The sequence below is a fragment of the Triticum dicoccoides genome, chromosome 2B, assembly GCF_002162155.2.
Source record: "Triticum dicoccoides isolate Atlit2015 ecotype Zavitan chromosome 2B, WEW_v2.0, whole genome shotgun sequence".
Lineage (NCBI taxonomy): Eukaryota > Viridiplantae > Streptophyta > Magnoliopsida > Poales > Poaceae > Triticum > Triticum dicoccoides.
This window is the reverse complement of record NC_041383.1, coordinates 722599357-722656203: the sequence shown is the minus strand read 5'-3', so window position 1 is coordinate 722656203 and position 56847 is coordinate 722599357. Positions and strand designations below refer to the sequence as shown.

The 56847-nt window shown below is 44.8% G+C and overlaps 2 protein-coding genes and 1 long non-coding RNA gene across 3 annotated transcripts in view; all 3 read left to right on the top strand.

The window, feature by feature from the left end:
* The first annotated feature begins 10789 nt into the window (after positions 1-10789).
* On the top strand, positions 10790-14547 carry LOC119365861. The gene is made up of 3 exons (XR_005175792.1): positions 10790-11191; positions 11443-11586; positions 14172-14547. It is a non-coding gene; the product is annotated as an uncharacterized LOC119365861 (long non-coding RNA).
* A 35106-nt stretch (positions 14548-49653) lies between these two features.
* LOC119365860 (receptor-like serine/threonine-protein kinase SD1-8) lies at positions 49654-53126 on the top strand. The gene is made up of 7 exons (XM_037631502.1): positions 49654-51053; positions 51191-51292; positions 51386-51540; positions 51628-51838; positions 51933-52170; positions 52245-52398; positions 52479-53126. The coding sequence occupies exons 1-7, from the start codon at positions 49754-49756 to the stop codon at positions 52779-52781; spliced, it is 2463 nt and encodes an 820-aa protein (XP_037487399.1). The 5' UTR covers positions 49654-49753; the 3' UTR covers positions 52782-53126.
* Positions 53127-55490: 2364 nt separating this feature from the next.
* LOC119365859 (G-type lectin S-receptor-like serine/threonine-protein kinase B120) overlaps positions 55491-56847 on the top strand; it is a 5635-nt gene continuing 4278 nt past the window's right edge. Inside the window, exon 1 of the mRNA XM_037631501.1 lies at positions 55491-56460. Within this exon, the coding sequence (XP_037487398.1) occupies positions 55500-56460 (961 nt within the window). The 5' untranslated portion in view covers positions 55491-55499. The remainder of the gene's footprint in view (positions 56461-56847) is intronic.

Here is a 56847-nt window from a genome sequence, read left to right as displayed (position 1 = left end):
TTCAGTTTTGAAAAATACAAAAGAAAATGATAAAAAATTCAAAAAATAAAATTCTTCGAGATGTAGTTATATTACTACATCTACTAGTTAGGAAAATTAAAAAACTTAAATTTGGACATGTTTTGCAAAAAGTGTAGGGAAAATGTAAAACGGCTATAACTTTTGCATACGATGTCGGAAAAAACGTATAATATATCAAAAAATTCAGCACGAAAATCTGCATCCGGTCATGACAGCCTACAGCCTCTTTGCAATTTTTTAGAATCCTCAAATTCCAAAAGGAGAAAAAGATATGCTCAAATTTAAGGTTTTTTTAATTTTGGTTAAATCTGGTCAAACTATGGTCAAACTACTTATTCAAGAAGTATTAATGTTACTACATACTTATTCAAGAATATTAGTGTTACTAAATAATTATTTCAATTTTTTGAATTTTGGTCAAATCTGGTCAAACTATGGTCAAACTATGGTCAAACTTATTCAAGAAATATTAGTGTTACTAAATATTTACTGTTTTTTAGAATAATAGTTTCAAACTCAAATGGTGAAATGTGTGACCTAATGCTCAAGCTAAACTGCTGAGGGTTAATAGGATTTACAGCTTACATTTGTCAGGAAAACAACAAGTGCAGACTTGGAAAGTAGGGGGAATAGAACTTCGAAGTTAAGCATGCTCATGCTGGGGGAGTGAGAGGATGGGTGACCGGTCGGGAAGTTAGACGATTTGGAATGTGTGATCCACACTTGAGTAGTTAAGAGGGGCGATTAGAGACTAAATCATCAAATAATTCAAAAAATTGAAAATCGAAAAAAAATCATTTTTTTCCAAAATTTTCAAAAAATAATTTCAAAAATAAAAAACCTTTAGTACCGGTTGGTAACACCAACTGGTACTAAAGGTCCCCCATACCACGGCGCAAGCTCACGCCACGTGGTGGGCCTTTAGTGGCGGTTCATGCCGAACCGGTACTAAAGGGGGGGGGGCTTTAGTCTCCACTCTTTAGTGCCGGTTGCAGAACCGGCACTAAAGGCCCTTATGAACCGGTATTAAAGCTCCATTTTCTACTAGTGATGAGATGTCACTCAAGGATAAGTAGGATCTCCACAACAAGTCAAGTGGTGCTTACAAAGCCTCATGTGAAGCTCCCACATCATCAAGTGAGAAACAAACCTTCAATGAAGAATTGAGCCTAATGGTGAAGAACTTCAACAAGTTCTACAAGAGTAGAAGCAAGGAAAGAAGCTCCAAGTCAAGGTCCTACAATGACAAAAGATCTTCTAGTCGAGAGCGTAATTGCTACAATTGTGGAAGACCCGGACACTATTCCAATGAGTGTACGGCTCCCTACAAAAGAAGAGAAGAATCACCTAAGAGAAGAAGTAGAAGAGCAGAATCACCACCAAGAGAGAGAAGGAGTAGACATGATCGTTATGAACGAAGAACATCCCGGAGAAGCAAGGATTCGGAAAGGAAGGATAAGTCATCAAGGAGCTACACAAAACAAAGATATCAAGCTCATGTTGGTGAATGGGTATCCGGCTCTGACTCCGACCATCACCCCGAGAGAAGTTATCACTCTGACTCCGAACATACTCAAGATGAAGGTGTTGCCGGTCTAGCACTTGTGTCAACCAACTCCTAAGACATATTTGATTCACCAAATGAAGGACTTGGAAGATGCTTCATGGCTAAAGGCCCAAAGGTATCACACCCCGAGTATGTTGATTTCAATAGTGATGAAGATGACTTGTTAGGTGATGATGATTTACTTATTGGCAACTCTAGTGATGAATACTATGATGAAACGTCAATTAATCATGATAATCAAGATAAAACGAATGAAAATGATAAGGAGAAGATTGAGCTTCTAACTAAAGAACTAAACACTCTTAATTTAGCTCATGAAACTATCTTAGGAGATCATCAAGAACTTTGAAGGACTCATGAGAAATTACGTTTTAAAAGCTCAACCTCAAGCAAGAACATGAGTTTTTAAAGGCTATCAATGATGATCTTCACAAGAAAAGTTCTTCTTACATTGCCAAGCGTTTACTCTTATCTACTTACATGCCTCAAGTCAAGTCTAGTAACAAGAACAAGAAGGATTCTTCCTCTAGTAGTAACAATAATCATGCTAAATCCAATGTTGTTGCTTCTAGTAGTTCTCTTGATTCCACTAATGATTCTCTTAGCCAAGTTACACTTGAGCAAGAAAATAGCTTATTGAAGGGAATTATAGATAAAGGTGTTTACAAGAGCCTTGCCGGGAGTAAGCAATTCGAGGAAATTGTACGCAAGCAAGGAAGGCACCGGAAGAACCAAGGTGTTGGTTTTGAACGAAAGTTCAGTGACAATGGAGTTGAGTGGGAAGAAGATCAATACTCCAAGACGAAGTTTGTTCCTCAACAAGAGAAGTATGATCCAACTTCTTTCAAAGGGACACACGCTCAAGATGATCTTCCACCACAAGACCACAAGCAAAAAGGCAAGGATAAGCTTCAAGAGGAGATTGATGCATTTGAAGAAGCTCCCAAGGCCTTGGTCAAGTGGGTTCCCAAGACTACTGATGACCCACAAGTGTAGGGGATCTATTGTAGTCCTTTCGATAAGTAAGAGTGTCGAACCCAACGAGGAGCAGAAGGAAATGATAAGCGGTTTTCAGTAAGGTTTTCTGTACAAGCACTGAAATTGTAGGTGATAGATAGTTTTGTGATAAGATAAATAGTAATGAGTAACAAGTAAATAAAGTGCAGCAAGGTGGTCCAATCCTTAATGTAGCAAAGAATAAGCCTGGACAATTTCTAATAATGAGGAAGGAACTCCCGAGGACACATGGGAATTATCGTCAAGCTAGTTTTCATCACGATCATATGATTCGCGTTCGGTACTTTGATAATTTGATATGTGGGTGGACCAGTGCTTGGGTACTGCCCTTACTTGGACAAGCATCCACTTATGATTAACCCCTATTGCAAGCGCCCAGAACTACAAAAAGAAGTATTAAGGTAAACCTAACCACATCATTAAACATATGGATCCAAATCAGCCCCTAATGAAGCAACACATAAACTAGGGTTTAAGCTTCTGTCACTCTAGCAACCCATCATCTACTTATTACTTCCCTATGCCTTCCTCTAGGCCCAAATAATGGTGAAGTGTCATGTAGTCGACGTTCACATAACACCACTAGAGGAAAAGACAACATACATCTCATCAAAATATCAAACGAATACCAAATTCACATGACTACTAATAGCAAGACTTCACCCATGTCCTCAGGAACAAACGTAACTACTCACAAAGCATATTCATGTTCATAATCATAGGAGTAATAATATGCATAAAGGATCTGAACATATGATCTTCCACCAAGTAAACCAATTAGCATCAACTACAAGGAGTAATCAACACTACTAGCAACCCACACATACCAATTTGTGGTTTTGATACAAGATTGGATACAAGAGATGAACTAGGGTTTTGAGAGGAGATGGTGCTGGTGAAGATGTTGATGGAGATTGACCCCCTCCAGATGAGAGGATCGTTGGTGATGATTTCCCCCTCCCGGAGGGAAGTGTCCCCGGCAGAACAGCTCTGCCAGAGCCCTATATTGATTCCGCCAAGGTTCTGCCTCGTGGCGGCGGAGTTTCGTCTTGTAAGCTTGCCCACGATTTTTTCCAGGGTAAAATCCCTCATATAGCAGAAGATGGACACCGGAGGGCCACCAGGGGGCCCAGGTGACAGGGGGCACGCCTAGTAGGGGGGGCACCCCCCACCCTCCTGGATAGGGTGTGGGCCCCCTGCTTTCCTTCTTCTGCTCAATAATTCTTAATAAATCCAAAAATATGTTTCCTGGAGTTTCAGGACTTTTGGAGCAGTGCAGAATAGGTTTCCAATGTTTGCTCCTTTTCCAGCCAGAATTCCAGCTGCCGGCATTCCCCCTCTTCATGGTAAACCTTGTAAAATAAGAGAGAATAGCCATAAGTATTGAGATATAATGTGTAATAACAGCCCATAATGCAATAAATATTGATATAAAAGCATAATGAAAAATGGACGTATCAACTCCCCCAAGTTTAGACCTCGCTTGTCCTCAAGCGGAAGCCGATATTGAAAAATATGTCCACATGTTTAGAGATAGAGGTGTCGATAAAAATAAAATACGGACATGGGGGCATCATTATCATTCTTATAACATCAACATATATGGATTCTATCATATGATTTCTTATGCTCTAGTAACAATCAATTCACAATGTCAAGTATGGTTCAAAAACTTCATTGAGAACTAACAAACTACAATCTCAGTCATTGAAGCAATCGCAATTTATCATAACATCAGAAAGAGTCAACAATAAAGCTTTTCAGCAAGTTCACATACTCAACTATCTCATAGTCTTCTACAATTGCTAACACTCACGCAATACTTGTGGTTATGGAGTTTCAGCCGGACACTGAGAAAGATAGGGGCTTATTGTGTTGCCTCCCAACGTATTCACCTTTAGGTGATGTCAACAATAATAGCCCATGCTAACTTACATCCAATTGGATATATATATCATGATCTTTCAAACACGAAGAGCTTGCCAAAGGATAAAATGAAAAAGGGAAATGTGAGGATCACCTTGACTCAAGCATAAAGTAAAACCATAAGATAAAAGATAGGCCCTTCGTAGAGGGAAGCAGAGGTTGTCATGTGCGTTTAGGGTTGGATGTACAAAATCTTAATGCAAAAGAACGTCACTTTATATTGCCCCTTGTATGTGGACCTTTATTATGCAGTATGTCGCTTTTATTGCTTCCACAACAAGATCGTACAAAGCTTATTTTCTCTGCACTAATAAGTCATACATATTTAGAGAGAAATTTTTATTGCTTGCACCGATGACAACTTACTTGAAGGATCTTACTCAATCCATAGGTAGGTATGGTGGACTCTCATGGCAAAAACTGGGTTTAAGGATATTTGGAAGCACAAGTAGTATCTCTACTTGGTGCAAGGAATTTGGCTAGCATGAGGGGGAAATGCAAGCTCAATATGTGTGGACGGTCAATGACAATATACTTTAATTGAGATGTGAGAAAACATAAATCATTACATTGTCTTCCTTGTCCAATGTCAACTTCTTTAGCATGTCATATTTAATGAGTGCTCACAATCATAAAAGGTGTCCAAGATAATATATTTATATGTGAACCTCTCTTTCCTTATCACTTCCTATTAATTGCAACGATGACCAAGGCTACGTTTATCAACTCTCAACAATTTTTATGCCTCATACTTTCTATATGTGAAGTCATCACTAACCATAAGATCAATATGAACTTTTTAATTCTTTCTACTTTCTCAAGATCATAGCAACATAGCAAACCCTTGACTCAACACTAATCTTTATTATAGATAGCTCACGGACTCGATTACAAAAATAGATCACAAACCAAAACTCAAACTACTTGATATCAAAACTTCAATATACTAAATCAAGATACTACTAAAAGGATCGAATCTAAACAAAATGGTAAAGATAGGAGTGTGATGGTGATACGATACCGGGGCACCTCCCCCAAGCTTGGCAGTTGCCATGGGGAGTGCCCATACCCATGTGATTATGTCCTCGGAGGTGGTGAAGTAGGAATTGTTGATGATGTAGGCTTGTCATCCATCTTCCAAGGCATAGGCTCTCCATCATAGAAGGATGATCGAGTCTCTGGGATCCTTAAATCTGCAACCAAACTCATTATCTTGAATCTATATTCATCTCACAGTTCTAGTTTTGCAGGTCATAGATCTGGGCTTGGAGGTGCTCGATTTTCTCTTGAACCTTGAAGATGGTCTCCCCAATGACTTTGGCATCCAGCTTGTGGTTGTTGGTGAACTCTGTGATCATCATCTGGTTGGCGTTAAGTCCACACTCCACCATCCCTTGGCACTTGAAAACTTGCTGCTCCACGGCCTCGAGCTTTGTCTCCATGCTTCCTGTACGCCTTGGTCCCTCCACATCGCAGATGTGCAGCACCCCCTTACGCATCTCAATGGTTTGAGGGTGTTGCAGCACCTCCGCGAGATAGGGGTTGATAACCCTCTCAAAAAACTTGTCCTTGGGAGTGCTTGGAGACGACATGATGTTCTAGATATGAAACAGAAACAGCTCGAAACGAAAACAGAGGATATTTGCGTAATACGATGGTCAAAACCTTCGGGAGTATATATAATGAATTTTTACCGACCAAAATACGTAACGTGCAAGAAAACGGAGTCTGGGAGGCACACGAGGTGCCCACGAAACAGGGGGGCGCTCCTAGTAAGGGTGGGCGCGCCCTCCACTCTCGCGGGGGCCTCGTGTCCCTTTCGGACTACTTCTTTCTTCCTAAAATTCTTAAATATTCCAAGACTGATAAAAATTGCCATTGGAGTTGTTTTGGAGTCGATTTACTTACTGTACCACATACCTATTCCTTTTTGGAGTCTGGATTGTTCTGGAAAATGTCCCTTATGTATTCCTCCGGGGTTACGGTTTCAATAATATTAGTTTCAACATTAATAGGGTTACCTGAAATATAATGTTTAATTCTTTGACCGTTTACCACCCTCGGACTTGTGCCTTCGAAGTTGTTGATTTTTATGGCACCAGAACGATAGACCTCCTCGATAACGTAAGGACCTTCCCATTTAGAGAGAAGTTTTCCTGCAAAAAATCTTAAACGAGAGTTGAATAATAACACATAATCTCCTACGTTAAACTCACGCTTTTGTATCCTTTTATCGTGCCAGTGTTTGACTTTTTCTTTGAATAGCTTGGCATTATCATAGGCCTGGGTTCTCCATTCATCAAGTGAGATAATGTCAAACAACCTCTTCTCACCGGCAAGTTTGAAGTCATAGTTGAGCTCTTTAATAGCCCAATATGCTTTATGTTCAAGTTCAAGAGGTAAATGACATGCTTTTCCATAAACCATCTTATATGGAGACATACCCATAGGATTTTTGTATGCAGTTCTATAGGCCCATAATGCATCATTAAGTTTTTTGGACCAATTCTTTCTAGATCTATTCACAGTCTTTTGCAAAATTAATTTGAGCTCTCTATTTCTCAACTCTACTTGACCACTAGACTGCGGATGATAAGGAGATGTGATTCTATGATTGACATCATACTTAGCAAGCATCTTACGGAAAGCACCATGAATAAAATGTGAACCACCATCAGTCATAAGATATCTAGGGACTCCAAACCTCGGAAAAATAACTTCTTTAAGCATTTTAATAGAAGGGTTATGATCAACACTACTAGTTGGAATAGCTTCTACCCACTTAGTAACGTAATCAACAGCAACTAAAATATGTGTGTAACCATTAGAGGCAGTAAAAGGTCCCATATAATCGAAGCCCCAAACATCAAATAGTTCAATAACAAGAGAATAGTTCATAGGCATTTCTTGACGTCTACTATGTTACCTATTCTTTGACATTCATCACAAGATAAGACAAACTTACGAGCATCTTTGAAGAGATTAGGCCAATAAAAACCAGATTGTAGTACCTTGTGTGCAGTTCTATCTCCAGCATGGTGCCCTCCGTAGGATTCAGAGTGACACTTGTGTAGGATCTGTTCCTGTTCATGCTCAGGCACACAACATCTAATAACACCATCTACTCCTTCTTTATAAAGGTGTGGATCATCCCAGAAGTAATGTCTTAAATCATAAAAGAACTTTTTCTTTTGCTGGTATGTGAAACTAGGAGGTATAAATTTAGCAACAAAGTAATTAGCATAATCAGCATACCAAGGAGCAGTACGAGAAGCATTAATGACCGCTAATAGTTCATCAGAAAAGCTATCATCAATAGGCAGTGGGTCATCAAGAACATTCTCTAACCTAGACAAGTTGTCTGCAACTAGGTTCTCAGCTCCCTTTCTATCAATAATATGCAAATCAAATTCTTGGAGCAGGAGAACCCATCTAATGAGTCTAGGCTTAGCGTCTTTCTTTTCCATGAGATATTTAATAGCAGCATGATCAGTGTGAATAGTAACTTTGGAATCAACAATATAAGGTCTAAACTTATCACATGCAAACACAATTGCTAATAATTCTTTTTCAGTAGTAGCATAATTTCTTTGGGCAGTATCAAGAGTCTTACTAGCATACTGGATAACATTCAATTTCTTATCAACTCTTTTCCCTAGAACATCACCTCTAGCATAATCACTAGCATCACACATAATTTCAAAAGGTAAATTCCAATCAGGTGGCTGAACAACAGAAGCAGTGATGAAAGCCTTCTTAAGTATTTCAAATGCTTCTACACAATCATCATCAAAGACAAAAGGAATATCTTTTTGCAACAAATTAGTCAGAGGCCTAGAGATTTTAGAGAAGTCCTTAATGAACCTCCTATAAAAACCGGCATGGCCAAGGAAACTTCTTATACCTTTTATGTCCTTGGGACATGGCATCTTCTCAATAGCATCAACTTTGGCTTTATCAACTTCAATACCTCTCTCGGAAATCTTGTGCCCCAAGACAATGCCTTCATTAACCATAAAGTGACACTTTTCACAATTCAGAACGAGAATAGTGTCTTCGCATCTCTGCAAAACTCGATCAAGGTTGCACAAACAACTATCAAAAGAGGATCCATAAACGGAGAAGTCATCCATGAATACCTCACAAATCTTTTCACAAAAATCAGATAATATAGCCATCATGCATCATTGAAAGGTAGCAGGTGCATTGCATAAACCAAAAGGCATACGTCTATAAGCAAAAGTACCGAAAGGGCAAGTAAAAGTAGTTTTTGATTGATCTCCCGCTGACACAGGTATTTGAGAGAAACCAGAATAACCATCTAGAGAGCAAAAATGTGTGTGTTTGGATAGTCTTTCTATCATTTGATCAATAAAAGGTAAAGGGTAATGATCTTTCTTAGTAGCCTTATTTAATTTACGAAAATCAATTACCATCCTATAACCTGTAATAATTCTTTGTGGGATTAATTCATCTTTATCATTAGGAACGACAGTAATACCTCCCTTTTTAGGAACACAATGGACATGACTTACCCATTCACTATCAGCAACGGGATAAATTATACCCGCCTTAAGGAGCTTTAGTATCTCCTTTCTTACCACTTCTTTCATCTTGGGATTTAGTCGTCGTTGAGGATCTCTAACTGGTTTGACATTGTCCTCCAATTTAATTTTGTGTTGGCATAACGTGGGACTAACGCCCTTAAGATCATCCAGAGTATATCCAATAGCAGCTCCGTGCTTCTTCAGAGTTTTCAATAATCTTTCTTCTGCTTGCTCTGAAAGGTTAGCACTAATAATAACAGGATATATTTTCTTTTCATCAAGATAAGCATACTTAAGATTATCAGGTAAAGGTTTGAGTTCAAACACGGGATCACCCTTGGGTGGAGGGGGATCCCCAAGAATTTCAACGGAAAGATTATGTTTCAGCATAGGTTCCTGTTTAAGGAATACTTCGTCTATTTCCCTTCTTTCCTTCATACTAGTAAGCGTGCACGTGCAACGCACGTAAAATCATAGAAAAAAAATTCTCAGTTATCCTAGTTAGGAAACAATTATTTCAAATCATAATTTGTATGAAATTATGCTTTTGCAGATATAGTTTTGAAATGGACTACAAGAACACGTTACATACAATAGTATGTTAGTCAATATTGTCACAAAGATTTACACTTAAGTAACACACATAGACAACATCTTGGCCATCAACTCTGGATCCATATACATCAAAATTTGAAAGTAAGTTAGACTTTGAGCATATTTCATTTATTATCATAACTCCGTCTTTTACGGAAACGACAAACCATGTGTATTTAACATTCGTATTTAACCATTATTTCTCCTTATCTCTTAAGTCTAATCATATTGATGCTATGCACCTTCAGTGTAAACCACTAAATCAGAAACCGTAGAAGCATTAATAAACTGGGCACACAATTAACCTCACAAAGATGCATCACTATGTATCACAATCTATAGATACAACTTGTGCTACCATGACTTTGTGTAACCACATCAATCTTTTGATACAAAGTAAGTGTGCACGTGGAACACACGTATCATATCTATGATTAAAACATTTTAGATCTTAATCTTGATCCAAGACAAACAACAAACATAGCCCAAGAATATCTCAAGTTTTCAAGTCTTGATTTCTTATATCATCATCATTGAATTCCAAGTCGATTAAAATGACGACCATTTTTTTCTAAAACATGTCATGTGAACATAAAGTCAAGTAGTGATAAGACTTTTTTGAAATACTTACACACCACAAAATAACGAGTATCATAATATGAAGCAAAATATACCTGTTTTGGATTGTCGGACACAATATCTCTCATGAAGTACTCCATGAAATTTAACATCCACAGACCACAAGATGACTTACATGATTACATTTTTTTGATATGTTCAATAACAAATATCAATAAAGATCTCAATAGCTATCAAAATGATTATGACTGAACATTTTTCTAAACCCTTGTGACATATAAAAACATAGCACCCACACAGTCAAATCGGACACGCCCAATATTTTTTTTTGACAACATCCGATGCTAATATAAGCCAAATGACCAAAAGGGCTATTGATAAAGAAAATGACATGGGCTCTCAGAAAAACTGACCTGGACAACGTTTATATTTTCTTAGAGGAACGCCTATGCTTATTAGTACTTGACCAAAAAGGCTTCGAGCAAAAAAGAAAAAAGAAAGAAAAAGAAGAGACACGCAGACACTTATCCCTTCACTCTCTCCCCACCACTCCCCATTCCATGGTGGCCGCCGCCCATTCTCCCCGCTGCCTGCTCTCCTCCGCACGCCGCGCCGTCGCACGACGCCTCCTCCTCCTCCCCTCTGCCTCGCCCCGCCGCCTCCTCGCCGCACGACGGTCTCGCCTCGCCAGCAACCCCGCCGGTCTTCCCTAGATAAACTCTGCCGCTGCCATCCCCATGTCCTAGCGCAGATCTAGACAGGAGCTAGAGGGGCATGCTGGACACGATGCGGGAGCGGGCATATCATAGAGGACCGAGATCCAGTGCATCTACGTGCCCGCTGTCATTGTTGTCCCCCGTGCTTGGCTCCCACACTCGCTCCGGGTAGGCGCTCGCAGCTCACCTACTGCTCGGCTGCTCTAGGTACTTGACGGACTCAGGTAGTCGCAATTGAATGCCAGCTTCTTAATCAGTACTCATAGTTTTTGTGTACCTATCATTTGTCAATTGAAGTTGGAATGAGATTCTAGTCTTATTTTACTAAATTGTGAGATTCAGGATCTGGTCGATATTTCGAGGGTTTTTACCATTTAGGTTTCTGGTAACGCACATCAGGAATGCACACTTAAATTTATTTTAAGAGTGTACTATCATTTGTTGTGTTTTAACATATTTTGCCATTACTCTGTAGTTAAAGCACAACGTCAGGCTGCAGCAGAAGCTTGAGGAATGCAGGGGCTAATGATAGTACTCATCAACCAAAATTACCGGCGTTGCCAACCATGCTTTGAACTTTCGGAGATCAAGCTGTACGGTTGTACAATGAAGATTTTTGGTAACTACCTCAACTCTCATGAGATGATTAGCTTAGAAAATCGAGATATTTTCTCATGAATTTCAGCTCTTCTGATGAGGCACATAGTTTTGTACTTGGGGTGCTCAGAAATAATAGGATGTTTTCTTTTTTATACATCTCGTGGCTTATCCTTGTGTCAGAACAGAAAGGAAAAAAGAATACTTGGTCTTTACATGGAAAGGACGCTCCTCTGGTTATTGTGATATCAAATTTTGCATAATTTCTTCTAATGTTTTATTTACTCTTTTACTGGCTTCCCTGTCTTTATTTGTGGTGCTTAGTTGCTCAACCTGGCATGCTCTGTTACCCAAGATGCAGTTTAAGGATTCAAGTGGCGATTGCAACCCAAAATGTTGCAAAGAATCTGCTACTAGAGGCTTCATTATGCACATCTTTTCTTTTTACAAAATGAAGTCTGATCTGCTGTCATCGCATCAACACGTATGCCTACATCACCAATGTTTGTACAGCGACATTTATTCACAGACAAATGAAGATATTCTAAGGTTAGAATTCAACACCTGGTTTGTATCGTAGTTGGGTGACAGCAGATTGCACAGTGGCCTCTCGGCAGTGTGAAAATCCGGCAGAAGAAATCACCTGATCATATATTTGATTATACTTCTGATTGCTCAATCATATATAAAGAACAGAATATAATGGACAGACCAGGTGATATTGCCGCGGGTGTCCTAGATGGGGTGTGTTCTGCATTAAGAATAGTAGATGTAGCTTTCTTATGAGACCTGTTTAGTGCATACCTCTCCCTTTCCCTTTGTCTCTTCAACTCTTTAGGACCTGCCATTTGGCCTTCGTGGACGAAATCTTTACCTAGGCTCGAGTTGGTGATATATTTAAGTTACTTACCTGAGTTGGTGATGTTGAATAGGTCCTCAAATGGGGTCCCTAAGTCGTCACGCTGAGTCGTAATTATTGACATTTTCCTTGTTACAAAATGTCTGGTTTGCATTGAAGGAATTTGCATCATGATATGGAGCCTGATCAAACGTCATCACATCAACATTTATGCCTATACCACCACTGTCAGTATAGTAACATTTTTTTACACACAAATGGAGTTCCAAATTCGTTAGGCTGAGAGGATGCTATATGCAACTGTCTCAATCAGGATCTTAGTGTTCCCAATCATGGTTGTTGTACATGAAAGATTTACTTGAGCCATAAACAGGATGGTTGCAGGAGAAAATAAGTACAATGATTTGGTGTTTTCAATGCTTTGAGCTGAAAAACAGTTCAGATACCTGAATTGCTAATGTTGGTTAGGTCTTGAAATGGAGTCCCGAAGTCGTTACGCCGAGAGGATGCCATATGCAACTGTCACAATCAGGATCTTACTGTTCCCAATCATGGTTGTTGTACTTGAAAGATTTAGTTATGAGCCATAAACAGGATAGTTGTAGGAGAAAAAGAAGTACAATATTTGATGCTTCCAATGCTTTGAGCTGGAAAACAGTTCAGATTATATGCTTCCATCCGTGAAACTGCTTATCGCATTAGTCTTTTTCATTGTATTTTAGCGCTTCCGGTGATTCCTTCTCTGTCATCATTGTGCTTTTCAGGTTTGATTCCTTCTGTGACACATTAAGTGGCCTCACAGGTTGGTTGCACGTTTCCCTCTGTTATGTAAGTAGCAACCCATAGTGCCACTTTTTTCCTTGGTGCTAATAGAAAAAATTCTCAAACATAGTACACAAGAAGTATTCAATGGCAGGAACACCGGTACGATATTGTGCATATATAATCATGAACGTACTACAATATTTGTTTCCTCAGGTTCTGGTCCCAGTTCAATCACCGCTCCACACAGTAGGGTTAACCAAAGAGTCTCCCAGGTTCTTGGCCTCCGGACTGTACAAAAACACCATGAGAAAACTATGTTAGAGCCAGCACACCTGTAGACTGTGAACCCAAGTAGCAGAACATGACAATTTTTTGTGAAATTGGTCACTCCATCTAACCAGACTGATTAATGTGTTTATCCAAGAATAGTATTCAGTAGAATAGCAGTAGAGTAGACAGGCATGGTAAATCTCGACAGATATAGGAGGGAAATTCTGCAGTGAGGGAGCAAACCGAAGCCGGGACTGAACCTGGAGACCATATCCGATGACGCCGATCTGCTCAACACCCTTGAACGCCTCCGGGACCAGCGGGAACAGGTTCTGCCCTCGCGCCACCAGGTTTTGCCGTCCTGTTGCTGGTTGGTGAGCCGGTACTTCCCTTCGGCCTTGTTGGTATCGGAAACGCCGGAGAAGAGCTACGCCGCAGGCATGAAGTCCTTCCCGGTGACCAGGTATCCGTAGGGGACTCAGAACGTCCACCATATGACCGTGTCGTCAGCACGGAACAACACAAAGTTGTTGTCATCGTGCAGGGCGCCCGCGACTCAGGCAGATCTGATTAAGCGACCAGGTGGGTTTCCATTGGCCGTGGAAATCATACCTGGCCGATCTGATGGGGTTGTCTGCTGCTTCAAAACTCAGGCAAATTGCTGCATAATAATCTTGTTGTAGCCTGACAAATCTATGAATATTTGATTGTAGGTGAAAGGAGGAGCGGCCACCCACTCGACGGTGCGGTGCAGGGTGGCAAGGGAGCCGGCAGGGAGGTGTCAACGCGGTGCATGGCCGCGAGGGAACCGTCCAGGAAGGCGACGATGCGATGCAGGGATCGAGGCCGCCGTGCAGGGAGCCGACGGGGCTGCTGAGCTTCCTTTGGGGCGGTGGCGAGGAAAGGCAGGAGAGGGGCGAGGGAGACGATTAGGTTTAGATTCCTTTTTTTTTCAAATTTATTAGATGGTTAGATTAGCGTGATTTGAGGGGCTGCGGAGGTGGGATGGAGAGTTTCATATTTTCGTCTGGTGGAATACGGTCAGTCCATGTAAACTGCTAAGCGCACACCAGATCTCAAATAAATTAATGATGGCTGTTAGATTGGGTCGTGTGGGCTTCATCTTGTGGTGGTGATGTGTCTGTGTACATTTTGTGGGGTGTACATAAGAAAGTTCTTGTTTGATTGTTTAATAGTAGTGAAGATAAACATATCATTTTCATGGTCTAGCAAATATTGTTCTAACGGATCAGTAGGAGGCACAACAATGGAAGCAAGACTAATAATCTCATCCTTACTAGGTGGTTCCCTATCACGAGGTTGTCTACAAAACTTAGCAAAATTAAACTCATGAGACATACCATCTAAGCCAACGGTGACAGTATCTTTTTCACAATCAATCTTAGCACTAGCTGTATTCAAGAAGGGTCTACCAAAAATAATTGGACAGAAGGCATCTTGTGGCGAAGCAAGAACAAGAAAATCAGCAAGGTATTTAACTTTCCCACACAAAACTTTAACATCTCTAACAATCCCAACTGGTTTAATGGTATCCCTATTAGCAAGCTTAATAGTAACATCAATGCCTTCTAATTCAACGGGTGCAATTCGTGCATAATTTCTTTATATAAATCATAAGGTATAGCACTAGCACTAGCACCCATATCACATGAACCATGATAACAATGATCTCCTATTTTAATAGAAATAACAGGCATGCCTACGACAGGTCTATGTATCTTAGTATCTGGTCTAGCAATATTAGCAGTTTCATTACAGAAATAAATAACATGCCATCTAAATCATCATCCAAGAGATATTTAACCATAGCAATACTAGGTTCAACATTGATTTGCTCAGGAGGTGTATAAGTCCTAGTATTACTCTTACGAACCACAGTTGAAGTTTTAGCATGATCCTTTATCCTAACAGGAAATGTGGGTTTCTCAACATACGTAGTAGGAACAATAGGATCACTATAGGTGATAGTCTTTTCTACGACTGTAATAGGTGCAACTACTTTCACTTCAACAGTAGGATTATATTTAAACCACTTCTCTTTAGGAAGATCAACGTGAGTAGAAAAAGATTCACAAAAAGAAGCTACTACGTCAGAGTCAAGTCCATACTTAGCGCTAAATCCACGAAAAAGATTTAACACAATCGAACTTAGGTGTCATACCTGACTCCTTACCATCGTCGGGACCCCAATCTTCAGAGTTGCGTTTAATTCTTTCCAATAAGTACCATTTGAAATCAATAGTCTTCAGCATATAAGAACCAGCACAGGAAGTATCGAGCAGGTTGTGATTATTCAGAGAAAGCCGAGCATAGAAATTTTGAATAATCATTTCCCGGGAGAGCTCATGATTGGGGCATGAATATAACATTGACTTAAGCCTCCCCCAAGCTTGAGCGATGCTTTCTCCTTCGCGAGGCCAGAAATTATATATGTAATTACGATCACGATGAACAAGATGCATAGGATAGAATTTCTGGTGAAATTCCAACTTCAATCGTTTATAATTCCAAGATCTCGTATCATCACATAGCCTATACCATGTCAATGCATCTCCCTTCAAAGATAAAGGGAAGACCTTCCTTTTGACAACATCATTGGGAATACCTGCAAGCTTAAATAATCCACAAACTTCATCCACAAAGATAAGGTGTAAATCGTGATGCAATGTTTCATCTTTTGTAAATGGATTAGCTAGCAGTTTCTCTATCATACCTGAAGGAATAACAAAGTAAATATTTTCATAAAGTTTAGTAGGTTGAGGAGCAACTCTTTGCTCTTCTGGTCGGGGTAAATATACCCCAAACAAGCCCCTCAAAGGATTAGTTTTCATAGTGACAAGTAACAGAAAATTTCAGCACACTATATAAATGTTTCCTTACCAAGTTCCACTCACCAAAAGCGCTACACTCTCCGGCAACGGCGCCAGAAAAGAGTCTTGATGACCCACAAGTGGGGAGGATCTATCGTAGTCCTTTCAGTAAGCAAGAGTGTCAAACCCAACGAGGAGCAGAAGGAAATGATAAGCGGTTTTCAGTAAGGTTTTCTCTGCAAGCACTGAAATTGTAGGTGATAGATAGTTTTGTGATAAGATAAATAGTAACGAGTAACAAGTAAACAAAGTAAATAAAGTGCAGCAAGGTGGCCCAATCCTTTATGTAGCAAAGGATAAGCCTGGACAATTTCTAATAATGAGGAAGGAGCTCCCGAGGACACATGGAAATTATCGTCAAGCTAGTTTTCATCACGCTCATATGATTCACGTTCGGTACTTTGATAATTTGATATGTGGGTGGACCGGTGCTTGGGTACTGCCCTTACTTGGACAAGCATCCCACTTATGATTAACCCCTATTGCAAGCATCCACAACTACAAAAGGAAGTATTAAGGTAAACCTAACCATAGCATTAAACATATGGATCCAAATCAGCCCCTAACAAAGCAACGCATAAACTAGGCTTTAAGCTTCTTTCACTCTAGCAACCCATCATCTACTTATTACTTCCCTATGCCTTCCTCTAGGCCCAAATAATGGTGAAGTGTCATGTAGTCAACGTTCACATAACACCACTAGAGGAAAAGACAACATACATCTCATCAAAATATCAAACGAATACCAAATTCACATGACTACTAATAGCAAGACTTCACCCATGTCCTCAGGAACAAACGTAACTACTCACAAAGCATATTCATGTTCATACTCAGAGGAGTAATAATATGCATAAAGGATCTAAACATATGATCTTCCACCAAGTAAACCAATTAGCATCAACTACAAGGAGTAATCAACACTACTAGCAACCCACGCGTACCAATTTGTGGTTTTGATACAAGATTGGATACAAGAGATGAACTAGGGTTTTGAGAGGAGATGGTGCTGGTGAAGATGTTGATGGAGATTGACCCCCTCCAGATGAGAGGATCGTTGATGATGACGTTGGTGATGATTTCCCCCTCTCGGAGGGAAGTGTCCCCGGCAGAACAGCTCCGCCAGAGCCCTAGATTGATTCCGCCAAGGTTTCGCCTCGTGGCGGCGGAGTTTCGTCCCGTAAGCTTGCCCATGATTTTTTCCAGGGTAAAAGCCCTCGTATAGCAGAAGGTGGACACCGGAGGGCCACCAGGGGGCCCAGGAGACAGGGGGTCGCGCCCAGTAGGGGGGACGCCCCCTCCCTCCTGGACAGGGTGTGGGCCCCTTGGTGTACTTCCTCCGCTCAATAATTCTTAATAAATCCAAAAATATGTTTCGTAGAGTTTTAGGACTTTTGGAGCAGTGCAGAATAGGTTTCCAATGTTTGCTCCTTTTCCAGCCAGAATTCCAACTGCCAGCATTCCCCCTCTTCCTGGTAAACCTTGTAAAATAAGAGAGAATAGCCATAAATATTGATATATAATGTGTAATAACAGCCCATAATGCAATAAATATTGATATAAAAGCATGATGCAAAATGGACGTATCAACTACATCAAGTTCTACCTCATCAAGTACGACTACAACTCCAAGGATTCCCATCAAGATGGTGTGGATCCCTAAGAAGAAGAACTAGAGAGTTCTTGAGGGTGACTCCGCCAACATACTTCACTCTTATCATTTTGTCAAGGACAAGTGCAATCAACTTCCACATCCGGCCCATATCACATACATAGTTTCAAATTGCAAAGATAGCATCCGCTATTGCGTCCGCAATAGCGCTAGCGCAATAGCATCCGCTACTGCTCCAATTAAATGCCATTAATTTTTGTTAATGATATAGAGATATACACAATAATCTAGTGTATTTACAAATCTGCTATGTGGACATAGCGCCTACAATATTGCTCGCTCTCCGCATTCCGCTACACGAACCCCAATCCGCTACCAGCCCGCTATCCGCTATTTAAAACCATGATCACATAGCCCGGGCGCCCGAGGACCCCTTAGTTCAGGACTCCCTCAATGGGAGACGACAGCGCCTTGAGACCCGTGAGCCGGCTCATGTCCCTTGCCCTACTCTACCATGTCGATGACCGAACCAACACCTTGAGGAGCGCAGCAGCTGCCGGACATGGCTAGGACAGAGCCAGGTGAGCGGGGAGCGGCACCAGACAAAGCTCTGCTCAAAATCATTGCATTGCATGTAATAATATGGATTTGAGGTAGCCGGATGTGGAATGCATTTTTTGAGGCGTGACCGGTCACTGTTCGCGTCGGGTGCGTCTGCGGGTGTTTGAGAGGTCGAATTTGCCAAGTCCGGCTATAGATGCTCTAAAAATGGCATGTTCTAAATACAAGAGCTATGCAATGGAGAGAGTTCGCCCACGGTTGGCCTTGTCTTGCTCTTGTCGTCTTTGTCACGGAAGTAGTGGTTGAAGACGCAAAATGGATCGAGCCAGAGTTACCCGATCCGTCACTAGCAACCTCCTTCTCCTCTTTAGAGGGCAGTCCGTCCATGGCACGTACTACCTAGCTTTGCTATCTTGCGAGGGCGCGCATCGTCCTCCTATGTCGCTTCTCGAGGACGCGGGCACAAAGGGCTTCCTCATTGTTGTCCAAGGTGATGTGCCCCTCCGCCTCCACGGCCTCAGCCTTGAGGGTTGTAGCTACTTGACATGCCTTGTTCCTCACATGACGGGCAAGCCGCACATCGGCAGTTGTTGGGCCATGACTCATGCAGGTGTTGACTTCCAACTCCAAGACCGATGTCGCAGGGACAAGGCGGTACCAAAGGGGCTCCGCAACCAGCCGATGGTGGTCACCTCCGACGAGATCGCAACCACGCGGCTCAAGCCATTTGCATCGCCGGATCCAAGCGCCATTTTTCACGGATGCAATGGATTCAAGCCAAAGTGACTCTGACTACAGAGCTGGGATTTTCTCCTGAGACCGCGGAGAGCCATTTGGACGCCCAACGACTCCTCGTCCCCGCATGGGATGAGGTCCCAGTCGATGGATTGGGACATTTTAGAGTCAGATTTGCTGCCTCTCATGTCAGAGAAGGCCGGAGATCCCAGGCAGGAGCTTGGGGGCGGAGTCGACTTGTTAGGGTTTGGTTCGGGATGTGGATAGGGACAAATTTATGTGGGGCTAGCGTGGGCCAGATCCGGCATGGACGATGCGCCCGGGCGCATCCATATCTCTCATATCCACCTAATGTATGGGTTGGATATGAGGGTGTCGGTCAGCCCAGGTGTCGGTGTCAAAATCGGCGGATCTCAGGTAGGGGGTCCCGAATTGTGCGTCTAGGCGGATGGTAACAGGAGACGAGGGACACGATGTTTTTACCCAGGTTCGGGCCCTCTTGATGGAGGTAAAACCCTACGTCCTGCTTGATTAATATTGATGATGTGGGTTACAAGAGTAGATCTACCACGAGATCAAGGAGGCTAAACCCTAGAGGCTAGCCTACGGTATGATTGTTGTTCGTCCTATGGACTAAAGCCATCCGGTTTATATAGACACCGGAGAGGGCTAGGGTTACATAGAGTCGGTTACAATGGTAGGAGATCTACATATCCGTATCGCCAAGCTTGCCTTCCACGCCAAGGAAAGTCCCATCCGGACAAGGGACGAAGTCTTCAATCTTGTATCTTCATAGTCTTGGAGTCCGGCCGATGATGGTAGTTCGGCTATCCGGACACCCCCTAGTCTGGGACTCCCTCAGTAGCCCCTGAACCAGGCTTCAATGACGACGAGTCTGGCGCGCATGTTGTCTTCGGCATTGCAAGGCGGGTTCCTCCTCCGAATAATTTATAGAAGATTGTGAACACCAGGATAGTGTCCGGCTCTGCAAAATAAATTCCACATACAACCGTAGAGAGAATAATATTACACAAGTTCAATCTGCTGACGTATTTTGTGGCGTAACGTCACACCACTACCAAACCTTCAAATTGTTTTTATTGTTCCATCTCAGTGCGTTTAGCGAGGCGGTTTCCTTGGCACGTCTTGTCGAAGCAGAGATCGTGTTCCCCTTATTCCGGGATTCCCATCAATACGGACGTGGGTAACCCAACCGCACCATTAATTGCGGCGCTTGGGAGATAAGCGAGTTTTATCAGGCCGGTGGGGACGCATGTTTCCGTCCGCCCATATAAGGGGATAAAGATCCAACCTTTTTACCTGCGCCTTCTTCCTCCTTGGCTTATCCATCTCTGCGAACTCGAGCTCTAGCGCCCAAGCCCGCACATCTCACCTCAACCTTCTCCAAATATGTCCGGAGCGGGAGGCAATTGGATGGCCTCCTCCGTCACGGAGGGGCATATCCAGAAGCTGCACAGCGCCGGATACTTGTCCAGCGACATCGCGCATCGGCTCCCCGACGAGGGAGAGCTCATCCCCACCCCTAGGCCCCATGAGAGGGTAGTATTCCTTCCCCATTTCCTCCGCGGACTGGGCTTCCCACTTCATCCCTTTGTCCCGGGGCTCATGTTCTACTACGGCCTAGATTTCCATGATCTGGCCCCGAATTTTATCCTCAACATCTCGGCGTTTATCGTCGTGTGCGAGGCCTTCCTCTGCATCCAACCCCACTTCGGCTTGTGGCTCAAGACCTTCAGTGTCAAGCCGAAGGTTGTGAAGGGCAGCCAAGCGAAGTGCGGAGGCGCCATGGTGGGCAGGATGTCCCACGTTACGTGGCTGGAGGGTACTTTCGTGGAAACCATTAAGGGGTGGCAATCGGGGTGGTTCTACATCACCGAGCCGCGTGACCCTGATTGGGCAGCGGCCCCCGAATTCAGATCCGGTATCCCTACACGGCTCACCTCCTGGAAAGAGAGTGGCCAGATCTGGGGGGATTCGGAGGAGCTGACCGGACTCCAAGCCTGTATCCAGAAGCTGGTGGACAAGAAGCTCAAGCTTGTCAACGTAGTCCAGGTCATGCTCATCCGCCGGATTCTCCCGTGCCAACGACGGGGTTTCAACATGTGGGAGTTCGATCCGGCGCAGCACCAGACTTTGAATGGGCTCTTCGACACTACGTACGAAGAGGTCTGGAAGGTGCTGTTCAAGGGCGCCGAGGCTCCCGCATCCGCTACCGAAGATCGCGGATTCAGCTCGCAGCGTCCAGCTGACGAGGTAAGTGATATTGTCCTTTATGGGATGCTTGTTATTCATAGTTTGACTCTATGCGGGATCTAAACTCCCTTTCCTTTGACAGGACTGGCTGAAGAAGGCCGCACAGGCTATCTGTCCGGCCCCATTGCCAGAGGACCCAGCTGACGCCCGCCTAACGTGGCTGCTGGCTCCGGCACCCCACGTGGTGCCGGAGAAGAAGGCCACGGGGACTCGGAAGAGTTCTCGTTTTCAGGTGCTATCGGACGATGAATCCGAGGCCGCCTCCTCCCACCAAGGCGAGGAGGAGAAGAAGAAAGCCTCTCCCCCAGCGGGGGGAGGGAAGAAAAGGAAGGCCTCCCCAACAAGGGAGGCCGAAGGGTCCAAGAGGGGAAAAACTCTTCCCCCGGACTGTTCCGCCAACGCCAGTGACGAGGACGAGGACTGGCCTCCAAGGGCCAAGCCTCTGGCGAGATCGTAAATATCCGGACTCCCAAATAACTTCAAGGTTTTCGTTTTCCACCACATTATGTCTTTCTAATGCCGCATACAACCCTGCAGTCCGCCTAAGAATGATCTCCCCACTTCGTCGAGCGGGTCCTTAGGGGCGTCGGATATGGATTCTCTTCCGACTGCCTCCACCCTCCGTGATGCGGACGATGCCGAGGTGGGATCCCAGGAAAGGACCCACCAGGAGGAGAGGGCCCCGGAGGTGTCACAGGACAACCTCCCGGACTTTGCACCGGACTCAGCCCCGGAACCCATAGTGGCTCCGGAGTCCGGCGGGCGACCCCTTCGGAAGAAGGGCAAGACCGCGACGCCGGCTGCCTCCGTCCAACCGGAGGTGCCGGATAATTTGCTGGAGGCGCTCAACGGCGCCTCCATTGAAGAGGAACACCGCACTGTTATGAGTGCGGTGATTCAGAAGGTTCAGCTCGCCAAGAGCGGGCTGACCCAAGCCTGCAGCAGCCTTCTAACAGGCTTTGAGGTAAGAATTTCAATATATGTAAAATGGTACCGCATAGACAGTAGCCCCTGATGCTCGGTTCGGTGTTCGGAAAGAAAAAGCCGGACTGAGGATCTTCAGAAAGATAAACGCAGGAGTCATGAAAATATGTCAATATGGGATTGCAGGCTGTGCTGCTGACCTCTGCCGCACTGACTGCAGAGGTCAAAACTTTGAAGGAAAACCTCGAGCGGTCCGAGAACGAGCTCGGCCATGCCAAGAAGCAGCTCGAGGAAAAAGAAGGTGAGTAATACCTTATGAAAATTGTACCTTACAGAAAAGGATTTTGTTGCAAGAGAAATGACAAGGATAGCTGGGGTATTGTAGGGGCCACTAACGAGGTGGCGACCCTGAAGGAGGCGGTGGCCGCGGCCGAACGCAATGCGGCTGCGGAGCGCACCGAGCGAGAGAAACAGGAGGCGTGGGTGGCGGAGGTACAGCAAGAGCTCCAGGATCTCGTGAGGAAACATGAGAGTCTGGAGCGTGACTCGAAGACTCGAGAGTCTGAGCTTGCAACGGCTCTTGAGAGTGCCAAAGCCGCTAAGGCCGAAGCCTACAAGGCCCTCCAGGAGATCGAGGCGGTAAAGAAAATAGCAGCGGGTAAGGCATTTTTCATGCAAAGTAAGCATGTGAGTGTTAATTACCTGTCGCTTACCCGAATTCGGAGCTCTCCAGGAGCGTTCGCAGATCTTCCTCGCAGCGTGTCGGATGCTGCCGCATTCTACCGGGCCGAGGAGGGGAGCTCGACGGAGAAGGTCTTCTGGTCTCAGTATGCTGAGGCCGAACATCCGGTGCCCCTTAGCGACCAGCTGAAGCAGCTGGTCGAGCTCCACAAGGCGGCCGAACAGGCCATGAAGGGCCTCATAGTTCGACTGTGGCCTAAGGAGGCCATGCCTGGGAGCTACTTCGGCCTAGTGCGGCGGCTGGTGGATGCGTGCCCGTGGGTTGAAGTCATCAAGCACTCCGCCTGTATTGAAGGTGCCCGTCGGGCCCTTACCCGCGCAAAGGTGCACTGGGGCAAGATGGATGCCCAGAAGCTTGTGATGAACCCACCACCAGAGGGCAAGGAGTATCGTACGCCCGAGATGTATTATAAGAGTGTGCTGAAGGGCGCCCGCACTATTGCGGGTGAGTGCTCCAAAGATGTAATATTTGAGTAGACTCGCATTTTGTTATCCTGTGCGCTGAAAACTTGGTTCATATGCGCTAAGCAACGCTTGTTAATTTAAAATATTACCTTCTGTGCGGCTGTTTATCAAATCTGAGAGATGGCAAGTCGTCGGCTTCAGCCCCCATGCCACGAGTGCTGGGGTGTTCGGGATAAACTCGAGCGCTCTTGTTCCCATTTTTGGGTCCATCTAGGGAGGCGCTCAACACAACGAACAAGGCAACCGGACTTATAATGCTTGAGCACTCTCACTTAGCCATAGAATTCTATAATTTTAAATTTCGGTGAAGCCCCTAGTTTTCGGAAGGCCGAATTTGGGGCGCTATCCACGCCTTGGCCGGACAGAATCCGGCTCCTCGCTCGAAGCGGCATAAGTCTTTAGGGACTCGCAAAGAACCTCTCGAACAATGACTAGCTCTCGCCTCATCATGACGGTCAGTTTTAGCTTTCTCCACTGAGGCGTTAACCCAGCTCAACTGGGGCGCAATCGCAGTGGTTCTCCCAGTGCTACCTTAGCCGATAAAACGGAACGTAAGGTACCAAAACATGGGAGCCGGGCAAACCCAACTATTGACCCAAGAACATGATTCGGAGCCGATGCATATAATGCTATAAGTTCGGGGTGCCGCACTTGTGAAAGTGTTCGGACTTATCACACCATAACGCGGGAAACATAAGCCCCTGGTGTATTTAGCCGTACCAAAACGTACGGATGCAACATGTCATAGATGAACATATGTGTAAGAAAGAAATGCAATTAGAAGCAAAAATGTGCTGCATTGCTTTATTCAATAAAAACTGCTGTAAGTGCAGGACGATACAAGTGGTGCGGTAAGCAAGGGATGGGACTGTTTAACATGTCCCCCTCCAGGGGTAGGCTATGGAATAATGCATAAAATAGATTTAATGCTCATGATGGAGACCACCTGGGTTTTCGTTGTAGCCTTTCTCCTTCCTTGGCTGTTGCATCGTGGGTTTGGCATGTCTGCTGCCGGACAGGGCCTCTGACGAGAGTCCCGTAGGTAAAAAGTAAAAGGAAAAGAAAAACAAACGACACACTTAAGAGCCCCTGGTGCGGTTGAGCCGCAGTCTGGGCTTATCGTGGTCGAGCCCCTTGCCCCATGCCCATGGTATCTTCAGAGCGTAATGGAGTACGCGAAGGGTCTGTCTTAATGTTTTACAGGGGCTGGGGTTGGGGCCGCACTGCTACGCGTGCTCGGAATGTGCCAGGTGGTCGTGTTGTAGGTTACTTCGGGCACGCTTAGCTGTGTCCGGCCGCTTGGCAGCCGGACTCGAGAATTGCCTCAAAAGGCTGCTTTGTACTTCTACCGCGAGAGCCGCTGTATGTTCCTCCGTTCGGAGGGAGCGTTCAATGTTTCCGTTGACCGTGATGACTCCTCTAGGGCCTGGCATCTTCAGATGAGGTATGCGTAGTGCGGCACCGCGTTGAACTTTGCGAACGCGGTACGTCCGAGCAAGGCATGATAGCCGCTGCGGAACGGGACTATGTCGAAGATTAACTCCTCGCTTCGGAAGTTATCCGGGGATCCGAAGACCACTTCCAGTGTAACTGAGCCTGTACAATTGGCTTCTACACCTGGTATGACGCCTTTAAAGGTTGTCTTGGTAGGTTTAATCCTTGAGGGGTCTATGCCCATTTTGCGCACCGTGTCCTGATAAAGCAGGTTTAGGCTGCTGCCGCCGTCCATCAGGACTCTGGTGAGATGAAATCCATCGACGATTGGGTCTAGAACCAATCCAGCGAACCCACCATGGCGAATGCTGGTGGGGTGGTCCCTTCGGTCAAAGGTGATCGGGCAAGGGGACCATGGATTGAACTTCGGGGCAACTGGCTCCATCGCGTATACATCCCTGAGTGCACGCTTCCGCTCCCTTTTGGGTATGTGCGTGGCATATATCATGTTCACCGTCCGCACCTGTGGGGGGAAACCCTTCTGTCCTCTATTGTTCGGCGGTCGGGTCTCTTCCTCGTCGTCGCTATGTAGCCCCTTGTCGCTGTTTTCGGCAATTAACTTGCCTGCCTGCTTGAACACCCAACAGTCCCTATTGGTGTGGTTAGCTGGCTTTTCAGGGGTGCCATGTATCTGGCACAAGCGGTCGAGAATTCGGTCCAAATTGGACGGACCCTGAGTTGTTCTTTTGAATTGCTTTTTCCGTTGACCGGGTTTAGAGCCTCTGAATCCGGCATTGACTGCCGTAGTTAATGCGGCATTTGTTTTTGTTGCGACGCGACCTGCCACTACGGTCCTTGATATCCGGACTGCCAGAATTTTTGTTGAGGTTGTTGCTGCGTGCTAGCCAGCTGTCCTCACCCGCACAGAAGCGGGTCATGAGTGATGTAAGGGCTGCCATGGATTTCGGCTTTTCCTGTCCCAGGTGCCGGGCAAGCCACTCATCGTGGATGTTATGCTTGAAGGCCGCGAGGGCCTCGGCATCCGGACAGTCGACGATTTGGTTTTTCTTGGTTAAGAACCGTGTCCAGAATTGTCTGGCCGATTTGTCTGACTGCTGAATTATGTGGCTTAGGTCATCTGCATCTGGTGGTCGCACGTACGTGCCTTGGAAGTTATCGAGGAATGCGGCTTCCAGGTCCTCCCAACTCTCGATTGACTCTGCTGGCAATCTGTTAAGCCAGTGCCGGGCTGGTCCTTTAAGTTTGAGTGGGAGATATTTGGTGGCGTGGAGATTGTCTCCGCGGGCCATGTGGATATGGAGGAGATAGTCCTCGATCCAGACCGCGGGGTCTGTTGTGCCATCATAAGATTCAATATTGACGGGTTTAAACCCTTCTGGGATTTGATGATCTATTACCTCATCTATGAAGCACAGTGGGTGTGCGGCGCCTCTGTACTGGGCGATATCGCGACGGAGCTCAAAAGAGCCTTGTCTGTTGTGTTCGGCCCGGCCGGACTTACTGTGTCCGGGGTGACGGTGATCGTCACGTATCGTGGGGCGCCCACGTGATCCATAGATCGATCTTGATTGTCTTGCCTTATCCTCCAATATGCCTCGCAGGTCCGGAGTGTTCCCCTGTGGCCTTGTGCTTTTCGAGCGATGCCGGGGTACGGGTCTAGTGAAGGGCCTTGAGGCCTCTCTGTTGCGACCACGGGGTGGTTGATCAGCCATATTGTCTCCTGGTGAAGCGGGATCATATGCCTCCACCTCTAATCGGGGGAGCAGCTTACGTTTGGGGTAGATTTTGGAGGGGCGTTCGAGTTCATGCTCTTCGGCCGCGAGGACTTCGGTCCATCTGTCGGCTAGCAGATCTTGATCAGCTCTAAGCTGCTACTGCTTTTTCTTGAGGCTGTTTGCCGTGGCCATAAGCCTGCGTTTGAAACGCTCCTGTTCGACGGGATCCTCAGGCACGACGAATTCGTCGTCGTCGAGGCTTGCCTCGTCTCCGGAGGGAGGCATATAGTCCTCTACCTATTCTTCGGTCGCTCTCTCATGAGGGCTGGCATCCCCCTCCTCCTGTGCTGGATCTTGCTGGAGTGGGTTGTCTTCGGCGCTATCCGGTGTATTATTGTCTCCGGTGCCGGAATCCTCATTCTTGCTATGGCGGGATTTAGAGCGGCGCCGCTGACGCCGGCGCTTGGGCTGTTTCTTGGAGGGGTCATCCTCCGCTATTCCTTCGCCGTTCCCATCCTTTGGGATATCCACCATGTATATGTCGTATGAAGAGGTGGCTTTCCAGTGCCCGGTGGGCGCTGGTTCTTGGTCGTCTCCGGCATCGTCATCCATACCGTCGATGTCCTCAGAGTCGTAATCTAGCATGTCGGTTAGATCGTCGACAGTGGCTACCAAGTGGGTGGTGGGTGGGCTCTGAATTTCTTCGTCGTCCGCATCCCAACCGTCCTGGCCGCAGTCCGGCCAGGCCTCTCCTAATAACGAGAGGTACTTTAGCGAACTCAAGATGTCGCCAAAAGGTGAGTGTTGAAAGATGTCCGCCGCGGTGAACTCCATGATCGGCGCCCCATCGGATTCGACTAGAGGGGGCGCGGGAGGTCCGGAGTCCGGCACCTCGGAGTCACGAGCTTCATGGGGGACAAGATCGGTGTTCGGCTCTATCACCGTAGAGGTTGCAGCCCCCGAGGTGGTGTCTAGCCATCCAAGCTTGGTCTGCGCAGCCGGCTCCGAGTCGAAGATCGGAGCGGGTTCGAGTGCGGCCTCCAGGGTACTGTCCGGCTGCAGAGCTAAATCATGCCCATCGTGACAGTACGGCACGCTCGGTTGTGGCTCGAATCCGTCGAGGATCAAGTCCCCGCGGATGTCAGCCGTGAAGTTCAAACTTCCAAATCTGACCTGACGGCCAGGGGCGTAGCCTTCGATCTGCTCCAGCTGGCCAAGCGAATTGGCCCGCAGTGTGAAGCCGCCGAATACGAAGATCTGTCCGGGGAGGAAGGTCTCACCCTGGACTGCATCGTCGTTGATGATTGAAGAAGCCATTGAGCCTATCGGTGACGACACAGAGGAACTCTCAATGAAAGCACCAATGTCGGTGTCAAAACCGGTGGATCTCGGGTAGGGGGTCCCGAACTGTGCGTCTAGGCGGATGGTAACAGGAGATGAGGGACACGATGTTTTTACCCAGGTTCGGGCCCTCTTGATGGAGGTAAAACCCTACGTCCTGCTTGATTAATATTGATGATGTGGGTTACAAGAGTAGATCTACCACGAGATCAAGGAGGCTAAACCCTAGAAGCTAGCCTATGGTATGATTGTTGTTCGTCCTATGGACTAAAGCCATCCGGTTTATATAGACACCGGAGAGGGCTAGGGTTACACAGAGTCGGTTACAATGGTAGGAGATCTACATATCCGTATCGCCAAGCTTGCCTTCCATGCCAAGGAAAGTCCCATCCGGACACGAGACGAAGTGTTCAATCTTGTATCTTCATAGTCTTGGAGTCCGGCCAATGATGGTAGTTCGGCTATCCGGACACCCCCTAGTCCGGGACTCCCTCACCAGGCGTATAAGGTTGTTATGTGGGGTGTGGCCGGGTCACGAGTTATTGACTAGTTACCGACCGGGCTGTCCGCCCGGACGTATATGGAGCGTTTGAGGAGTCTGGTTGTAGATGCTCTAATAGTGCTTCTAAACTTTGGTGTGATATGAAAACAAGAGGAACATGACCCAAAAAATGTATATTCTCCTTGCCCTTTAGCTTATAAGGGCATCTTCAACGTGTATCATCAACTCACTCAACACATATTTGGATCGAACGATCCAAACACTTTTAACCCTCCAAAGCTGATCATCAAATCAGATTGGTCCAGTCTGAACATCTGGAATCTCTAGAATGGCCCCAAACTGGGTGAGTCTGGACATCCGCCTATTCAGACTCTGACGCCCTTGTGTCACCTAAAACTCCATCTAGAGCCCGTGATTTTTCACAATCTGTCTCTTCTCCTCTGCTCTATATCCAAGCTCCAGGAGACCAACACAGCTGTCATCCGACACCCCTCCCCCGACGGCGCCTAGGCCTTGCCGGACCCTGTGGACGGTGCCCAACCCTCGCTGACGGTCGCCGCCCAGGTAGTCTACGACCTTGACTCCTTTCAATGTCGTCAATGGTGGACACCGAATGTTAGGTCAAATGTCATAGCTATTTTATTTTTATGTTCTTGTTATTTACTTTGAAGCAAGCACAGTGGATTTGGAGGAGGAGTACTTCTACGCCGAGTTCATGGATTCTTCTTTGTCAAATGACGTTGAAGGTGAGGCTGAAACAACAGTGATGATGATGATTCTTGAAGAAACAGATCATGCAAGGAGCATGTAATGAACTTCAATGGTTCGACACCTAGGTACTGAGTGTTGAATTGGTGCCGGGCATAGGGGCATATTGATATCTATGAGGACTAAATTGATCCCAATGTGCTATTCAAACGCTATTTCTGATGTCGATGCTAGATGCATCGTCATTTGTTCTTGCACATCATGAAACGTGTCAGGTCCTATGATAATTACTTCAAGATGAAGAAGGATTTAGAAGTGTACGAATGCTATAAGGATACTTGCATATGGCTTAGCCACAGACCACTGTTATGAGTACCTTCGGAAGTCTAAGAGAACATGCCTGGAGGCCAGGATTAAATTTGACATTGAAGTGTCCAAGGTAATTGGACCGGAGTACTTGAGAGAACCAAATGTTGAAGACACAACATGAAACTTGTAGAATCAAGAGGGTTCCAGGTATCCTCGTATATCTGGATTGCATGCATCAGAAATGGAAGAAACGTCCATATGCTCAACAAGGGCAATACCAGGGCCATCATAAAAAGTCCACCATAATTTTTGAAGCAGTTGGACCACATGACCTCTGAAGTTGACACTCTTTCACATATCAGGATCTGACAATGACCTTAATGTGGTGCAACGGTCTTCATTTTTTGTCAAGGTTTTGTGCAGATGAAGCTCCTACATGCAACTATACTATCAGTGAGCATGAGTACAACACGAGATATCATATTTGTGATGGTATCTATGACCCGTGGGCGACCTTTGTCAAGATCAGCTCTCTTCAAATAGGTAACAAAAATTCACTTTATTCAAGGCAAGAAGGTGCTAGAAAGGATGGGGAGAAGACATTTGGAGTGCTTCAAACTCAGTTTATAGTTGTTCGGAGACTTGTGAGACCCGGAGACATTATGGGAGGTGACGACATATTCGATGATACATAACATGATTGTGGAGGATGAGGGTGAGGAAGTTTATTAGGGTCTGAATTCTCAATGGATGGGTTATCATGCCCATCTTCCACAACATAATCCATGGGCATTTAAGTTTTTCCAAATACACCATGAGATTCGACTGCTCCAAAGACTGCCTAGCAACAGATTCCTTGACTACCGCAAAGATCTTTTTTACTTTCATGTGAGCTAGTAAATACAGAAAACAAAAGGGCCACCTATGCATCAGTTGCCTAAAAAAGAAAAGTCAAAAATCAATCGCCATCTGTCTCTTCCTCCTCACGGGCGTCCTTCCCGAAGCTGACTCAACTGCCTCCTCCCTTCCCCCCTCGCCCGCGGCTCATGGGCGCTGTAATGCACCGCCTCATCACCTTGCCTTGCCCGACCCACCTCCTCCATATATGGTGCTGCCGTCGTGGACCTTCCTCTAAACCTAGCCATGGTTTCATCGCCCGTGACCTCCCCACACTCGAATCCGTTAACCTGCCTCCATCACCGCCGCCGCTACCACATCTTCCATGGCCCCAGGTCACTCATACCTCAGCCTAGTCGGCGTCCTCTTGCCTCGTTGCTGATGCATCATGACGCCCCTATCCCTGCATGAGTGCTTCATGCACAATTGAGTGATACGAATTGGATTTTCAGGCATAATGGATGGATTACAAACACACAAAAATAAAAGTTGGCGTAGGTGCATCCAGATTGGTTTTAGGGTTAGAGCATCTACATGCGCGGACACCAAACACCTGCACTCAAAAGCTCGCGGACGTGCCCAAGTGTGTCTGCGTGCACTGAGGACACACGGGAATATCGCCAAGTTAGCATTCAGCACGATTCATCGACTTACATTCATTGCCTTAATAAGTGCTATGTGGATGGACTGGAGCTAAGGTACTATCCTAACTTGGAAAAAATGCGTATTTATGATTATACTCTTCATGCAAGCATCCTCAGCTACAAGAGAAGTAATTAAGATAAATATAATCATCTCATTAACTAGGGTTTAGGTTTCTATCACTCTCGCAACCCACCATCTACAAACTAATTCGACAATGCCTTTCCCTAGGCCCAAAGATGGTGGAGTGTCATGTAGTCAACGTTCACATAACACCACTAGAGAAAAACAACAGAACATAATATCAAAACGTTGAATTGGCATCAACTTCACATGATTACTAGTAACAAGACTTCTCCCATGCCCTCAAGAAAAAATAGAACTACTCACAACTCATCATATTGATCATGATAAATGGGTATACATATATGTTTAACAATCTGAATATAACAATCTTTCATCAATTAAACAAACAAGCATCAACTACAAGATGTAATCAACACTACTAGCACCCCCGAGGTACTAATTTAAGGTTTGATATAAAGATTGAATACAAGATATGAAGTACAGTTTGGAGATGAGATGGTACTGATGAAGATGTTTATAAAGATGATGACCCCCAAGATGAATGGAGTGTTGCCCCCCCCCCCCTATAGGAAAGTTTCCCCAACAAATCGCTCTGTCGAAAATCGTAAGTACTCCGCCCAAGTTCCACCTTGCAGGCAGAGGCGAAAAGTCACAAAACTTTTCTAAGATCTTTTCTATGGTAAATAGGATTTTATGGCCAAAGGGCATTGGGAGGCGAGCCACCAAGGGCCCACACGGGTAGGGGGCATGGCCAGGGGTAGGTCCCGCCATCTATCCATGTGAATGTCTGGTGGACCCCCTTCTTAATGGAGACGAGATGGCGGCGAGCTCTTGAAGATGGAATAAGGTTCTTCCACCCTAGGCCTAGCCCTCGTTTCGATGGTGCGTCTAGCATTGTCAAAGGGCATGTGGAAGTGCGTCTCCGGCGGATCTCGCAGGATTTGATTAGTGGTTGTCTTTTGTGGACCCCACTCGGATCCGGTCTTTGTTTGTCTTTATTCATGTATTTGCAGGTTGGATCCTTTCGATCTATGCTTCTCTTTATTGGCGGCGCTTGCTGTTTGGGTGCATTGGTGGGCCTTAGCACGACGACTTTTCGACTGTCTACTGCAACAAGTTGTGCCCGACTTCGGCAAGGGAGGGCGATAACGGTGGCATGCCTTCGGCTTGCTTCAATGCATATAGTCGTCGCTATGTGGTCTACGAATCTGAATGTAATTTTTATTATTTCTTGTGTTCACTATCATGATTGAAGATGATAGTTCTGGCCAAGCCCAGCCACGCCGCCACCTTGCCCACGTCGCTCGTCGTGGAGTCATCACACTCCCGAAGGAGTCCGACCCGCCGCCACCTCGCCGACCCCCTCTCCAAGTCGGAGAACCCCGGGGGGCCTTTATAAGCCGCCCCGAGGCTGCCGCCTCCTCCTCATCTCACCACGGCCATCACGCAGCCCCGCCATCAGCACCGCCGCCGCCGCCTTGCGCCGTCGTCGCCCCCGCCGCCTCTTGCTGCCGCAGCTGCTGCACGCCGCCGCCGCTCGCCGCGCCGCCACCCGCAGCCCCGCGTCGCTGCCGTACCGTCGCCCCACACCGCCCGCCCCGCTGGCGTGACCACCGCCGTCGTCGAACCGGTACGACCTAGTCAATCTTGGTTTTATTCTGGTTTTCTTTGGTTCGGTTTAGTTAGATCGGTTTTTCTTTAGGTTTTTCTTATTTGACGAACGTTCGTTCGTTCATTTTAACGAACGGTTTTTGTCGTATAAGTTCTGTTAGCGAACGTTCGCGCCGTAGTTTTCTCCTTTTAGTTTATTTTTGTCCAGGGACCTATTCACGAATAGTTTTATCGCAATTTAGCCCCTGATCTTTAAACTAGTGTAACTTTTTACTCATTTACCCAAATTAGTTGAAACCAGCGCCTAAATCTTCGTATCGTTCTGTTCTTTCCAGTTAACCAACTTGAACATGATTTTGGTACTATAAAAATTGAGTTTAGTTCAGATTAGTAAACAATCTTGTTTCGCTCGTTTTTTGAGTTTCGTTGTTCCGTTTGAGTTGAATCTTTTTGCTTATCATAGCTAATCACTTGTACCTACTGTTAAGATCTAATACACGTGATAATATTGCTATAGGTTTGACTTTTGTTAGTTTAAGACGTTTGCTTGTTTCGTGTTTGATTTGGATCTTTTCTCGGTTTTCTCGTTGCTTCGTTTGGGTGATTGTTTATGTATGCTACTGTTTGTTTACGCTAGATTACCCGAAGTGCGAAGCTTGTTACTACGAATCCCTAGAGTTTGCAGATCGTCATCAAGGCAAGTTACACTTTGATCATACTCTTTTATACCCAATTTTTTACTATGCATTAGTATTGCTCCTCAAACAATTGCATCCGTAGGATTGGGAACATGTGGTTTGGTTGTAGTACTTGAGGTAGGAACCTAATATCTTTTGATCACCCCGGGAATATACATTATGCTTATTATTGCTTAGCCATGCTCGTAGACGGGGATTGGATTGTGATTCACACATGGAAATTTGAGAGTTATTTAATCATGGATAACATTAAGGTGGCAACTTTAATATACATCTGGGTGGATTGCTTGAGGCACCTGGGGAACCCAGTGTTGCCTGTTTTGGGAAATCTCGGAGTACCCGTGTGATTTTTCCTACGGTTTTCCACCTAGGCTCAAAGGGATCATAAGATTATTCATACTAGAAACTTCCGTGTGTAGCCAGAAGCCATTATGGGCTCTGGCATAGTTGAGTAAGTTGCGTGAGCTCTTGAAGAGGTGGACTAGCAGATATAGGGGAAAGTAGGTGTACCGGTCCGGCCGGAGTAGAGGGTTAATGCTTCAGAAAGACTATGTCTCGATCATCCTATCATGTATGCGGTCGAGTCTTGTGGGGAAAAATGCGCAAACCTCTGCAGACTGTATAAACTAATCATGGTTAGTCGTGTCCCCGGTTATGGACATCTTGAGTATCTAGTACTTGAATCTATTGATGTGATCTCATCACGTTACTTTAATTAATTTGAATTGGGTTAAGGATGATACTTTTAATTGGGATTTGAGTTGGGGTTACCTTCTCAAATATTGGGCAACTTGGGAGTAGTTAAATAAATTTATTCCTTTGTTGTAGGGAAAAACTAGCTTTATGCAAAAACCATAAAATTACAGCCTCCACAAGCCAAATATTGCATGTAGATACAGTTCTTGCATTTCATTGCTTTACATTGTAACTCTGCCAGCATATTCAATGTGCTGACCTACATGGCTACGACGTCTCATGTTGCAGACTACTGAAAATGCAACTATCCCTGGGTGGTTTTGGTAATGATTAACAACATATTGCTCATTGAACTAATGCTATTTCAAGATAAATATTTCAGGAAAGTTCAATGATTGGCACGACATGGATTAGGAATGTGGACCCCTCAAAATGCTAAGGACAAAGGATTGGCTCAAGCTTAAAAGTTCAAGACTCTACATTTTACTTTTAGTGGTACAAGATCACATTGAGTCCATGGGAAAGCCAATACTATTAAAAGGGGATGAGGTGTTGCTTAATGGCTTGCTTGCTCTCATGATGCTTAATAATATGCTCCAAAGCCCTCGACCACTTTCTCATATCCACATATGTCCCAAACCAAAAGTCAAACTCAGCCCCGCCGATTTGATCCATCCGGCGCCATCGAGTTCATTTCACATAGCCACTGCTAGAAACCCTAGTCTTTTCAGTCTCACCAATAGGGATCTCGGTCTCACAGAGATGGGATTGGAAATTCTCTGTTTCCCTTCCTAGATGAGCGATCGGTCCCACCGAGTTCACAATGTAAACTATCCATTTCCCTTTCGTAACGTTTTAGTCCAACCGAGATGAGCGAATTTGTCCCACCGAGTTTGCCTGACCAACTCTCTGGTTAGCTTATTACCAAAATCGGTCCCACCGAGTTTGTGTAATCGGTCAAACCGAGATTATGTTATGCCCTAACCCTAATGATATCAGTCCCACCGAGTTGACATGTCGGTCCCACCGAAATTCCTAACGGTCACATTATGAACTAAATCGGTCCGGCCGAGTTTTATGATTCGGTCCCACCGAGTTTGGTAAATTGTGTGTAACCGTTAGATTTTGTGTGGAGGCTATATATACCTCTCCACCCTCTCCTCGTTCGTGGGAAAAGCCATCAAAACGTGCCTGATACGTCTCTATCGTATCTATAATTTTTGATTGTTCCATGCCAATATTGTTCAACTTTCATATACTTTTGGCAACTTTTTATATTATTTTTGGGACTAACATGATGATCCAGTGCCCAGTGCCAGTTCCTGTCTGTTGCATTTTTTTTGTTTCACAGAAACCCAATATCAAACGGAGTCCAAACGGGATAAAAACGGACAGAGATTTTTTTTGGAATATTTATGATTTTTGGGAAGTGAAATCAACGCGAAACGGTGTGCGGGGTGGTCACGAGGTAGGGGGGCGCGCCCTACCCCCCCAGGCGCGCCCCTGACCCTCGTGGTCCACCTGTAAGGCGGTTGACGCTCTTCTTTTGGCGCAAGAATGCTAATTTTATGAGAAAGATCTGGGCGAAAGATTCACCCCAACCGGAGTTACGGATCTTCAGATATAAAGAAAACGGTGAAGGGGGTAGATACAGAGAACGCAGAAACAGAGAGATAGATCCAATCTCGGAGGGGCTCTCGCCCCTCCCAAGCCATGGGAGCCAAGGACCAGAGGGTAAACCCTTCTCCCATCTAGGGAGGAGGTCAAGGAAGAAGAAGAAGAAGGGGGCCCTCTCCCCCTTGCTTCCGGTGGCGCCGAAGCGCTGCCGGGGGCCATCATCATCACCGCGATCTTCACCAACACCGCCGTCATCTTTACCAACATCTCCATCACCTTCCCCCTTCTATATCTAGCGGTCCACTCTCCCGCAACCCGCTGTACCCTCTACTTGAACATGGTGCTTTATGCTTCATATTATTATCCAATGATGTGTTGCCATCCTATGACGTCTGAGTAGATTTTCGTTGTCCTATTGGTGGTTGATGAATTGCTATGATTGATTTAATTTGCTTGTGGTTATGTTGCTGTCCTATTGTGCCCTCCGTGTCGCGCAAGCGTGAGGGATTCCCGCTGTAGGGTGTTGCAATACGTTCATGATTCGCTTATAGTGGGTTGCGTGAGTGACTGAAACACAAACCCGAGTAAGGGGATTGTTGCGTATGGGATAAAAGGGGACTTGATGCTTTAATGCTATGGTTGAGTTTTACCTTAATGAATCTTTAGTAGTTGTGGATGCTTGCTAGAGTTCCAATCATAAGTGCATATGATCCAAGTAGAGAAAGTATGTTAGCTTATGCCTCTCCCACATAAAACTTGCTATCGGTCTAGTAACGTAGTCAATTGCTTAGGGGCAATTCCACAACTCCTACCACCACTTCTCCACACTCGCTATATTTACTTTATTTGCATCTTTATCTAAACAGCCCCTAGTTTATATTTACTTGCTCTTTATTGTCTTGCAAACCTAGCCTTTCACACCTACAAAGTACTTCTAGTTTCATACTTGTACTAGGTAAAGCGAACGTCAAGCATGCGTAGAGTCGTATCAGTGGCCGATAGGACTTGATAGAGTATTTGTTCTACCTTTAGCTCCTCGTTGGGTTTGACACTCTTACTTATCGAAAGAGGCTACAACTATCCCCTATACGTGTGGGTTATCAAGACCTTTTTCTGGCGCCGTTGCCGGGGAGTCATAGCGTGGGGTGAATATTCTCGTGTGTGCTTGTTTGCTTTATCACTAAGTAATTTTTATTTGTTGTTCTTAGTTGTTCTCTATCCTTAGTTATGGATATGGAACGCAAAAAAAAAAGAATAGATGTACTTGCTACTCATGAGGATGGGGTAACTCCTAAAAGCCTCGATTCTCATTATGCGAAAGATATTATGTACTACTTTGATAATCTTGAGAAAGCCCCATTCAACTTTATAATGGGAGACACGTTGGATCAACGTGAAAACTTTAGGGATTATCGCTCGACACAAAAAGGGAAACTATTATGGGATCAATTTATTATGTTGCGTTCGTATGCCTAGAATCTATGCTTGAGATATGATATTACTTGTTGCTCTAGGATGGAGGCTCCACACCTTCCCTTTTCATGCAAATTTAATGATAATGAAACCTTAGCTTCTTATGCTAATGGTATATATGATTACTATGATGTGGAACAAATAGAAGAATTTGTTGCTTTTAAGGCTGCCTATGATATTGAAGCTTTGTTTGAAAAGTATGAAGCTTTTGATGATGATGGTTATAGGCCTGAAAATCTTGCTATACTTGGATATTGCTATGAAAATTATGAATACAATTACTATATTAATGCTTTTATGAAGAAAGTCAACGCCATCCAAGAAGGGACTAATATTTTACAGGAAGCTATGGAAGAAGAAATTGATGAAACTGTGAGCTCATTGGATGAAAAAGATGATGAGGAGAGCGAATAACAAAAGGAGGAAGAGCGGATTGATCACCCGTGCCCACCTTCTAATGAGAGTAACCCTCCAACTCATACATTATTTAATTCTGCTTCGTGCTTACCGAAGGATGATTGCTATGATGACTGTTATGATCCCTATGATTCTTTTGAAATATCCCTTTTTGATGATGCTTGCTATGCTTGTGGACAAGATGCCAATATGAATGATGCTTATGAAGATGAACTTGCTATATTTCCTTATGTTAAACATGAAATTGTCACTATTGCACCCACGCATGATAGTCCTATTATCTTTTTGAATTCTCCCGATTATACTATATCGGAGAAGTTTGCACTTATTAAGGATTATATTGATGGGTTGCCTTTTACCGTTGCACATGATGATTTTGATAAATATAATATGCATGTGCTTGTTGCTCCTACTTGCAATTATTATGAGAGAGGAACTCTATCTCCGCCTCTTTATGTTTCCAACACGATAGAATTGCAAGAAACTGCTTATACTATGCATTGGCCTTTACTTGGTGTGCATGAATTGTTCTTTTATGACATGCCGATGCATAGGAAGAGAGTTAGACTTCGTCATTACATGATTTATGTTACTTTGTGCTCATTACTAAATTACAAATCATTGTTAATTAAAATTGGCTTTGATATACCTTGGGATCCGGGTGGATTCATTACTTAAGCACTAAATGCCTAGCTTAATGGCTTTAAAGAAAGCGCTGCCAGGGAGACAACCCGAAAGTTTTAGAGAGTCATTTATTTCTATTGAGTGCTTTCATATAGTTTAAAAACAAAAAAATAAAGAGGGGTACCTAAAAACTTTTCAAAAAGGAAAGTGAAAGTGAGAAAGACAAGCATTGTTGAAGTTGGAGCTAGCCTTGAACTTTATTCATGCTCACGGAAACTTTGTGAATCTCGATTACAGAAACTTTTCAACAAAAATAATTATCCCCTTGTACAATTCCATTGTATTATAAAAATAATGTGCCAAGGTTTGCCTTTAGGATGTTTACAATGCTTGTTGGTTTGTACGGTGCAGGACAGAAACTTTGGCTGTAGTGCGCGATTTTACATTTTTATCTGGAACTTCAATTGGTTCTGATTCCTTTTTCATTGTCTTGATGTACAACTTTTTTATTTTTCCTAATTTGGGTAGAATTTTTGTGGTACCAGAAGTATGGTGAATATTCAGATTGCTACAGACTATTCTGTTTTTGACAGATTCTGTTTTTGATGCATAGTTTGCTTGTTTTGATGAATCTATCAATTTATATCAGTGGATTAAGCCATGGAAAAGCTGTATTACAGTAGACACAATGCAAAAACAAAATATGAATTGGTTCGCAACAGTACTTAGAGTGGTGATTTGCTTTATTATACTAACGGATCTTACCGAGTTTTCTGTTGAAGTTTTGTGTGGATGTAGTGTCTAATCGAGGATGTTTCAATGTGAGAAGAAGGAAGAGAGGCAAGAGCTCAAGCTTGGGGATGCCCGAGGCACCCCAAGTAAACATTCAAGGAGACTCAAGCGTCTAAGCTTGGGGATGCTGGGGAGGCATCTCCTCTTTCTTCAATAAGTATCGGTACGTTTTCGGATTCGTTTCGTTCATGCATTATGTGCAAGTCTTGGAGCGTCTTTTGCAATTAGGTTTTTATTTTTATTTTATGCACCATGCTGGTATGAGATGGTCCTTGGTCGATTTTTAGAATTCTCTATGCACTTCACTTATATCTTTTGAGTATGGCTTTATAGAATGCTTCATGTGCTTCACTTATATCATTTGAAGTTTGGATTGTCTGTTTCTCTTTACATAGACAACCACCATTTGTAGAATGCTCTTTTGCTTCACTTATATTTGTTAGATCGTGGGCATATATTTTGTAGAAAGAATTTAAACTCTCTTGCTTCACTTATATCTATTTAGAGAGATGGCAGGAATTGGTCATTCACATGGTTAGTCATAAAATCCTACATAAACTTGTAGATCGCTGAATATGATATGTTTGATTCCTTGCAATAGTTTTGCGATATAAAGGTGGTGATATCAGAGTCATGCTAGTGGGTGGTTGTGGATTGTAGAGACACTTGTGTTGAGGTTTGTGATTCCCGTAGCATGCACGTATGGTGAACCGCTTTGTGATGAAGTTGGAGCATAATTTTATTTATTGATTGTCTTCCTTATGAGTGGCGGTCGGGGACGAGCGATGGTCTTTTCCTACCAATCTATCCCCCTAGGAGCATGCGCATAGTACTTTGTTTTCAATGGCTTGTAGATTTTTGCAATAAGTATATGAGTTCTTTATGACTAATGTTGAGTCCATGGATTATACGCACTCTCACCCTTCCATCATTGCTAGCCTCTTCGGTACCGTGCATTGCCCTTTCTCACCTCGAGAGTTGGTGCAAACTTCGCCGGTGCATCCAAACCCCGTGATATGATACGCTCTATCACACATAAGCCTCCTTATATCTTCCTCAAAACAGCCACTATACCTACCTATCATGGCATCTCCATAGCCATTCCGAGATATATTGCCATGCAACTTCCATCATCATCATATTCATGACTTGAGCATTCATTGTCATATTGCTTTGCATGATCGTAAGATAGCTAGCATGATGTTTTCATGGCTTGTCCGTTTTTTATGTCATTGCTACGCTAGATCATTGCACATCTCGGTACACCGCCGGAAGCATTCATATAGAGTCATATCTTTGTTCTAGATATTGAGTTGTAAGTAAATAAAAGTGTGATGATCATCATTATTAGAGCATTGCCCCAGTGAGGAAAGGATGAAGGAGACTATGATTCCCCCACAAGTCGGGATCAGACTCCGGACTTTCTGAAAAATAAAAGAGGCCAAAGAAGCCCACCAAAAATAAAAATAAAAGAAAAGAAAAAAATGAGAGAAAAAGAGAGAAGGGGCAATGTTACTATCCTTTTACCACACTTGTGCTTCAGAGTAGCACCATGTTCTTCATAGAGAGAGTCTCCTATGCTTTCACTTTCATATACTAGCGGGAATTTTCATTATAGAACTTGGCTTGTATATTCCGATGATGGGCTTCCTCAAATGCCCGAGGTCTTCATGAGCAAGCAAGTTGGATGCACACCCACTTAGTTTTCAGTTTGAGCTTTCATACACTTATAGCTCTAGTGCATCCGTTGCATGGCAATCCCTACTCACTCACATTGATATCTATTGATGGGCATCTCCATAGCCCGTTGATACGCCTAGTTGATGTGAGACTTTCTTCTCCTTTTTTTTCTTCTCAACATAACCCCCACCATCATATTCTATTCCACCTATAGTGCTATGTCCATGGCTCACGCTCATGTATTGCGTGAAAGTTGAAAAAGTTTGAGATTATTAAAGTATGAAACAATTGCTTGGCTTGTCATCAGGGTTGTGCATGATTAAATACTTTGTGTGATGAAGATAGAGCAACAGCCAGACTATATGATTTTGTAGGGATAACTTTCTTTGGCCGTGTTGTTTTGAAAAGACATGATTGCTTTATTGGTACGCTCGAAGTATAATCGTTTTTTATGTCAAATGATAGACTATTGCTTTGAATCACTCGTATCTTAATATTTATGTCATGATTAGACATATGATCAAGATTATGCTAGGTAGCATTCCACATCAAAATTATCTTTTTTATCATTTACCTACTCGAGGACGAGCAGGAATTAAGCTTGGGGATGCTGATACGTCTCCGTCGTATTTATAATTTTTGATTGTTCCATGCCAATATTATTCAACTTTCATATACTTTTGGCAACTTTTTATATTATTTTTGGGACTAACATATTGATCCAGTGCCCAGTGCCAGTTCCTGTCTGTTGCATTTTTTTGTTTCGCAGAAACCCAATATCAAACGGAGTCCAAACGGGATAAAAACGTATAGAGATTTTTTTTGGAATATTTATGATTTTTGGGAAGTGAAATCAACGCGAAACGGTGTCCGGGGTGGTCACGAGGTAGGGGGGCGCGGGCGTGCCCCTGACCCTCGTGGTCCACCCGTAAGGTGGTTGACGCTCTTCTTTTGGCGCAAGAAAGCTAGTTTTATGAGAAATATCTAGGCGAAAGATTCACCCCAATCGGAGTTATGGATCTCCAGATATAAAGGAAACGGTGAAGGGGTAGAAACAGAGAACGTAGAAACAGAGAGATAGATCCAATCTCGGAGGGGCTCTCGCCCCTCCCAAGCCATGGGAGCCAAGGACCAGAGGGGAAACCCTTCTCCCATCTAGGCAGGAGTTCAAGGAAGAAGAAGAAGAAGAAGGGGGCCCCTCTCCCCCTTGCTTCCGGTGGCACCGGAGCGCTGCCGGGGGCCATCATCATCACCGCGATCTTCACCAACACCGCCGTCATCTTCACCAACATCCCCATCACCTTCCCTCTTCTATATCCAGCGGTCCACTCTCCCGCAACCCGCTGTACCCTCTACTTGAACATGGTGCTTTATGCTTCATATTATTATCCAATGATGTGTTGCCATCCTATGATGTCTGAGTAGATTTTCGTTGTCCTATTGGTGGTTGATGAATTGCTATGATTGATTTGATTTGCTTGTGGTTATGTTGCTGTCCTATTGTGCCCTCCGTGTCATGCAAGCGTGAGGGATTCCCCTGTAGGGTGTTGCAATACGTTCATGATTCGCTTATAGTGGGTTGCGTGAGTGACTGAAACACAAACCCGAGTAACGGGATTGTTGCGTATGGGATAAAAGGGGACTTGATGCTTTAATGCTATGGTTGGGTTTTACCTTAATGAATCTTTAGTAGTTGCGGATGCTTGCTAGAGTTCCAATCATAAGTGCATACGATCCAAGTAGAGAAAGTATGTTAGCTTATGCCTCTCCCACATAAAACCTGCTATCGGTCTAGTAATGTAGTCAATTGCTTAGGGGCAATTCCACAACTCCTACCACCACTTTTCCACACTCTCTATATTTACTTTATTTGCATCTTTATCTAAACAACCCCTAGTTTATATTTACTTGCTCTTTATTGTCTTGCAAACCTAGCCTTTCACACCTACAAAGTACTTCTAGTTTCATACTTGTACTAGGTAAAGTGAACGTCAAGCGTGCGTAGAGTCGTATCAGTGGCCGATAGGACTTGAGAGAGTATTTGTTCTACCTTTAGCTCCTCATTGGGTTCGACACTCTTACTTATCGAAAGAGGCTACAACTATCCCCTATACTTGTGGGTTATCAGTGCCTACACTTCCACTACTTATTTTCTGAGAGAGAACCACCTACTCATGTGTTGAGACTAAGATATTCCAATCCAACCATATGAATCTTGATCTCTAGCCTTCCCCAAGTTGCTTTCCACTCAAATCACCTTTCCACCAAATCCAATCCTATGAGAGAGAGTTGAGTGTTGGGGAGACTATCATTTGAAGCACAAGAGCGAGGAGTTCATCATCAACACACGATCTATTACCTTTTGGAGAGTGGTGTCTCCTAGATTGGTTAGGTGTCACTTGGGAGCCTCCAACAAGATTATGGAGTTCAATCAAGGAGTTTGTAAGGTCAAGGAGATCACCTACTTTGTGAAGATCTACCCGAGTGAGGCAAGTCCTTCGTGGGCGATGGCAATGGTGGGATAGACAAGGTTGCTTCTTCATGGACCCTTCGTGGGTGGAGCCCTCCGTGGACTCGCGCAACCGTTACCCTTCGTGGGTTGAAGTCTCCATCAACATGGATGTATGATAGCAGCACCTATCGGAACCACGCCAAAAACATCCGTGTCTCCAATTGCGTTTGCACACTCCAATCCCATCCCTTTACTTTCTTGCAAGTTGCATGCTTTACTTTCCGCTGCTCATATACTCATTGCATGCTTGCTTGGTTTGTATTGTGATTGCTTGACTTGTGCTAAGTTGCTAAAATCTGCCAAGAACTAAAATTGGGAAAAGGCTAGATTTTTAATTGGTCAAGTAGTCTAATCACCCCCTCTAGACATACTTTCGATCCTACAATTGGTATCAGAGCTTTGGTCTCCATTTGCCTTGATTTCCATAGCTTTTGGTGATCATAGCCTTGGTTTCACAACCTAGGAGAGTATGGCATCTAGCGAGGGAAATTACCACCGTAGAGGTCCTTACTTTGATGGTACTAATTTTGCTAGTTCGAAGCATAAGATGAAAATGCATATTCTTGGACATAACCCCGTTGTTTGGGCTATTGTTTGTATTGGCTTGCAAGGTGAATTCTTTGATGGGAGAGAACCGAACCGTGAAGCTACCGCGGAAGAGTTGAAGATGCTGCAATACAATGCTCAAGCTTGTGATATCCTCTTCAACGGATTGTACCCCGAAGAATTCAACAAAATTAGCCGCCTTGAAAATGCAAAGGAAATTTGGGATACTTTGATTGATATGCACGAAGGTACTGACTCCGTCAAGGAATCCAAATTGGATGTGCTTCAAAGTCAACTTCACAAGTTCAAAATGAAGGATGGTGAAGGTGTCCCTGAAATGTACTCTAGGCTTGCTCTCATCACAAATGAGATTGCCGGCTTAATTAGGAAGTAAAGAGATGACCGATAGATTCATCATCAAGAAGATCCTAAGAGTCTTGGATGGAAAATATGATACCGTGTGCACATTGATCCAAATGATGCCCAACTAACAACAATACCAACAACACCACCACCACCAACAACAACAACAAAAACAACACCAACACCAACAATGAGGCGACTCCAAGGCGATTTTGCGCCGGTGGCCACTCCGGTTCCGTCGGCCACCTCTCCCGCCGGCAGGCACTCTGGCCACGGCAGCCACCCCACAAGATGGCTCCTTTTGCCCTTAACTTTGACCGCGGCAGAAAGTTTCAAGCAGATATGAGAACCAAGTTCGGGCATCCAGTGGTGTTTTCTCCTAGCTTTTGTCAACAAGAATTCATCTTGGTGGTTTCTTTCTGCCGCTCCACCTTCAAGCTTGATGTGCACAGGCTTAGTGTTTCTCTCCTGGCCATGTTTGGTGGTTATGCTCAAGGCTTTAGGGTTCGTCACTTGAGGGATAGAACTTTCAAGTTTTCAGTTGCTTCAAAGTCCGTTGGTTTTGGGATCTACAATAATGGTAGAATTGTTGAGCAATATTTTGAGGTGGTGTTTAGTTTGTGGAATTATGGTGGGCCGAATTGGCATAGAGAAGAACTAGTTTTTTACAATGAGCTTGATAATGAGTGGACCTTGGTTGGTAGGCATGGCAAAGCCGTCTCCAACAACTCCGGCGATCGCTGGAGTTACAGCTCGGTGGTCAGAAACGGCCGATTGGTCTTTGAGCGATTATCGGGTCCCATTCAATCCAAAGACAATCAAGGGGAAGCTTTGAATTCACCCTCTCTTAATTCTGAGTTTAATGGGTCACTTAACCAGCCCCAAATGTCTCAACGTGATGCCCCTCGCACGTACATGGTGTGTTTTGCATGCGGGGGTCAAGGGCACTTTGCACGTAACTGCATGGCGCCGAAGTTGCCTGGGCTATGGCCTTTTATTTAGTTTGGCTCTTTTTCGAGCCCACCCGAGCAGGTCTGGGCTGAAGGTGAGGTGGAGGCCTGGTTCAAATGTGTCGGCCCAGCTCAACCGATTAGGTAGGTCTCGTCATTTATGGAGCTGGTCAAGGACCTCTTTCCAAATTTCCAACCGCGACTGCAGCCTGCCTCCTCGCATTCCTATGTTCTTACCAACTCTGCCTCCACCACTATTTCTGTCTTGACAGGCTCGCCGTCTTCTTCAGCATCGGCGGAAAGGGCATTGGTGGTCCGGTCGTCGGAGGCGACGGCCATGGCTAACATCCCCATAGACCCAGCTCCTTTCGTTCCTCATGGGTTTCAAATTTTTGAGGTGGCTGGGTGTACTGGGGTTTCAAGGGCCATCTTGCCGCATCGCCCAAGGAGGCACAAGGACTGGGCGATTGCCACCATCCAGCCGCATCCAAATGAGGTATTTTTTTCCAATGTCAGAGAAGTTCTTGAGGAGTTTTTTCAAGGTGTTGAGGAGGTGGGGTTCAGAGAAATCCAGCCATGTCCATTTGGTGAGGCGTATGTTCAATTCCAGCATGTTAGATACAGAGATCGTCTTATCAAGCAAAGCCCTCACCCATTTGGGGATGTTTTCATATCTTTCACTAAGCATAATGAAGGAAGGAATTGGCGTCGACTTCATTTCAATAGAACCTACTGGTTACTGTTTGTGGGAGTTCCTTTTGATTACTGCAACACCGAGGATATTGCAGCTGCCATTGCCAAGTGGGGTAGAATCATAAGTTGGGAGAGGGAAGATGCTTTGAGAGGGAAGATCCTAGTCAAGGCCAAAGTAACTGAGCTCATAGATATTCCAAAAAGCATCAGGTGGTCTGAAGGAGAGTGTTTTGAGGAGGAATCCTGGACTAGTTCAGTTGAGGTCTTGTTGGAAGAAATGCTGGGAGGGGGCCCTGCTGATGGGGACCCTATTCCACCTCCTGGAGTGGACCCACACCCTATTCCACAGCATGCCAATGGCTTCCCAGGTTTTCATCCAGTTCCAATTCAGAATGAGCCAGCACAGAATGATGATTGGGAAGATTGGGAAGAGCAAGAAGAGCAAGGCCATTGGGCATTTCCTCAGGCAAATGTTCCACAACCACAACCACATCAACAGCAAGTGGAACTGCCTGTTTTACAAGAGGATGGTGCTCCAAATAGCAGCATCACCACTACTGTTTCATTGTCAGATGGTATCTGGTCTAACACTCACACTGCCAGTGAGGAAGTCAATCAAGGTGCACAAATTAATCCTATGGGCATGGCTTGCAGAACATTCTAATTGCTTATCAAGCAGAAGGGGAAGAGGATGATATTATGCAAGACAATGCCAACATGGCTGATATTCAGCAGCAGGGAGTTGTGGGGGCTCATTTGGTTGTTCAAGAGGATCTGCAACATGCACTTCCTGTTGTAGGCCCAGCAACAGTTGAGGCTGCTGCTGAAGAAAATGTTGTAACTGAGGAGAATCTTGTTCCAAATGGGCCACATGTTCAGAAGGTTGGAGTTGCTTCTCCAGCAGCAGTTGAGGTTGATGTTGAAGGTTTCACAAAATTCATATTTGGATTTATTTCAAATTTGAAGAAAGGATCAATTTGATTTTATTATTTTTCTTTCCAATATTGAAAATATATGAGATAAGATAATATGACTTCTTCAACCTAAGAGAAATATTGCAGAAAGAATTTTAAAATCAAATTATGTTTTTATTGGTATTTTATTTGCTATTTTATTTGAATTAGAAAAATATTGCATTTTTGAAAATTGCATCTTAGTCCAGAAAAATGTTCATCTTCTCCTAAATATTAGGTTTGGACGGCGAAAATTGTTTCTGAAATTTTTAGATTTTTTTTATTTATTTAGGATTTTTCCTCTCACGAGAATTGTTTAAAAAAAAGGTGTGGGCCGGCCCGAGCCGAGCCGGGCCAAGCCCAGCCGCGCCGCCGCCTTGCCCGCGTCGCTCGCCGTGGAGTTGCCGGACTCCCAAAGGAGTCCGACCCGCCGCCGCCTCGCCAACCCCCTCTCCAAGTCGGAGACCTTGGGGGGGGGGCTTTATAAGCCGCCCCGAGGCCGCCGCCTCCTCCTCATCACGCCATTGCCGCCCCGCCACCAGTGTCCCTGATCTTTAAACTAGTGTCCACAAGTATAGTTTTATCGCGATTTAGCCCCTGATCTTTAAACTAGTGTAACTTTTTACTTGTTTTCCAAATTAGTTAAAACCAGCGCCTAAATTTTCGTATCTTCTGTTCTTTCCAGTTAACCAACTTGAACATCATTTTGGTACTGTAAAAATTGAGTTTAGTTCAGATTAGTAAACGATCTTGTTTCGCTCGGTTTTTGAGTTTCGTTATTCCGTTTGAGTTGAATCTTTTTGCAAATCATAGCTAATCACTTGTACCTACTGTTAAGATCTAATCCACCTGATAATATTGTTGTTAGGTATGACTTTTGTTAGTTTAAGTCATTTGCTTGTTTCGTGTTTGATTTGGATCTTTTCTCAGTTTTCTCGTTGCTTCGTTTGAGTGATTGCTTATGTATGCTACTGCTTGTCTATGCTAGATTATGCGGAGTGCGAAGCTTGTTACTACGAATCCTTAGAGTTTGCAGATCGTCAGCAAGGCAAGTTACGCTTTGATCATACTCTTTTATACCCAGTTCTTTTACTATGCATTAGTATTGCTCCTCAAACAATTGCATGAGTAGGATTGGGAACCTGTGGTTTGGTTGTAGTATTTGAGGTAGGAACCTAATACCTTTTGATCATCCCGGGAATATACGTTATACTTATTATTGCTTAGCCATGCTCGTAGGCGGGGATTGGATCGTGATACACACATGAAAGTTTGAGAGTTATTTAATCATGGATAACATTAAGGTGGCAACTTTAATATACATCTCGGTGGATTGGTTGAGGCAACTGGGGAACCCAGTCTTGCCTGTTTTGAGAAATCCCGAAGTACCCGTGTGATTTTTCCTACGGTTTGCCACCCAGACTCAAAGGGATCATAAAATTATTCATGCTAGAAACTTTCGTGTGCAGCCACAAGCCATTATGGGCTCTGGCATAGTTGAGTAAGTTGTGTGAGCTCTTGAAGAGGTGTACTAGCAGATGTAGCGGAAAGTAGATGTACCGGTCCGCCTGGAGTAGAGGGTTAATGCTTCAGAAAGACTATGTCTCGATCATCCGATCATGGATGCGGTCGAGTCTTGTGGGGGAAAATGCGCAAACCTCTGCAGAGTGTATGAACTAATCATGGTTAGCCGTGTTCCCGGTTATGGACATCTTGAGTATCTAGTATTTAAATCTATTGATGTGATCTCAACTGTTACTTTAATTAATTTGAATTGGGTTAAGCATGATATTTTTAATTGGGATTTGAGTTGGGGTTACCTTCTCAAATATTGGGCAACTTGGGAGTAGTTAAATAAATTTATTCCTTTCTTGTAGGAAAAAACTAGCTTTATGCAAAAACCATAAATTTACAGCCTCCACCAGCCAAATATTGCATATATGTATAGTTCTTGCATTTCATTGTTATACAGTATAACTCTGCCAACATATTCAATGTGCTGACCTACATGGCTGCAACGTCTCATGTTGCAGACTACTCAGACGGCGATTAAGGTGCGATAGGTCGTTGTTTGCACTCAGCTATGCCGTTGGAGTTGATGGACTCATTTCCCTACGAAGCTTCCATAGTTATCTAGTTTAGATAGCCTTCAGCCATGATATTTTTGTGTAATCATACTCTTTATAAAGACTCGGTGTAATAAGTGTGTGATTAAAACTTTGTTATAATTTCTCAAGTACTGTGCGTGTCAGGATTACCGATTTTGGGATGATACTGATGCACAGAGACTTACCGTTTGAGGTCGAGTCGCTACAATAAATTGAAAGTTAAAAAAAAAGTCGAGTAACCAATGGAGACGAGACCAACTGGACAAGTATTTCTGTACAATTTCCATTTCCTGGGATCAAGGAGTCAAGGGCGCCATTAAAGCCTCGGAAAAGGGCCTTGCCGGTGGATACGAGTCACGTAACTTTCCTTGATAAACTAGCAGTCACGTACGGTCCATGGCTTGGGTAGTCTTCTCTGTGCCGTCATGTGCAAGTATACTTGTTCTTGGACCAAGTCGATCCGTCGGCCGTGGACTAGCTATTCCCCTACATGTACGTCGCCTGCCAAGCGATCGCGCACTCAAATGGCCACGGGTTAGTATTCGCAACAGAGACTGGACATACATGGTTGATACATCACCGGGATCCTGTAGAACGGACAGCCCGGCGATGAAACATAAAGCAGCTATCACACACGCGCATCTCCTTTGTTTCGTACCAGGAAGGCAGGAAGAAGTGTTGCGTGAGGCCGCGAACCACAACCATGTCCCTCAACCTTCGTCGTGTCATGCTCGTCGCCGTGCTCTGCCTTTCAACCGGAACCTGCGTGGGCTCGGGCGTTTCATCTCCGGACACTCTGAACCATGGCCGCCGCAACATCACCGACGGCCAGACGCTCGTCTCGGCCGGTGGCTCCTTCACACTGGGGTTCTTCTCCCCGGGCGCGCCGAGCCGGAGGTACCTCGGGATATGGTTCTCCGCGTCCATGCGCGAAGCCGTGGTCTGGGTGGCCAACCGCGACAACCCGCTCAACGACACCGCCGACGTGCTGGTGATCGACGGCGCGGGCATCCTTCACCTTCTCGATGGATCCAGTCGGGCCGCGTGGTCCTCGAACACGACCGACGGCGACACTCCTTCCGCGGCGGTGGCCCAGCTGCTTGAGTCCGGCAACCTGGTGGTGCGCGACGAGAGCAGCGGCGCCGTCCTCTGGCAGTCGTTCGACCACCCGTCCAACACCCTGATCGCGGGCATGAGGTTCGGCAGGAACCCGCAGACCGGCGTCGAGTGGTCCCTCACGTCGTGGCGATCCCCCGACGACCCGGCGACGGGCGATTGCCGTCGCGCCATGGACACCCGGGGGCTCCCGGACTGCGTGTCGTGGCGCGGCGGCGCCAAGAAGTACCGCACGGGGCCGTGGAACGGGCTGTGGTTCAGCGGCGTCCCGGAGATGGCGTCCTACTCCGACATGCTCACCAACCAGATGGTGGTCCGGCCCGACGAGGTGGCCTACGTGTTCAACGGCACGGCGGCCGCGCCCTTCTCGCGGCTCGTGCTGAGCGAGGCCGGCGTGATCCAGCGGCTGGTGTGGGACGCCGATCGCCGGGTGTGGCCCGTGTGGGACGTGTGCGACGACTACGCCAAGTGCGGGGCCTTCGGGCTGTGCAACGTGAACACGGCGTCCACGCTCTTCTGCGGCTGCTTGGTGGGGCTCGTCCCCGTGTCCCCCGCGCAGTGGTCCATGAGGGAGGCGTCGGCCGGTTGCCAGAGGAAGGCGCCGCTGGAGTGCCGCGACGGGGGCGCCACCACGGACGGGTTTGCGGTGGTGTCCGGCGTGAAGCTCCCCGACACGGACAACGCGACGGTGGACGCCAGCGCGACGCTGGAGGAGTGCAGGGCGAGGTGCCTGGCCAACTGCTCGTGCGTTGCCTTCGCCGCCGCGGACATCAGAGGAGGTGGTGGAGGCAGCGGCTGCGTCATCTGGTTCGGTGACATCGTCGATGTCCGGTATGTCGACAAAGGGCAGGAGCTCTACGTGAGGCTGGCAAAGTCTGAACTAGCAGGTACGTACGTGCAGCTGCAGTGCAACTATGCCAATTTCTATGGGTCCCAACAACAATTAACAATTGGTCAAATATCGTCATATATCATATATGTAACTGTTAATGCAGTAATTTTCTTCGTGAATTTATTTGTGCAGCTAATAAAAAGAGGGGGAGTATGCTAAAGATTTTACTGCCTGTTATGGCATGTCTGCTTGTACTGATGTGCATATTCCTTGTTTGGATATGCAAGTTCAGAGGTAGAATCACGGCCGCTTCAGAACTCAGGATGCATTATTACCATAGCACTTCTGAGGGCTACTAACAAACAATATTGCAATTCTTTCTGTTAGGCATGCGCCGTAAAAAGGATATCCAGGCAAAGACTATTCTGGGTGATGAAAATATAGAACTTCCATTTGTTAGCTTCAGAGACATTGTTACCGCAACAAACGATTTCTCTAAGGAGAACATGCTCGGACAAGGAGTCTTTGGGAAGGTTTACAAGGTAACAAAATAATCTTACCGAGTACAATGTCTGATGAAGGTGACAACACTGTATTCTCCAGCTTAAGAATGATAAGAAATTCCACAGGGAATGCTAGAAGATGATACAGAAGTTGCTATCAAAAGGCTCAGTAAGAGCTCAGGACAAGGAGTAGAAGAATTCAGAAATGAAGTTGTTCTAATTGCCAAGTTGCAGCACAGAAACCTTGTTAGACTTCTTGGTTATTGCATTCATGGAGATGAAAGGCTTCTGATTTACGAATACTTACCAAACAAAAGCTTGGATATCTTCATTTTTGGTATGTTCAAATTTACATTTTCATAAAAGCTAGCACGCTATTTGAAGGAGCTTGACTGCATAATTATAACAATGTTGCATATTGTTTTTGCTAGATGATGCAAGTAAGTATGTTCTTGACTGGCCAACAAGGTCTCAAATAATCAAAGGAGTAGCCAGAGGACTTCTTTATCTCCACCAAGATTCAAGGTTGACTATAATTCATAGAGATCTCAAATCAAGCAACATCTTGTTAGATGTGGATATGAGCCCAAAGATATCTGATTTTGGTATGGCAAGAATCTTTGGTCGCAACCAACAAGAAGCAAACACTAACCGAGTTGTTGGGACTTAGTGAGTAATTCGTGCAAGACATCTATTTAGTTAAAATTATATGTTACTCAAATTATTGATCATTTGTGATGCAGCGGTTACATGTCTCCTGAATATGCAATGGACGGCGCCTTCGCCTTCTCTGTCAAGTCCGATACCTATAGCTTTGGTGTCCTACTCTTGGAGATCATAAGTGGTTTGAAGATTAGCTTACCCCACCTCTCAGACTTTCCAAACCTATTAGCTTATGTAAGTATGATTAATTCTAATTTTGCCCAGACTCCAAATGAAATTAGTAATTTTATAAGAGTTTGGTTCAATTGGTTCAGGGATGGAACTTATGGAATGATGGAAAGCCAATGGATATGGTGGACTCTTCCATTGTTGATAATTGTTCACCAACTGAAGTTCTACGGTGTATTCATATAGGACTCTTATGTGTGCAAGACAATCCAAACAATAGGCCACTCATGTCAAAGGTTGTGTTCATGTTGGAGAACGAAGCCACGCCACTCTCAACTCCAAGACAACCTGTGTATTTTGCACAAAGGAACTCTGAAGCAAAAGAAATAGGAGAAAATACCACCAGCTCTATGAATAGCATGAGCCTCACAGTGTTGGAAGGGCGGTAGGGAAGATATTAATGCTCCACAATTTAATATGTATTCCCTCCGTTTTTTTAGTATGCATATAAGATTTGGTCAAAGTCAAACTACACAAAGTTTGAACAAACTTATATATAAAAAATCAACATATACAATATTAAAGTTACATGGTATGAAAATTCATTCCATGATGCATCTAAAAATATTGATTTCATACTGTGATTGTTGATATTTTTTTTTATAAAATTAGTCAAACTTTACAAAGTTTGACTTTGACCAAATTTTATATGTAGACTAAAAGAAACGGAGGGAGTAAAACATTACCTTTTTTGTAAGTAATGTACTTCTACATTATAAGAGAAAGGAGATTGGTCTGTTAAAGCAATGTTTTTTTTTTACCCTGAGAGCGTAGAACAATAGTTCTACAGTGTATTTTTTCCATTAAATTGAAATATGTACAAATACAAATATACATTCAAGCATATGAAGATCTGCATCTAACCAACTCTAGTTTTCTCTAACATGAAAACAAGATAATAAAAAGAGGCTAAACAAATCAAGGGAGCAATCCACTGATTGAGAGTATCTAGTTTCTTTACCTTTGCCCTATGCTTGCTTGACCAATAGAAGATCTTGTTTGAGCATATGCTTCCAAGAAAAAACCACCTGGCATTTCATTTTTGAAAATTCTTCCATTTCTCTGCATCCAAATGTTCGAGCAGCCCAGGATGATGATATCTAAGGCAATTTACTTTGGGAAGGTCTGATGTACAAGCAACATTTCATCAAATAGTGAAATTGCTCTGTGCCTATTTGGAGAAATTGAGTGACAATAGTCTTGTGCAAATGTACAGTCTCAAAGCAGATGATGGATGTTATCCTCGGTGTTTTCATTGCACAACACACAGTCCTATGAATCCATGTTAAAGGATTTTCTTTGAAGTAAACCCTTGTGTTCACTCATCATACAAAGCTAGCCAGAAGAAAATTTTCTGTTTGATTCTACTTGCCCATTTCTAGAGCCAGTGAAAGAGGCAATGGGCACTTAATGGACTCATGATGTGCCTGTGCATCTTCCTGGAAGAGAAAACTTTTGCATTCCTTTTTGCATGCCCAAGCTTCTGATACATATTACAACTTTTTTATTAACCAAAGGATATGAATAATGATGCCCCACAAAAAAAGAAGATATGACTGATGACTAGTGGTGTACCTATTCATATTTGAAGATGCTACAAGGCAATCAATGCTTGAAAGGCCCACACCCTTCAATATAAATTAAGGGGCAACAAGTCAAAAGTCGAAAGCTGAAAGTGCCCTTCTCAGCTCGAGCTCATATGAGCTCGGGTGAACAGTAAAATCGGAAAAAAAATGAAAAAAATTCTCGGTTTTTTGCGGCAACATTTGACAAATGTTTTCAATGCTTGCAAATTGTCATCACGAAATTACATTCGTGGAGGTCGTGGCAAAAGAAACAAAATCAGCACTCTAAAAATAGTTTTTTGGAGCATCAATTTTGTTATTTTTGCCACGACTTACACGAATGTCAGTTTACAATGAAATTTTGCAAACATTGAAACATTTGTCAAATATTGCTAAATTTTTATTTTTGGAATTTGTTTTCATTTTTTTCTGATTTTACTCTTCATTCGAGGTCAGTTTATCCAATTCCGTAACAAGTGGACTTCTTTATCTCCACCAAGATTCAAGATTGAAATTACTACAAATACGATGCTTCTTGTCTGGCCTTGGTACGACGAGGAATACAGCAGCGTGCTGCATTTTTCTGCTAGGTGTGGAATGGTTTGATCTTCAGCGTCATACAGAAATCCGATGCAAAGTGCCATACTTATAGCATCGTTCATTGAAGATCAAGTTTAATCTAGAAGACCGCGAGTGGTGTTAATTCAGAAATTCGAGAGTTGATCAGTGGTATATAGAACAGCCACCTAGGAGCTAGTAGATGACCCAACATTATTGTTTACCGAAAACGAGATCGCTTACTATGGGTATAGTTCTCAGTAAAGTTCTCACCTTGGCCAATTTTATTCTACTACTTCTACGGGAGCCACATGTTTGGAAAAACATTGCAACAAAAATTGTTCTTTCATACCATTAGTTCCTCAATTTACTATACGTATGTAGCATAGCGCACCGTCAGCTCATCAAAATGTCGTAAAACCCCAAGGGGAATCTGGCTCATACGGGCAGCTACTGATCAAGGCTAGAATACAAAACCCAGGGAAGCAGCCCAAGAGATGCCAATGTCAAACAACACACGGCATTACCACAGACGTCGCTGTTCCAGTGTGGGTCAAGCTCATGACTTTTTTGTGGCCGAGGCCATGATGGGAGACCAGATAGATCGTCGGAGAGCAGAGTGAAGAAGACACCACACGCCGCGTACACGACGACCAGCTTACCTTCCTCCACTAGAAATGCGGCAGCAAGCATACCCACCACATGACATGATGTGAGGTTTCTCCTGTCGCCCTCTCACTCCAGACTCCAAACTGAACCCGTAGTGACGAATTTTCTTTGCGCGTGCAGCACCGTCGTGTGAGACTTGGATTCTGCTCTCCGGCCGGTCGTCTACTGGCCGGCCATCTGTGCTATGGTCTATGCCGACCTTGATGTCTTTTATCCATATCACTTGTCCCATTAACTCCACAGTTTGACATCTTGCATCTATATCTATGACACATTTTCACCCTCGGCACAAGCAGAGATGAAGGAGGCAGCCTAATGGCTATGCGCTACATCCCCATCTTCTTCCTCCTATTCTTGAGTTCATTCTGCAAATCTGATGATCAACTCACACAAGCAAAGCCACTCACCCACGGCCACACTCTCATCTCCGAAACCGGAGATTTCGCTCTTGGCTTCTTCTCCCCGACGACCTCCAACAGGAGCTTTTACCTTGGCATATGGTACCATAGCCTCCCCGGACCACGGACTGTTGTGTGGGTCGCCAATCGAGACAACCCAATCACCAACCCTTCGTCCGGGACGCTTACCGTCACCAGCAATTCATCATTGGTATTATCTGACTCCAGTGGCCGCAATATATGGATGACAGCAAGCAATATACCCGCTAGAGTTTCCAGAGCTCATGCAGTGCTACTCAACTCGGGGAACTTTGTTCTCCGGTCGCCGAATGGTGCGGACATATGGCAGAGCTTTGATCACCCGACCGACACAATGCTTCCAACAATGAGATTTTTGGCAAGCTACAAGGCACAAGTTGTCGGGCGGTTCATTGCTTGGAAGGGACCGCATGACCCGTCCTCCGGGAACTTCTCCTTAAGTAGCGACCCCAGCTCGCCAACCCCTCAGCTCATCATTTGGCATGGGACCAAGCCATACTGCCGCACCACTGTGTTGAATGAAGCTTCGGTGATTTACGGGGGGACATACCTGAGCAACACCGGATCTGTATTGTATGAAGCGAACATCAACTCTAGAGGTGAGTACTACATCATGTTCACAATCTCTGAGAACTCGCCATTCACACGCATCACACTTGACTACAGTGGCAAGTCCCAATTTCTAAGCTGGAACAATCAGTCATCTTCATGGGCACTAATTGGTGAACACCCCACTGCTGCATGCGACCTCTATGCCTTGTGTGGCCCGTTCAGTTATTGTGACTACACTCAGATTATCCCAGCCTGCCAATGTCTTGAGGGGTTTGAGCCCATTGATGATATTAGCTCTTCTAAAGGATGTAAGACAACTTCTAACCACTTAGGGTTTTTTTTTGCGAATAATTTTAACCACTTAGGTTAAATCTTCAACTGGCTTGCTGAAGAGAGAATCTTTCCCCTCCCTCCCGCTCGCCCCCCGCGAGGCGACGGGAGGAACCCTACCGCGCCGCCGCCAGCTCCCTTCTCCGCCCCCTCCTCGTCCCTCGCCGCCGCTAGGGGGCGCGACCGGGCGAAGCCTGGCCGGCGCCGGCGGCGGCGAGGCCTCCTCGTTCCCCCTCCCAGTGGCCTTGGCGCGGGCCGGCGTGGCTGGCTCGGGGTGCCTCGCTGTCCCAGGGCGAGGCGGCGCTGCGGCGCGGCGGCGTGGTGTTGGCGCTGCTCGTGACGGT

Excerpts from the sequence above, each read along its gene's own strand:
- LOC119365860 (XM_037631502.1), top strand. The coding sequence starts at position 49,754 with ATGTCCCTCAACCTTCGTCGTGTCATGCTCGTCGCCGTGCTCTGCCTT. Across the intron at positions 51,293-51,385 it reads TTGGATATGCAAGTTCAGAG|GCATGCGCCGTAAAAAGGAT; the intron begins GTAGAATCACGG and ends TCTTTCTGTTAG. Across the intron at positions 51,839-51,932 it reads CTTGGATATCTTCATTTTTG|ATGATGCAAGTAAGTATGTT; the intron begins GTATGTTCAAAT and ends TGTTTTTGCTAG.